The 72089-nt window shown below is 41.9% G+C and overlaps 1 protein-coding gene across 2 annotated transcripts; it reads left to right on the top strand.

Annotated features, from left to right (window-relative positions):
• Positions 1-17418: 17418 nt before the first annotated feature.
• On the top strand, positions 17419-59740 carry LOC119657267 (protein wings apart-like). 2 transcript variants are annotated; one of them, XM_038064100.1, is made up of 9 exons: positions 17419-17814; positions 17888-18115; positions 45603-46355; positions 46631-47689; positions 55983-57830; positions 57897-58054; positions 58112-58203; positions 58732-58922; positions 58986-59740. In XM_038064100.1, exons 3-9 carry the CDS (start codon positions 45627-45629, stop codon positions 59172-59174), a joined length of 4266 nt encoding a protein of 1421 aa, XP_037920028.1. In that variant the 5' UTR covers positions 17419-17814; positions 17888-18115; positions 45603-45626; the 3' UTR covers positions 59175-59740. The 2 variants fall into 2 exon arrangements, with proteins under 2 accessions (XP_037920028.1, XP_037920027.1); XM_038064099.1 differs by lacking the exon at positions 17888-18115.
• The last annotated feature ends 12349 nt before the right edge of the window (positions 59741-72089 follow it).

Genomic DNA, 72089 nt, shown 5'->3' with positions numbered 1-72089 from the left:
CTTTGCTTTTATTTATAGCGCTGTGGAGTCTCTTTTTTGCTGATCTATATTGTGCCTTTATGGCGCATGCCTCCTCGTTGGCTTGCAAACGTTGTGCCAAACGGCAGAGCTTATGACACTCCTTCCGTAGGTTGGCAATTTCTGCCGTCCACCATTACATAGAAGGATTGTCGCGCCTGGGGCCTCTTCGGGGCATGGAAAGCCTCACACGCCGTCGTTATCAAATTCATCACTAAATTTACGACGGTGTCAGCTGCGACACTACCACCCCCCGGAGTGCCCCTCAGTGCGGCCCTACCTGCTCCAAGAGCTTCGACGAACCTTCCGATGTTCACCCCCGCGACATTCCACACGCAGGGAACGTCGTGTTGGTGCTCGCCGGCAAGTAGCGTCGTCAAACACTTCGAACGCAATGTACTGATGATCACTTGCCGAGAAGTCTTCTAAAACTCGCCACCCGTCCACCGATGATGCCAGAGATTCCAACGTAAAAGTGATGTCAGGAATGCTTCCTTCACAACCTGGACGCCGAAACGTTGGCGTGGATCCGGTATTTAAAACTACGAGCCCGGTTCTCGCCGCCATTTCCAGAATCCGTTTCCCTCTGGAGTCTGACTGAGGCATGCCCCATTCAAGAGCCCTGGCATTAAAATCACCGCCAACCAGGATTTGTCCCTCCGTGCTCGAAACGGCGTCCTTCAGAGCATCAAGCCGGCGCCGAAAGTCCAGCATCGTCTCATTCGGCGTCAGGTAAACGCTAAAAAACCTTATCCCTAAGCACCGGATCCAGACAAACCTGTCCCCCCGGCCTTCGGCAAGAACACGAAGTCGAACGTCGTCCCGAACCCAGATGGCAGCGGTGCCCGATCAGTCGAGATACCATGGGGACGGGTCCTTGTTTCGGTATTGCTCGCTAATCAGCACTAGATCAGCATTTACTTCCGCAGCGAACTGTGCTAGCAACTGGTGAGCGGTTGCACTCCGGTGCATGTTAATTTGCAAAATGCGGATCATGGAGTTTGCACCCTAGTCCTCTCCAATTCCGCCATGAAGATCGGACACCGTCCCGAGCCTGCAGTGTGTGCGAAGCTTTCACCAGACGCGCCACGATCCCTACAGAGAACACAACTCTCGCTTTCCTTGCAAGTCTTCGCTTGATGACCCACTTGGCCGCATCTCCGGCATGCTGTCCTCCTGTCCGGACCCTTGCAAGCTGATGACGTGTGTCCATAGTTGAGACACCTGTAGCACTTGGTGGGGACTATCCGCATTCGTACCCTACATACCCATCCGATTTTGATTCTCCCGCTACTAAGGGGTTTCCTCGGATATTGCTCGGGGACTTCCACCCCGGCGAGTTTTTGGTCTCGAGCATTTACAGAGGTAATACCTACCCGGGCATTGGTTACCTCTAGATATTCAAGCTTTAGCGCCTCCTCTAATTCGACCTTTTCTGTGAGGCAGTCAAGATCCCGTATTTCTAGAGAGCACATGGGTTCTAGGCTGGAAACAAGAGCCCCTTGACGGCTTCGCAGAACATGCTTTTGTTGGTCGTCTTTGGGCCCAGTTTGACGAGAACTCCACTACTCCTCGTTTTCCGTATCGAAGACACCTCTGCTCCGTTCTCCTCGGGTTTCATCCTGTAGTGGATTTCACTAAGGACTTCCGCAAATGTCTTGCCTTCCGGCTTAATGAGCAGAGCCGACGGTCTAGTCCTTCTTCGTTTCCTCGTTTTTTCCGCTACTGGCTTTTGGTTGGCAGCCTCCTTGTTTTTGGACAGACGTGTTTCTGGCGACGGAGTCCGTTGTTTCTTTTTCTCTTTTTTCGCCTTCTTTTTTTGGGCCTTGGAGACTACTTCGATAAAGTCTCCTTCTGGCACGTCATCCTCTTTCCGCTTTTTCCCCAGTTCACTTTGCAGAGGGCTATCTACGGTCCGTTTGACGCAGTAGCATTGTCAGCGGGGAGTGCGACTGTTTTGCTCTACAATCGTCTTCCGCTGCTCTCCACGTTCGTCTATAAAAACAAATGCGGTCCAGTAGTTCTTCCAGTTCCATCAGCCTGTTTTTGACGCCTTTGCTGACGTTCCTCTGAAGGAACGTTGCCGACCGCATACGTTTCACCACTGCTGCGCACTTTCTGATGAGCCTTTCCTCTTCGGCTCTAGCGGGGACAGTCGAATGCACTTCCACTCGATTTGCGTCCAAATCCATCTGCTCAGGACTAGCGTTTCTCACTGAGCTCACTTCCAGAACAGGGGCACTGCAAGGTAATGGAGTTGCCATCTCCGCACGGTCAGTCGCGCCACTTGCTGAGGCTTCCTCTTTATTTGGGCGCCCCGGTGTCACATCGGGTATGTCAGCCCTCGTTGCCTCTTTCGCTGATCGCTGCGGTGAACGACACATTTTTGTGCCCCGCCCAAAACGCACTCAGCTCTTCCTCCTTGCCTGCTGTTTCGTCGTTTTTAAGGTTTTGTGTAAAACAAAACCTTATTAAAATCGATTCAATGTCTGTCTGTCTGTCTGTCTGTCTGTCACACGCATTTTTCTCCAAAATGGCTAAACCGATCCAAACGAAATTTGGTGGACAGATGGGAACTATGAAATCCCACGCATACAGCGAGTGGCATAAATTTAGGTGGAGTTTAAAGGAGGGCTCCCCATACATGCAAAGGGGGGATTCAAAAATTTTTTCCACCGGATATAGTTGTGTAGGGTATCAAATGAAAGGTCTCGATTTGTACTTTGCGAAGCTGACATTAGTTTTGGCATAAATTGCAAAGTACATGAGTAAGGAGTCAAAATGTACGCATTTGAAGTGAGACAGGACTCATTTTCGGAAACTACCACACTAGATAAAAAATCCGAAAAAAATCAGGGTGGTGCGCCTAGATGAAAGCTAGGCCTCAAAATATGTCCCATTCCGATATCTGCTCAAATAAACTTACTAATGGTATATTACTACTTTAGTGCTAAATTTTGCATCGACATAGAGGACAGCCTCGTGCATACACATGCCAGGTTTCATGAAAATCCAACCATTAGTAGGAAAGTTATAGCAGTTCAAACTTATCAATTTCGTGCATTTCGTTAACAGCAACCTAAGCCATACAAATAAGATGCTGACGTCATAATTAACGAGAATAATTGAAATTCCAGTGAAATATTAAAATTCCATTCAAGAAGAATCTAATTCTCCCTAGCCCTTTTTTATATTTGATGTTGGTTAAATTGTCGGCATTTGCTAATAATATTAAACTCAGAGTGTAAAGCGTATGAGGTTGACTATTTCAATACAGGGCTTTCCATCAAATGATTTATTTAAATTACTTTCTAAAAAATAAATGCCAATAAAATTTTTAACTATGTGACACGGAACCGCTCCTCACCTCTTCTTCTTTTTCTTCAGCCTTCAGTTCACAAGCGGGGTCGGCTCGTCGTGATCGGTTTCGTCATTTTATTTTATCAAATGCCTGATCAGGATGTAATCGCGAGACCTTCAAATCCCCATCCAGTGTATCATGCGACCATTGTTTTGGCCGGCTTTTTGGTTGCTTACCATTGACTTCGATGATCTCACTAATACTGGTTGTTGAATTCTCGTTAGCGTGAATTACGTGGCCACATCATCGAAAACGCCTCTCTTGCAGTTTTTCCACGATCGGTGGAAACCCATATCGATCGCGATCCGTTCATTGTCCTTTATAGTCAACACTCAAACTATAGAGAGCGACAGACGGAGAACATTGCAATAAATTTTAGATTTGGGACGTGCGCTGATACGTCGATCACAAAGAACACCAGTTGCGGAATGTCACTTCATCCAGGTGGCGTTAATGCTTGAAAAAATTTCATTACGCAGATCTCCATTGGCTGATAGCATTGACTCGAGATATTTAAATCGCTCAGTTCTTTCAATGGCAGTAATCAGCCCCTCCAGATATTTAAATCGCTGAGTTCTGGCAATGGTGGTAACCTGCCCAGAACTGAGCGATTTAAATATCTCGGGTCAATGCTATAAGCCAATGGAGAACTACGTTATGCTCCTCACATAGGGAAACACAAAACCTTTTATACCTGAAGCGTCAAGTTTCCGGTTTCCCGACTTGTTTTTATAAGTTTATGAATATTCTCCATGAAAAACCAAAACCAGCACGTCGTGTGCAAGGGAGCGGGCCGCAATGGTCAGGAACGGGTATACCCTCAGGGACACAGCCCCTACCCCAGTTTCTTGAGGCCTGACCTACGCTTAGCTGATCCCGGAATTCACGGACGGATCAGCGCTCGCTCGGGGCAACGCGGTCTACTAACACCGGTTCAATGCACACTTCCCGACCAGGGTCCCGAAGGGGCTGGCTCCTGATACACGTCGCAACTACCACCTTGGCAGAGCTACGCTCACATCACCCCGTCGACGCCGACAGAGAGTTGTCGACGGCTCCGGAGACTCCCAGTGTGTCCCGACGTGTACCGGTCCTTCGCGGTTCGCTCTTCACCAAGAAGCTTTCTCGAGGCTACCACCTACGACGCAGGTATGCTACCGTTTAGGGGGCAGAACTGCTTACTCGGGCACCTCGGGGACGTCACACCCCGTATCGTAAGCGACCCGTTAAAAGTCGCTAACGACCCCTGAGGGGGCTAACGACCCCGCAAATTTCATTAGCATATACGTATATACACATGCCTGTCTCCAGTAATTGATATTGATATTCAAATAACTAGAAAAAAAAATAAAAAAGAAAAGCCAAGCCAAGAAAGTGTCTCTATGGACCCGGCCTTTCATATAAGTTCACTTTATACATCATACATCATACTCGTCCTAGAATACAATAAATTTACATGAAATACAATAATTCGACTTCTAATAACTTTGTTAATAATGGATTGCGTTCAAACTTTCCAGAATTATGTCCTGTATTATCAGCTATGCTGGTGTAAAATTTTGTATTTCTAGGATGAACTTAAGGGGGTTTTCGGGTAAATTTCTAAAATATGGTAATATACTATGTATGTATTTTGTATAAATGCATCACTGTGATTTTTTTTTCTGATTTTTCGGTTGGGTAGGTTCTGAGAGACTTTTTCAGCCACAAATTTTGAACCTTCACTCATCTATGCTTCATCCAATCTCAGAAATAACATCAGTTTAGGAAATACTAATTGAGCCCTTTCATTTGGTACCCAGCATGAACATATTCTGTGTGGAAAAATTGTACTTCTACCCTCTTCAAACTTAGCACAAAATGGTGCCACTCGCCGCATGTTCACACACAGACCACATGCTCTCACCAAATTTCTTGACAATCGGTTCAGCCATTTCCCAGTAAATCGGCTGTGACAGACAGACATTGAATCGATTTTCATAAGGTTTTGTGTCACACAAAGCATTAAAAAGGGGTGATGATGTTGTTGACATGATTTTATCGGGTTAAAAATTAAAATTTTAAAAGAGAGAAAAGAAATTTATTACTTTCAAACGGCTCACTGTAATTACACAAATTGACATTCATATTCTGGAGCGAAGTTTTACCTACGATCCGACGGTTATTTAAATGTCCTGGCTATCACAGTTTAGTTATTGCGATTTTAGTAATTTAAAGGCGATTTTTTTTAATGGAAATGTCACTTTTGAGGGTTTACCACATGCAATTTATTGACAAACGATTATACATATTGGTATTCATTTTGGTGGAAATATTGGAGCTACGAACCTCAGCCCAATCATTTTATATTAGGTTTTAAAAGGACCTCATACAGAAGGGATTTGTAAATTCTTTTTCTAATCGAATGCGGTCATGATTGGTGCCGAATGAAATATCTGGATTAATACTTTATGAAACAGCTACTTTTGAATTATTTGTAAATGGAGGAAGTGAGGGTTAAAAATAGTACACCTAAATCAAGGACCTATTCTTTAAAAATGCCTTAATAAAAAATCTAAAAAAACATGATAAAGAAACTACATGACATCTAGGCCTTATGTATCTCACGCAAGTAGAGTTCTTTTTTGGTGGCGGCACACATGGGCGACCAGGTTGCCAACTAAGTTGTAATTTTTATGACAAATCCTATGAAATAACCTTGCCCATCCACACCCTTCCAAACGTCAAAAAACCGTGTAACGTAAACATGTGGATTGAGTGTTTGGCTTGGTAGGGTGTACGCGTGTCGAGATGAAGGAGCGGTGTAAAATATAGTTTGTGAACGAACCTTGCCGACTTGGAACGAACTTTGTCGACGTAGAATGTTCATTGGACATTGGAGCTGCAAGCGAGTTACAGTTCTAGTCGCACATTTCTAGGGGTTTGGAGTTTTCCAGCAGGAAACCAACCCATCAAACATATTTTTACTGCGCGGGGTTAGAAAACAATACTTTGCTTGCTTGCTTTAAAAATTAAACTTATATTTTTTCTATAATGTAAAATATAATATTTCCGTTCAACCAATGAAGTTTGTATTTATAATGCTGCATTGTTGTACTTAAAACTTTTAGTCGTTTCATTGCCCTTGTGCCTTAAGTGGCTTGCATCAATCAACAATTTTCCAAAAGGCTCATGCGCGAAAATAGAAACATAGAAATTGAAATGTATCTGTGCGGGTACTTCCACCAAGTTTTCTATAGAAAACTTTTAAAGCATCATTCGCTCACAGATTCCATTAAGATTAATTGCCATTAACCCTTAATGAGCCTATAAGGAAGCTCTGACTTGGGCTCCCGCTGGGTTGCGATAAGTGACAAACGTGTTAAGCTGGCTTAATTCTAGCCACATACGTGCAAACAAGTTGTCAAATTAGTCGTTGGCTGCAGCTAGATTGCACATCTGTAGACAGGTTGCGGTGGGTCTATCAAGTTGCGGCAACTGTAAATTACCCCACCAATAACTTGCTTAACAACTTGGTTGCACATCTTTGGCAAGTGTAACGCCCTTGTACACGATGACGATGTTGATACACAAAATCAAGGTAGATATTTGATGAAGGTTTGGAGTTTGCGGCAGGTAGAAAGTGTCTGGAGCCGACATTTGATTTTGAGTACGCAATGCCCTAAAAGTGTTCGTACACTCAATTTTTTCAAATATTTAAGAAATTAATAATGTGAGCCTGAAAATTAGAGTACATTTATATTTCAAGCCGACTTTTACTAGGAAAGTGTAAAATAGAATTCATTTTTTATCCATTATAGGTCGAAAATTAAAAAAAAAATAACGGCATTTCACTGAGGACCAAAATGTTCGTACATACGTAGTATACCCAAGAATAGTGTAAAAATATTGAAACAAGTCGGGAAACCGGAAGCTAGACGCTTCAGGTATGAAAGGTTTTGTGTGCTTCTTTTATAAAGAGATTTGAGTGTGCATTTGTCCCATTAGTATGTAGCACGTAGTGTATGCATATATTATATGAGAATATCCACTTTCAAGTGATATTGACATTCAAAGTCGTGAATTTGCACAGAATCAACAGCTTTGACCTATTATAACTTTGTTTTGTTCTGAGTGTTGGCCAACTATAAAAGACAATGAACGATATCTTGCGGTAATGGAGACGAAGATGTTACGTTGGACTAGTGGCGTGACACTTGTTGATCACATCTGAAATGAGAATATCCGCGATCGTTATGGGGTTGCATCGATCGTGGAAAAGTTGCGAGAGAGGCGTCTTCGATGGTATGGTCATGTAATTCGTGCTAACTAGAATTCACTTGCCAAGATTGGTCTGAACATCGAAGTCGATTATATACGACCAAAAGGCCGGCTGAAACAACGGTGACTTGATACGCGGGATGGGGATTTAAAAGCCTCAAGATTGCACCCAGACCAGGCATTTGATAGAGCCAAATGGCGAAAACGAGTGAACAAAAAAAAAAGTCTGAAGAAAAAGAAGAAGTGCGATTTTCACAAAATTTAGTAGAATCATGCTCTATGCTGTAGCCTAATTTTGTGATTCTAAGAGGAGCTTAAGGGGGGTTTTCCTGCCAATTACTGAAATTATCGTAATGTACTGTTATTAACTTTATTTGAACAGGTATCGGTATGGAGGGTATTTTGGGATTTAGGTACCATACAGTGGCAGCCTCTGGACTTTTCTCAGATTTTTCCGTTAAGTAGTTTCTGAGAATGGGTCCGTTAAATAAATGATCACTTTCAACCCCCGCACTCCCCACCTTTCAAACAAATGTCAAAACTAAGACCTGCTTAGAAAAGTATTAACCGAGACCTTTAATTTGATACCCCACATGACTATATTTGATGAAAAAAAATGTACACCCCCCTTTTGCATTTATGGAGACACTCCCCCCCCCCCTCCCCTTAAATCCAGCGTAAAAGAATGTAACTCATTATATGCGTGAGCGTTCAGACTTCCCAACTTTGTACCAAATTTGGTGTCGATCGCTACAACCGTCTCTGAGGAAAATGCGTGTGACGGACAGACAGACAGACAGTAAACTGATTTTTTGTGTTTTGTGTTTTCACAAAACCAAGTAGTAATATCTTCTTCTTCTTCTTCTTTTTCTTCAGCCTTTGTCCCGTTCACAAGCGGGGTCGGCACGTCGTGATCGGCTTCGCCATTTGGCTCTATCGAATGCCTGATCTGGGTGCAATCTCGAGGCTTTCAAATCCCCATCCAGCGTATCAAGCCACCGTTGCTTAGGTCTGCCTTTTGGTCGTTTAAAGTTTAAAGTTTAAAGTTTTGTGTTTTCACAAAACCAAGTAGTAATATCTTCTTCTTCTTCTTCTTTTTCTTCAGCCTTTGTCCCGTTCACAAGCGGGGTCGGCACGTCGTGATCGGCTTCGCCATTTGGCTCTATCGAATGCCTGATCTGGGTGCAATCTCGAGGCTTTCAAATCCCCATCCAGCGTATCAAGCCACCGTTGCTTAGGTCTGCCTTTTGGTCGTTTACCATCGACTTCGATGTTCAGAACAATCTTTGCAAGTGAATTCTCGTTTGCACGAATTGCGTGACCATACCATCGAAGACGCCTCTCTCGCAACTTTTCCACGATCGGTGCAACCCCATAACGATCGCGGATATCCTCATTTCGGATGTGATCTAAACGTGTCACGCCACTAGTCCAACGTAGCATCTTCGTCTCCATTACCGCAAGACGCCGTTCATTGTGTTTTATGGTCGGCCAACACTCAGAACCATAGAGAGCGACTGGACGGACGACATTGCGGTAAATTTTAGATTTGAGACGTTCGTTGATACGTCGATCACAAAGGACACCAGTTGTGGAACGCCACTTCATCCAGGTTGCGTTAATGCGTGAAGCAATTTCATAACGCAGTTCTCCATTGGCTGATAGCGTTGATCCGGGGTATTTAAATCGCTCAGATCTGGGCAGATCACTGCCGCTGACAGTGATTGTGCCTGTTTCATGGGGATCGGTCGTCAAAAATTCAGTTTTGTTTAAATTCAATCTGAGACCGTGTTGCATGAGGCGATCATTCCATTTTTGAACAAGTTGCTCGAGATCATTTTTGCTATCAGATGCTAGGAAAACATCATCTGTATAAAGCAGTGTGTAGGGCGCTGGACGTTGGATATCCCGTGTGACGGTGTCCATAACAAGGACAAAGAGGAGTGGTGAGAGGGCACTTCCTTGATGAACACCAACAGATACACGAAGCGGTTTTGATACACCCGCCATACTTCGAACTTTACTTTTCGGATCGTGGTAGAGCAATTGAACTCGCATGAGTTCTTCTGGCACGAAGTGTTGTCTTAAAGCATACCAGATGAGTTCGTGTGGTACACGGTCAAACGCTTTCTCTAGATACAGAAAGGCAATGTAAAGAGGGCGATGCTTCTCACGGTGTTTCTCCATGAGTAACCGCGCAGCGTGTATTGCGTCAGTAGTTCCGCAGTTCTTGACAAATGCGGCTTGATTCACGGTTATTTCAAATCTTCATGGTATGGGAAAGTAACCGGATCGGACGGTAATTTGAACATTCTGCTGGGCTACCTTTCTTTTTCCATATTGAAACAGTGGTACTTTCTTGCCAGTCAGATGGTGTTCTTCCTTCCTGAATGACCCGGTTAAAGAATTCACTGAGCCACAGTGTTAGGTCCCAGCTCTTCGCTTTCCAGAGCTCAGATGCGATGTCGTCAGGTCCTGTTGCTTTCACCGATTTCATTTGTTTTATTGCCTCCTCGACTTCAGTTGCGCTGACTGGTGGAACTGCTCCAAATGTCGGCAGTGATTGTGGAAGTGGAGGATGAGAAAATTCTTCAGTTGAAATCTGCTCGAAGTATTCTCGCCATCTATCCGTTGCGGCTCGACGGTTGGTAAGCAAAGTACCGTTCTTGTCAAATGTTGGCGTCTTATGAGAATATAGTCGATTTGCGTTTTATTGTGCCCACTATAAAATGTGGGAAGATGAGACAATCGTTTGATGAACAATGTATTCATAAGTACAAGGTCATGGGTGTCCGCATCGATTATACGCTCGCCATCTTCATTGCGCGTTCCGAACCCCCTTCCCCCATGGCACCTGTTACCGTCTGCCTTTTCACCCACATGTCCATTAAGGTCGCCGACAATGATTATGTAATCGTCAGCAGGCACGTGACAAGTCTTTTCATCGAGAAGTTGCCAGAAGGCATCTTTCTCGGCATCAGGTCGACCTGTCTGTGGTGCATACGCGGTGAAGAAGTGAATAGTGCGATCAGTTGATATAATGGTAAGCTTCATCAGCCGATCATCAAATCGTTCGACTTCTTTAATGGCATCACGGAAACCCTCTGAGATGGCAATACCAACACCATATTGAGTGTGTGGGTTACCAAAATAGAGAAGTTTGTAGCCATTTTTACCGCGTTCGCGTTCAATGTCGCAGCTTTTGGCACCAGACCATCGGGTTTCTTGCAGAGCGCAGATGTCAATGCACCTTTTCCGAAGGGCTCTTGCGAGTTCCTCCGTCTTTCCAGTTAGGGTACCAACATTTAGCATGCAGACACGTATTTGTTTTGTTCGTTGTGTGCGGACTAACTTGCTTACGTCCTGACGCCTTCCATGCGTCAAGAACCCTTGCCCATTTCTCGACAGGACCGGGGTCCGCCCTGCCGCGTCGACTGAGGTGGACGCCCTAGCATTTCTCCTAGGCTTGTGAGTCAATCCGATCATCATGTTTGTAACGACATTGTATGCATTTTCTTGGTCGACCTGTCGCGGGGCCTGTCACCAAGAGAGATCAGGTAGGATTTAGCATAGTAGAATAACTTTAACTATACTTTATTTATCTCTTTCCTTGATCTCAGCATTTTATTTTTGTCTTGCTGAGGATAGTACAGAGTACGTTGCCTCAAACCCTCCTCCTTTACCTGGGCTTGGGACCAGCATACTATGTTAATAGCATGGCGGAGTTCAAAACCTAGTAGTAGTATATTCAAATTAATTTGCTCTTCCGTTGGTATTAATGGCAATTGTTGCAACATCTATAAAATCCGTCCATTAGTCTCACGAAGTATCTTTTAAAAATTACTTTCGGTTCTCTTTTCGTTTTGCATTTTTATGCTCTAAAATAACGGGAACATGTAAAGCCTGCTTGGTTCACAATAAAGTAACCACAATGCGCGCAGTATGGCTCAGATCATCGTCTTCTCTGAGAATTAAGTACTCTTCAAAAACAAAACTCTCCATACGAGGGTGTAAATTTTGTTTTGTTGTTAAAATTGGGGGGTTTGCCAAATATTTCCTTGATTATCTTTTTCGGAGAAATTGGCTTTAGTTTCATCCGTGAATAATACTTTTTGCTAAAATTCTTCATCTTTTTAAATGTAACTCGTTACAACATCTATACTCCGCTTCCTGTTCCTTTTCACTAATAAATAAATAAATGATTTTTTGCAAGGTATTCTACTATTATAACCACCAGAATCGATAACTCTATCAATCGTTTTCGGATATGCAGTTATTTATTTGAAATTTTTACCACGTATAACTCTTATCCAGTAATTCTCTGATTTTCGTTCACTTTGCCCAAAATTACTACATTCTCGACTAGAAAGTTTTTTGGTGCATTATTTTTAAGGTTTTGTGTAAACACAAAACCTTATTAAAATCGGTTTACCGTCTGTTTGTCTGTCTGTCTGTCTGTCCGTCTGTCTGTCTGTCTGTCTGTCCGTCACACGCATTTTTTTCGGAGACGGTTATAGCGATTGACACCAAATTTGGTAGAAAGGTGGGAGCTGTGAACGCTCACACATACAGTGAGTTACATCCTTTTACATTGAATTTAAGGGGGGGTCCCCATACATGCAAAAGGGGGGTGTAAAATTTTTTTTCATCAAATATAGTCATGTGGGGTATCAAATTAAAGGTCTCGATTAGTACTTTTCGAAGCCGGTCTTAGTTTTGACATTTCTTGGAAATGTGGGGAGTGCGGGGGGTTGAAAGTGATCATTTCTTTAAGGGGGCCATTCTCAGAAACTACCAAACCGAAAAATCTGAAAAAAATCAGGAGGCTGCCACAATATGGTGTCTTGGCTCCGAAAGACCTTTCATACCGATATCTGTTCAAAGAAAGTTAATAATAGTATATTACTATAATTTTTTGTAATTGGCTGGAATCCCCCCTTAAATTCATCCTAGTGGCATGAAATTCTGCAGTGATGTAGGCTATAATATAGAGCATGATCATACCAAGTTTGATGGAAATCGCACTATTACTAACAAATTTATAATACATCGAAGTTGTTGCTTCTTTGAAAATTGAAGACTATCAATGTCAATATCACCCGAAAGTGGACATATGCTTATATTACGTGCTACGTACTAAGAAATACACAAAACCTTTCGTACCTGAAGCGTCCAGCTTCCGGTTTCCCGACTTGTTTATATTTTGTAATGATATGGTGACTGGATTTTGGTTGAATCAACTAAACCACCAATTATAAGATAAGGTTTCTCCATTTTATATTCTTAATGAATGAAATCTCTAATTACCATGTTGATTTCTTTCGTATATGCTGCAAATTGCAACGATTTCAGGAATGTAAATCGCATCACGAAAGTGTTGCATGTAGTCGCAAATCTTTCGATGGTCCTGATCATCGGTAGACTTCTCATCTACGGTGATGAACAACTGAATACGTGGAAAGAATACTTCACCACGGTTCTTAACCGTATCACATCCGGTGAAGTTCCTCTTCTTGTGGATGAAATGCCTAGTTACCGTAAAATGCGGATACGCAAGAGAGAAACCATTACGGCCATCAATGTACACAACCCAAGTAAAGCCCCTGGGCTTGCAGATCTGCTATTTCTGTTCGTACAGAAATCTTGGGAATCCGAAGCCTTTCCCAGAGAGTGGAAGAAGGGAATGATCGTTAGATCAGAAGAGGACCCGTTTTGAGTGTGAGAATTGGAAGCGTATCTGCGTGCTCCCTGCTACATTTCAGGTAACCGCGAATGATGACGCACAGGTGTGGTTGACGCGCTATACCCCACCAAGGGGTGAATGGCGACCATATATATATGTGTATCACAAAGTAGCACACAGTAGTGTTCAGTTTACACAAAAATCTACCGCAATAATTTATGCGCAAAATTATAATTATCATTACCTGTTAGCAGGTCATATAGATATATACCCCTATATATTCACTGTACGACTCGTAGTTACATACTAAAGTTGCTCACCAAGTTGCAAACCACAATACACCTAATGCAAATTGGCTGCCGCCCACAAAGTATCGAAAATGTTTTATATTCTTTCAACTGTTGACTGCAATTTGAGAGAGCACTTGCAACTTGCTCACCGTGCAATTTCGCTGCAATTACCATCCAGTGATGGGCAACTTGTGCGGACGGTCTTACGGAAAATTCGTGCTTAAGCGATGCAGGACGTGTTTTTTTGTAGCCATCCATAGTCATTCAAGTTGGATTGTTAATCCTTTGTACTACAACGCCCTTCAATGCCGCCTGTTATTTCATCTGCTCCTCCTTTTTAAAAAACAAGTCGGGAAACCGGAAGCTGGACGCTTCAGGTACGAAAGGTTTTGTGTATTTCTTAGTACGTAGGACGTAATATATCCATATATTATGTGAGAGTATCCCCTTTCGGGTGATATTCACATTCATAGTCTTCAATTTTCAAAAAAGCAACAAATTTGAGGTATTATAACTTTGTTAGTAATAGTGCGATTTCCACCAAACTTGGTAGGATCATGCTCTATATTATAGCCTATATCACTGCAAAATTTCGTGGTACTAGGATGAACTTAAGGGGGGTTTCTAACCAATTACAAAAAATTATAGTAATATACTAATATTAACTTTATTTAAACAGATATCAGCATGAAAGATATTTCGGAGCCCAAGCACCATATAGTGGCAGCCTCCTGATTTTTTTTAGATTTTTTGGTTTGGTAGTTTCTGAGAATGGCCCCCTTAAAGAAGTGATCACTTTCAACCCCCCGCGCTCCCCACCCTTCCAATGAATGTCAAAACTAAGATCGGTTTTGAAAAGTACTAATCGAGATCTTTAATTTGATACCGCACATGACTATATTTGATGAAAAAAAATTTTACACCCTCCTTTTGCATGTATGGGGACCCCCCTTAAATTCGACGTAAAAGGATGTAATTCAATGTATGCGTGAGCGTTCACAGTTCCCATCTTTCTACCAAATGTGGTTTCAATCGCTATAACCGTCTCCGAGAAAAATGCGTGTGACGGACAGACAGACAGACAGACGGACAGACAGACAGACAGACAGTCTGAGTCTGAAGAGTTGCACAACCAATATAAGAAGGCGAGGAAAGCATTGCAAGCAGCCATCTCTAGAAGTAAAACTGAACACTTCAAGAGATTATGCATGGAAGCGGACTTCGGTCCATGGGGAGGTGCATACAAGGCAGTTATGGCAACAATCAAGGGAAAGCGCTCCCCGTCGATCACCAACTCTGATTTGCTGCGGGAAATCGTTAGCACTCTCTTCCCATACGTTTCAAGTGAGTCGAACCTACCCACTGTCCACGTAGATCCCGGTGGAATTCCCGAGGTAACCAGGAAAGAAGTCCTGGAAGCCGCGAAGAAGATTGCCGAAAATAAAGCCCCAGGTTTAGACGGCATAAAGCACTGACAGTGGCCGTCAAGACAGTTCCAAGGTGGTTCTCTGAAACATTTACCACGTGCCTCAAAGATGGGATTTTCCCGGAAGAGTGGCGGAAACAGAAGCTTGTGCTAATCCAGAAGCCAAATAAACCTTTGGGTGATCTCTCAGACAGGTAGTTCGGATTTCGAAAGGCAAGATCTACTGTCAATGCCATCAGCACGGTGACGGAAATTGCGGAAAAGCAATGGAGGCCAATAAATCTTGCGCGGTAGTTACTCTCGATGTGAAGAATGCCTTTAATACGGCAAAATGGAACAAAATACCTAATTGCGGCTTTAACTAAATTGGGCGCTCCTAAATATCTGGTGCACATAGTCATGGAATTTCTCCGGGAGAGGATATTGTGTTACGATTCGGACGATGGACCTAAAACGTATACAACAACCTGCGAGGTTCCACAAGGATCAGTCCTCGGTCCTCTCCTGTGGATAATAATGTATGACGGAATTTTAAAGTTGCAACTACCCAAAGGAGTGACAATCATTGGCTTCGCAGACGATATCGGAGTAACTATCGTCGCACAAGACATTGATGAGATCGAGGTACTCACAAACGAGGCAATTTTTGAAATCAGGTCTTGGTTAGAAGAAGCTGGTCTGACACTCGCGGAGCATAAAACCGAGCTAGTTTTGATTACAAAGCGAAGAAAGCAGACGTCGATAAAGATCAGGATAGGAGAACACATAATACAGTCGCAGCCAACGCTTAAATACCTAGGAGTTATGGTTGACCAAAGACTGAAATTCAAGTTTCATCTTGAAAATTTAGCAACCAAGGCTTCCGGAGTGGCTAAATTATTGGCAAGAATTTTGCCAAATATAGGTGGTCCTAGGCAAAGTCGTCGGCTCCTGATCTCGAGAGTTGTTAGCTCCACCTTGCTTTATGCAGCTCCAGTCTGGGCATCGTTTTTGAAGGTGAAAGCAAACAGAAGAAAAATTGCAGCCCCATACCGATTGAGCGCATTACGTACGTCATGCGCTTACCGTACAACTTCAGATGAAGCAGCTTGTGTGATAGCCGGCATGATCCCCATCGACATCTTGGCGAATAAGGGTCGACGCCTGTATGACCCATCATATGCAATCGGTGAGTCTTATACCAATCGTCGGCAATTGGCACGAAGTGATTCTATTTTGGAATGGCAGAAAAGTTGGGATGATTCACCTAAAGGACGCTGGACACACAGGATTATTCCAGATGTGTCTAAATGGATCAAGCGAAGACACGTTAGTTACCACCTAACTCAATTCCTAAGCGGACACGGAGGGTACCGTGCATACCTTTATCGCTTCGGGCCTGATGACTCCCCGTATTGCCCAACATGCGTGATGATTCCGGAAGATGCGGAGCATGTTGTTTTTAACTGCCCGCGGTTCGCTGTACACAGAGCGGAGGCGGAAATTGACGGCTAGGCACGGTTGACACCCGAGTATATCGTGGACTACATGCTAGCCTCTGAAACATCTTGGAGGGCGGTGGAAAAATTAATGAAGGCGATCCGCAATCTGCTGATGAGGGAGGAGCTCCGGAGGAAAGTGACAAATAACGACAGAAGCCGCAGTTCATAACTGATCCTGCCCCGCGATGTAATACCGAAATGGCAGTCCCGCGGGGTAAGCGAAGGAGAAGGAGGTGGTTTTAGTGAGTAAAGGTCTCACATAACCGTATGGCAGGAGCCAACGGTAGGTTTTGAACCTTTCCACCTTCCAACGTATAAAAACAAAAAAAAAGACAGACAGACAGACAGGAAACCGATTTTAATAAGGTTTTGTGTTTACACAATTCCTTAATAGTCAGAGCAGGCTGCCATACGCACGGAGAAAATCCGTGTTCAGGTGAATATTGTCTGGATCTCCCTCAAAAATGCATAATAATTCTAATTTTAGTAGTCCTCCTATTCCGGGCTTAATAGAAGTACCCCCCCCCCCCCCCCCCCCCCTCAGTAGATTGAGTTCATTTCGTACCATTCTTACTTTCTCAACGCAAAGGTAAAAAATATTTGCTGAATTGATCTGCAGTTTTGGAAAATTACACAATTCAAAGTATGCTTACTTTAAAAGAAGGTGTACATCATAAAAATGTACAATAGTTAAAATTTGAAAATCAATGCTAACGAAGGTTATCAACATAATTCAAAGCGTCTATTTTTTTTTTTAAGGAATAGTGCATCTAGTGTTAAGTCAATATTTCAGATAAAATGCAATTTCCATAGTTGCTCCAACTGTACGAAAAATTTCCCATTCGTAAACTTCCTTCCATATGGCCAGCCTATGAGGTGAAATTACAAAAGTAAGATGGTGTCCCTAGCAGAGTAGTACATTTATGAATCCAGATGAAAACAATGGTGTTTTACCGCGGTCTTTCAAATTTTTCTGTGAAAAATAGTTGCTGTTGAAACTGTATCCTTCGTTTCGCGAAATTTTGTTACAAGAAAAGCCTATATCGCACGGAAATTGACAAATAAAAGGCTATGCGAATGAAATGTTTGTGTGGTGAGAGTTTACGAGCCAGTTTCTTATTAGATTCGTGCCAGCTGCGTTAAATGCGTTATTTGTGATTGGTTTTTTTTGCTATTGGTAACAAATTTCGGACGAGTGATTTGTACTTAGTGTTGAATTCCTTGGTTTAAATCGTATATTTTTCACAATGTTGACACTGGGGAGTTTTCAATAAACATTGAGGTTTTCCCGTGAGGTAATGTTTACATTTGACGTTTTGTTTTACATGCTTGTAAAAATATCGAAATTCCTTTGAATATCTAATGTAGAAAAGGGGCGAGTTTATAAAGAAAATATATGTAGTCAGAGCGCGGCTGATTTATTGGTTCATATGACTCCGCATGTAGCGTTTGTGCCGCGATGAAGGATGGTGAACTTGCAGCATAAACCCGACTAAAGGTCGGTATCAATATACACGAAATTATGTGAAATGGGTTATTAGCTCAGAACTATGAAAACTCTACATAGGACAAGGGAGCTATCGTTCATCGTAGCAGGTACGAAAACTATCAAACTGCTGAAATATTTCATTGATATGGTGATCACTGTCTGTGAATTATGGCGGGAACAACAGTTGTCAGGTGTGCGAATTTTTGTACGAGTTGGGCATTGAATCAACCGATATCCAGAAGAATTGTGTTGGAAGGGCGATCGTTCATTAATTCTCGAAACTGGAAAAGTGTAACTACTACCTTGGTTCTATCCGGAACAGGCACACATATTTTGATATTCACTTCAATTTTCCTTACTACAATACAAACATAAAGTATGCTATGAAAAACAGCGAAATTTTTTCCTTCATTAAAGGTGCGACCGTATTTACGCTACGCAACGGCGCCCCAAACTGGACTCCATACAGTGGACTCATTGGACTGCTGCGATTTTGTGGATTTGCATCCGAATGTTTAAATATCAAAATATGCGATTGTTTGCAGTTCGCTGTCGCGCTTGTGTAGAGTGTATTGGCATGCCGCGTCGCGGCAGTTAAGGGACGGCCTCACCTACGGTACCCGATGCGATACTACATTCATCACAACTGACGCGACGCGGGCTGCCCATATTTTACTAGCGCGGTAACCAACTGCATACTTTGACATTTTAACAGGAGGATGCGAACGAAAACTGACATTCGCGGCGGTCCATTGACTCAACTACATTGAAATGACATGCGACGCTGTAAAATATTCTCTGCCAGGCAACTCGGCCGCGTCGCGTCCGCTGGTTGAAATTCGCGCAAATATTGCTGCCTACAAAATCATATAGATATTTTAACAGGGCATCTTGAGGCCGCATCGCGTAGCGTAGATGCGGCCGTACCTTAAGTGGGAACCTTTAATATATATAGGTTTCTAGAGAAAGCATTTGACCATGTGCCACACGAACTCATCTAGTATGCTCTACGGCAACACTTAGTGCCAGAAGAGCTCGTGCGCTCGGTTCAATTGCTCTATCACGATCCGAAAAGTTAAGTTTGAAGTGTGGCGGGTGTATCAAAACCACTTCATGTCTCTGTTAGTGTTTATGAAGCAAGCGGCCTCCCACAACTCCCACAACTCTTTGTTCTTGTTATGGACACCGTCTCACGGAACACCCAACGTCCAGCGCCCTATACACTGCTTTATGCAAATGATGCTTTCCTAGCATCTAATAGCAAAGTTGATCTTGAGCAGCTTATCCAAAAATGGAATGATCGCCTCTTGCAACACGGCCCTAGATTGAATCTGAATGAATTTTTGACGACGGATCCCCATGAAACAGGCACAATCACTGTCCGCAGCAGTGACCTGCCCAGAACTGAGGGGTTTAAATAATTCGGGTCAATGCTACCAGCCAACGAGGAACTGCGTTATGAAATTGCTTCACGCATCAACCCAACATGCATAAAGTAGCGTTCTACAATTGGCGATCTTTGTGATCGACGTATCAACGAACGTCTCAAATCTAAAATCTATCGCAATGTCGTCCGTCCTGTCGCTTTTTATTGTTCTGAGTGTTGGTTGTTATCGACGTATCAACGGACGTCTCAAATCTAAAATCTATTGCAATGTCGTCCGTCCTGTCGCCCTCTATCGTTCTGAGTGTTGGCCAACTATAAAAGATAATGAACGGCGTCTTACGATAATGGAGACGAAGATGTTGTGTTGGACCAGTGGCGTGACATGTTTTGATCACATCCAAAATGTGGATATCCGCGATCGATATGGGATTGCACCTATCGTGGAAAAACTACGGGAGAGGCGCCTTCGATGGTGTGGTCATATAATTTGCGCTAACGAGAATTCACTTGCCAAGATTGGTCTGAACATCGACGGTGACGACGCTTGACGGTGATTTAAAAGCCTCGAGATTACATCCAGATCAGGCATTTGATAAAATAAAATGGCGAAACCGATCACGACGAGCCGACTCCGCCTGTGAACGGGACAAAGTCTGAAGAAACCCTTATGTGGGGCGTAGTGCATCGATTACAACTACTCGCCAACGCTGTCGGTTCCAGGCAATGTGCTTCACTTCTAAGTAGCTTGCACTCTTTCTTCATACTGCAGTAACTTTAGGGCGGCACACTGGTCGGTACGTTCCATTGACGTAATCCGGAATGGGGTTTTCGCTATTCTTAATAGAGACATATCCGCTGCCACTTTGGCTATCTTCTATGCCGTAAGAATTCTTCATTGTTATTGTAATGGAAGTTTACAGCTTTCCAGTAGCAATGGTGGCCACTTGTTCCGTGCTGCTTCCGAATCGCATTACATAAAAAACATTGGCATGGAGCAGCCACAATTTGATGTTGGTTTTGAAGTAATTATTTTTCCAAACTTCGGACAAAACCACAAGAGCGGATATTACGCTGTTATCAATTCGAAGGGCCATGAAACTCGGTACCGCCATTAGACAGAAACCCTGCTTCATAGATACGCAAACTGTTCGACTCTCCCCGAAATTCTGCCCCCCAAATAGGAAGGGTGTCAACGTACTCGAGATGTTTGCATGAAAAGGATGATAAAGTTCTTTGAATCACCTGCCAAAAAAAAAAAATCGGCAGTAGAATGCAACCTTGGCTGCCTCCGCTGAATATGAATACCACATTAAAGTGAGTAGTTTGACATGCTAAATATACATATATATTACGGGCTACCTACAAATGGGATAGATATATACTTACATAACAAACAAACAAAACCTTTCATATCTCAAGCGTCTATCTTCTGGTTTCCTGATTTGTTTCATTTACGAGCACTAGTCATCGCGTACGAGAGCTGAGCATTTCAGGCACTTGTTAGTTTATGCATCGATATTTAGATGAATACTACAGGACATACATTCTCTAGTACACATTATTCACATATATACTATAACAAGATTCTCATACAAAGTGTGTGTCTGGATAGCTCAATGGTTAGAATACAAGGCTGTCGTATGGAAGGTCGCGGTTTAAATCTCACTGGTGGCTATGGAATTTTTATCGTGATTTGACGTCGGAAACTAATCGACTCAGCTGAGAATAAGTACCTGAGTCAAATCAGGGTAATAATCTCGGGCGAGCGCAATGGTAACCGCATTGCCTCCTATAGGGTACTGTAATCCTGTAGTGTACCATTACGGTCTTGAGTGAAGGTCTCTAACACACTTCAGGGCCTTGATCCAATTGGATTGTTGTGCCAACGATTATTATCGTTATTATACAAATCGCAGTGAACGCTCTCTACGTTGAATTCCCATTTGTCAGGAAAAATTATTTGAGTTCATATACATTCGTTCGTATACATATACGTATATCGTCGGTCTAGTCTGCAAAACGGCTAACTCTGTTTCAACAAAATGTACAGGAGCGACAAAAAAAACATAATAATTTAAGTTAGAGTTATGTTTATAAGGAACCATCCTGCTAGGCTTTGTAGAGTATACTTCTGGACCTTTTCTAATAAGTTATTTATTTTAACATTAATAGACAAATTTAAATGGCTAATTGCATTCTGCCAATATCAATACGAATATACGGATTTAGCTTAATTTCTCCAACCATTCAAAAAATTCATTCAAGTAATTAAGTTAATATAATACATAATGGGTACATATTATGTATACCGTTAATTATGGGAAAGTATTTACAGATATCATAGAGTTTGCTTCCATTTGAGAATCTCCATCTTCTAAATTATAATATTTTGAGTCAAGGAAAGGAAGAGTTATATGAACACCCGTATTCTTTTCGAACGCTTAGTTGCATATTATCACTCCGCCCATCAAGTTGCGTCAGGCCGAGACCCAAGTGGCTTTCACAAGTTTTCAGCATGACAGAATTCCCATCGATCCCAGATTGTACAGTTGAAGAAATTGACATACGAGGATCTTTCTTCTAAGAATTTATATGAAAGATGGTTGGGTATATATAATACAGCCAAAACAGGAACGAACCCCTCAAAAGCTGTATTTGGATTTTGGCTCAAAAACGTTTGCACTCGGGCAAACGGGAGGTTGAAATTGTCATCCACTTAGCAATAATGATCAACGAAGGATTTTTCCCAATTTTGCCTGTTATGGACATGCTGGGGATTACTTTGGGAGACGAGAAACGCGTCGAACGATCCGAGCTCAAGGTCAGTGACGCTGCAAAAAAGGGCCCGGATTGAACAGAAAAAGGAAAATGCACATTTTCTTAATGGGAAAGGAGGAATCATTTCTTTTTCATTTGTTTAGTGAACATTTCGCTATGACTTCCCGAGCCAGTTTATGAAAATTTTGATGTGTTCCATCCTCTGAAGGGTTAAAAAGTTTAAAATACAACTTCTTTATAAAATGATGCAAATTTTTGCCACATTTCAAGAACAGCACATTTTAAACGACGGGTATTTTTCAAAACATACTTTTGGAAAATCAAAACGTACAAAATTAATAACAATTGTTTAAATATCTTCAGCGGTTAGTTGGCAATTAATTCCCAGGAATGGGCCCGAAATTTGCCCTTGACAGTAGAAGATCGCCTTAAGGGGTCATCCAGTGTGTCGGAACCGAGGAATCGATTTTTTTGGCATCAATTGTATAGCGTAGTACATATGGGCAAAGTGATTTTTTGATATCGGGATATTCGGAAATTACAGTGTTCATCATCATCATCAACGGCGCAACAACCGGTATCCGGTCTAGGCCTGCCTTAATAAGGAACTCCAGACATCCCGGTTTTGCGCCGAGGTCCACCAATTCGATATCCTTAAAAGCTGTCTGGCGTCCTGACCTACACCATCGCTTCATCTTAGGCAGGGTCTGCCTCGTTTTCTTTTTCTACCATAAATATTGCCCTTATAGACTTTCCGGGCTGCATCATCCTCATTCATACGGATTAAGTGACCCGCCCACCGTAACCTATTGAGCCGGATTTTATCCACAACCGGACGGTCATTGTATCGCTCATAGATGTCATTGTGTAGGCTACGGAATCGTCCATCCTCATGTAGGGGGCCAAAAATTCTTCGGAGGATTCTTCTCTCGAACGTGGCCAAGAGTTCGCAATTTTTCTTGCTAAGAACCCAAGTTTCCGAGGAATACATGAGGACTGGCAAGATCATAGTCTTGTACAGTAAGAGCTTTGACCCTATGGTGAGACGTTTCGAGCGGAACAGTTTTTGTAAGCTGAAATAGGCTCTGTTGGCTGACAACAACCGTGCGCGGATGTCATCATCAAATTACAGTGTTAAGCAAGTAAAATGTCACATGTCTGGTTTATGTCGATCGCCCTAATAAAGCGCGGATTCATCGAATGACGTTTGAATGACTTCGTTAAAATCATAAGAATTGAAGCCAAGGCTTTACATGTGTTTCTTCAAGATACCTAAGGTTAAGGCAGTAAAAATTTAGCTTTTAATATTTTTTAATAATCGTAGTTTGCGAACTGTGGTTAAGTCCGCACATTAAAATGCCGTTTACATTTTTCTTTAAGATGATCACAGCGCCCTCTAGCGTGGCAGCCGAAAACACCTTTTCTTGGAGATAGGTTTATAAGTTGTCTATATTTCAATAATGAACTATGCTATCGGGCTAGAAAAACTACTATGCATGCTCAAGGTATTAATAAATATATGGTGAAAAATTCATATTTGTACCTTTATCCAGTTTTTCACAAAAAAAATTCTAAAGAAGCGAAAAAACCGGCCTTCACACGGGACGACCCCCATTAAAGAATTGTAATGTATGAAAAAGTTATAAAATATGCTCCGGCTAAGAAGAATTTTCGGCTTAAAGGGATTCTAATTAAGGTTGAATTTTATATAGGAAATTTACAGGAATACCAATGAAAAGCATAACAGAATGGAACGTTGTTGGGTGGGTAGGATGGTGCCTCTCGCAGGTGTTGATTCGCCATCCCAAAATTTGATCGTAAATTGATGTTCCGCTTATTGTAGTTGATCGCTTCCTTATTTAACCACTTCGGCTATAATTCCAGCAGCTCCTGGCGATTTATCATTCTTAAGCAGATGAACTGCACTAATGTTTCTAAGGTTTTGTGTAAACGACATTAAAATCGATTCACTGTCTGTGCTACACTGATTCAAACAAAATTCGGCGGACCTATGGGAACTATAAAATCGCAAGCATATGGTGATTTACATAAATTTAAGTGCAGTTTCAAGGGGAGATGTAAATTTTTTTCACCTAACGTACCCGCGTGGTATAACAGATGAAAGACATCAATTAGTACTTTCACAAGCAAGGCACTTATATTACCAACTTTTTAAAATTAACTGGAAAATTCCCCGTAAGCTCATCGTAGCAGTACCAAATTTTGCAGCAGCATAAAGAATCGCGTATAATACTGCACTGTTCGTATGCCTGTCATACACACTTTTCTCAGAAACGGTTATTCCTGTTGATATGAAATTTGGGGGACCTTCGAAAGCATGCAGTAAGCAACGTCGTCCCCATACACGCAAGAAGGGTGTTCAATTCTTTTTTCACCGAATATAGTCAACTCAAATAGGTTAGCACTTTCGAAGCTGGTCTCAGTTTTGACAATTGATGCAAAACAGGGGGAAGCGGCGGTGGCAAATGATCTCAGAAGCTACCCAACCGAACAATCTGAAAAAAGCTGCCTCTGTATGGTGTCTAGGCTCCGAAATACTCTCCACACCGATGTCTGTTCAAATGAAGTTAATAATAGTATGTGATTATAATTTGACGGCGCGTTGATTGAGGCAGTAGAGGGTCAGTCTCCCAATATTATTTTATGTTGGCTAAAGTGGTTAGAGCACTGCGCTATCGTAGCGGAAGGTCCAAATCTCACTGCTTCACACAAAACCTTAAAAACGCTTTTGTTTTGCAAAATTCGACTTTACCCATCAAGTTAGTTGCCTTCCATAGTGATACAATCATTCTAGCCTTTTTTTTAATTTTCAATGCTTGTGTCTTTAACCTGAAAACAGGCGCGTGGCTATAACTTCACCATCGCAGCCGAATCTCTCTCCCTGGAAATCTGAAATCTGCGAAAAAGTAGAAATCAGATGAGACCAGATCTGGTGAATATAGGAGGTGGTGGAGGATTGTTCATTGACTTGTGAATCGATCCATTATCTTGGTGAAACAGCAGTGTTTTTCTTTTCTGCTTAATTGCGTCAACCACTCGGTCTAAAAATTCAATTTCTATTCGCTGTTGATAGCCATTCGGTAAAAAAGTTCAAAAGCAAAATTCCTTGGATGTCCCAGAACAGAGGCCATGACCTTGCCTGCTGATTGTTTCGTCTCCATTCGGCTATAAGTATAATGATTAATCCACGTTTCACCCATTGTTATGTACCCACGCAGAAAATCCTTTCTATGCCGCGTAAACAGCGCACTGAATCATCAATTCGCTATTGTTTAGCTCACCGGTGAGCAAACGCGGCACCCACTTGGAACGAAGATTTTTCATATCCAAATTGTCATGCATAATTTTGCACGCCGTGCCCTTTGATATCTGCAGGCTCTTATCTATGTCCTCCTGCCTCGCTCTACGATCGGACATGCAGATTGTTACGACTTTTTGAGTGTTTTTGGGTGCAGCCACCTTAATTGGGCGACCTATTCTTCCTGTGTCTTCGGTAGATGTTCAACCACATTTCAAGTTCGCTTACCATCGGCAAATGGTTGTTTTTGATGGGTGCTTTTCTTGCTAACACCTTTTCAACCATTTTCAGCTTGAATGTTATTTTCTCCCATTAAAAAACAGTGTTTAATTAACACGCGAAATTCATTTTTTTCCATTGTTTAAACAAACAAATCTATCGTCATTTTGCCTTCAATATCTCAATATCAATATCTCTACTAAACCGGATGTCATGAAGTCTTTACGTGTATCCTCTAGAAGTTGGTTCTACCGAGAAGCATGGTAGTATCGTAGCCGCGTCGCGATATGTGCGTTAGCCTCGGAACTTATAACCCATATGTTAACTACATTTCGCAATATCATTATTACGAAAAAAGTACTGAATTTTGGATATTTATGCACTAACAAAAAAAAATAATGAGATTATTGCATTGCAGTAAGTAGATTTATTCAACCTAATTTGAATTTTATTGACTGCATTCTAAATATTTAGTTATTTTTCCCGCATATTCATTATAAACGAGATTTTTCTTCGTTTTCGAATAAGTTGCTTGCTGCAAATGTGGCATGATGCTCCTGCACCCTTCTGCCAGTGTTGTTTCGCGACTGATTGGTAGCAGTAACATTTATTGTAATTGGTTTGTCCTCATAACTTTTGATCGCCAATTTCATTGGTTGATTTCGCTTAACCTGTTACTTTAATCATTGGCATTGCTTTCATAATGAAAGTCTTTGTTAGTTGTTTTTTTTTTTGAATCAGAAAGCGACCATCTGTAGGTTCGCCCTTGAGTAGTATACCTTACGACCATTTGGTCCATGCCATGATGCCACCTTTAGCTTTATTACAACAGTTAATAATTTGTGGCTGAATCATCCTCTACAAAATAAATAAATGTATGTATTATAAAAGTTCCACTTCAAATATTTTTTTTGTATGTGTTGCTTTAAAAATAAAGCCGTTTTCAATTGTTCTATTATTTTGCATATTGAATGCACAAATTAAATATATTTTCCAGACATTTTTTATTCACGGAAAATTAAAACCACATGCAATATATATAAAAAAAATGTTAAATAATATTCACAATACACAAATGCATGAAAATATCGATCAACATACGAAAATATCCAAGTTATTTTAGTAATAACTGCGCGGCGTTTACATCTTTCTTATTCGAGCAAATGACACGTACTAAACTAAACTGCCTCCCGAATATATACATCATCATACATTTTAAAATATTTCTCAGAAATTAAAGAATGTAGAAACCCTTCTTTTTGCTTATCTACTAAAGAAACCTGACAAGGTCCACCAATTCGATATCTCTAAAAGCTGTCTGGCGTCCTGGCAGGGTCTTCCCCGTCTTCTTTTTCTACCATAGATATTGCCCTTATAGACTTTCCGGGCGGCATCGTCCTCATCCATACGGATTAAGTGACCCGCCCACCGTAACCTATTGAGCCGAATTTTATCCACAACCGGACGGTCATTGTATCGCTCATATATTTCGTCATTGTGTAGGCTACGGAATCGTCCATCCTCATGTAGGGGGCCAAAAATTCTTCGGAGGATTCTTCTCTCGAACGCGGCCAAGAGTTCGCAATTTTTCTTGCTAAGAACCCAAGTTTCCGAGGAATACATGAGGACTAGTCTTGTACAGTAAGAGCTTTGACCCTATGGTGAGCCGTTTCGAGCGGAACAGTTTTTGTAAGCTGAGATAGGCTCTGTTGGCTGACAACAACCGTGCGCGGATTTCATCATCAAATTACAGTGTTAAGCAAGTAAAATGTCACATGTCTGGTTTATGTCGATCGCCCTAATAAAGCGCGGATTCATCGAATGACGTTTGAATGACTTCGTTAAAATCATAAGAATTGAAGCCAAGGCTTTACATTTGTTTCTTCAAGATATCTAAGGTTAAGGCAGCAAAAATTTAGCTTTTAATATTTTTTAATAATCGTAGTTTGCGAACTGTGGTTAAGTCCGCACATTAAAATGCCGTTTACATTTTTCTTTAAGATGATCACAGCGCCCTCTAGCGTGGCAGCCGAAAACACCTTTTCTTGGAGATAGGTTTATAAGTTGTCTATATTTCAATAATGAACTATGCTATGGGGCTAGAAAAACTACTATGCATGCTCAAGGTATTAATAAATATATGGTGAAAAATTCATATTTGTACCTTTATCCAGTTTTTCACAAAAATTCTAAAGAAGCGAAAAAACCGGTCTTCACACGGGATGACCGCCATTAAAGAATTGTAATGTATGAAAAAGTTACAAAATATACTTCGGTTTACCAGTGACTTTGATGTTCAGACCAATCTTGGCGAGTGATTTCTCGTTATCACGAATTACGTGACCATACCCTCGAAGGCCGGTCTCGAAATTTTTTCACGATCGATGCAACCCCATACCGATCGGGGATATCTTCATTTCAGATGGGATCAGAACTATAGAGCTGTCGCCCTCTACAGTTCTGATCACATCCGAAGTGAAGATATCCGCGATCGGTATGGGGTTGACAACATTACTTTAAGTTTTAGATTTGGCTTGATACGTCAACCATAAAGAACACCAGTTGTGTAACGCCACTTCATCCAGGTGGCACTAATGCGTAAAGCAATTTCGCAACGCAGTTCTCCATTGGCTGATAGCATTGACTCGAGATATTTAAATTGTTCAGTTCTGGACAAGTCATTGTCATTAACAGCGATTTTGCCTGTTTCATGGGGGTCGGTCGTCAAAAATTTATTTTTATTCAGTTTCAATTTGGGACCGTGTTGCATGAGGCGATCATTCCATTTTTGGACAAGTTGCTCGAGATCATTTTTGCTATTTGACGCTAGGAAAACATCATCTGCATTGAGCAGTATATAGGGCGCTGAACTTTGGGTGCCTCGTGTGACAGTGTTCATAACAAGAGCAAAGAGGAGTAGTGAGAGGGCGTAGCTCATATCAGATGAGTTCGTGTGGCACACGGTCAAACGCTTTCTCTAGATCCAGGAGGGCGATGTTTCTCACGGTGTTTCTGCATGAGTAACCGCGCAGCATGTATTGCGTCGGATACGGTGGTCAAGAATCTTCATGGTATGGGGAAGCAACCGGATCGGACGGTAATTTGAACATTCTGCTAGATTAGCTTTCTTTTTCCATATTAGAACTATGACACTTTCTTGCCAGTCAGATGGTGTTCTACCTACCTGAATAACCCGATTAAAGAATTCAGTGAGCCACAGTGATGGGTTCCAGCTCTTCCCGTTTTCCATAGCTCAGATGCGATATCGTCAGCTGTAGCTTTCCTCGATTTAATTCGTTTTATTGCTTCCTCGACTTCAGTTGCGCTGACATGATGGTCCTCATGGTTTACCGTGAGTACCTGCAGTGTAGGCATAATTTCAAGGTACCCTTCGGACACGGATTGATTTGGAAAACACAATCAGAGCCCCGCCATGACTGGCGCAGCATTACTGGTTTATACTGAGTGCAGGCTCAGCATTCATGCCAGTGGATGCATAGGCCTTGTACCTCTCCAGGAATTCTCCTGGAGCATATCCTGTTAGAGGGTAACCCCGGTTCCCATGGTACCAGATAACCTCCTGTGAGCCTTCGAGTCCTTCAGGTGAGTTCATTGCAGATTCGGGTCTGATCGCCCTCCTCGCGTACGAGTTGACTGGAATTAGCTCGGAGCGACTGACAGGTGAAATTGCTCCAAATGGCACCAATGCTTGTGGACGTGGAAAATGAACAAATTCTTCAGTTGAAATATGCTCGAAATACTCTCGCCATCTATCCGTCGCGGCACGATGGTCGGTAAACAAAGTATCGTTCTTGTCAACAGAAGTGTTCGGCAAGTCGATACAGATCTCTCTCGCCATCCCGAGTATCCAGTTTATCGTAAAGATCTTTGTAATGAATCGCTCGGGTGACAGCGACCGCTTTCTTAACTTCTCGGTTGGCATTCTTGTAAATTTGTCAATTGGCGAGCGTTTTATCGTCGGGAAACTAGTAGTGGTAGAAGCTTTTCCTTTTACGGACCTTCATTTCAACATCGTCATTCCAAAGCCAAGTAGCTCGGTTGATGAACCGCGTTAAATCACAAGAACGAAGTGGCCAGTTCAAAGGTCGAGTTCGTTCGTCAGATATCTGATTCATTAAGTTAATTATATTGCGCATATGATATCGTTCTGTTTAAACCACATGTCAGCAAAATTAATGCCACCTAATGGGAGGATAAAAAGTAAGGAAGCATGTCTCATTTGAACAGATATCGGAATGGGATGTATTTCGAGGTCTAAATGTTGTATAGGTGCACGATTTTTCATTTTTAAGGTTTTGTGTGAAACAAAACCTTATTAGAATCGAGTCGATGTCTGTCTGTCACATCCGATTTATTCGGAAAGGGCTAGACCGATTATCACGGAAATTGGTAAGAGCGTGTGATGTGTTGTTCTCTTTACATGCAGCAAGTGGCGCCAATTTCTGTTAAGTCGAGGGAGGGTTCCCCATACATGTGAATGGAGGGTGCAAAATTTTTTTTCATAAAATGTGGCCTTGGGGGGAGGGGGGGATTGACACATAGAGGAGTGAGGGCTCAAAATATGACCATGAAAAAGTATAACAGGCCTGGTTCTCAGAACTTATCCAACTGACAAATCTGAGAAAAATCACAGTAGTGCATCTCTACGAAATCTAGGCCTCAAAATACATCCAGTTCTGATATCTGCACAAATAAAGTCAATAACAGGATATTTCCACATTTTAGAAATTTACCCAGCAACATCCCTTATGTCCATCCCAGAAATACAAAATTTGGCATGGATGTAAAGGATAATATAATGTACAATTTGGTCAAGTTTGAACAAAATTGTAAGGGGTGAAACTTTACCATTTTTTGTGATTTTCGTGCATTCTACAACGTGGATGACGACATCATCACACGTCAATACCATAAGGAAGTGGGTTCATATATGTACGGATAGCTCAGTGGTTAGATCACAAAGCTATCGTACGGAAGGTCGCGGTTCAAATCTCAGTGGTGGCAGTGGGATTTGTATCGTGACTTGACGTCGGATACTAGTCGACTCAGCTGTGAATGAGTACCTGAATGAAATCAAGGTAATAATCTTGGGCGAGCGCAATGCTGACCACATTGCTTCCTACAGTATACTGTAGTGTACCGTTTCGGTCTTGAATGAAGTGCTCTAACACACTTCAAGGCCCTGATCCAATATGGATTGTTGTGCCGACGATTATTATTTCCGAGTTATCACAATCTCGGCAAATGCCGGATTTTACCTAATACTAGCACTAAGTGCCAAGCATTTAGGCTCGGACGATCCTACCTACTTAAAAACTAAAGGGGCGCTGGTGGTGTTGGCCGGTGGTAGGTCAGTGGGAGAATCCGTCGAGTACTCCCCGCAACATCGAGCACGTATGCAGAATGGTGTACTTCTGCATGGTTTGAACCAGACTGTGCGAAAGTCCCAGGACATCAAGGGAAGCCGTGAGGGATTTGGGTACAATACCTGTAGCTGACAATATTATGGGAACTACAACCACCCGCTCGAGACGCCGCTCAGAAGATTGAAAGATCGATCCTTCAAGTTAAGTGGAGTCAGTCCACAGTCTGCCTTACAGACAGCTGCATGCAAGGGGCTCGCCTGCTCTCTACTGTAAAAATAAGCGTGCAGCGAGTCGACTTGGCGTTGATGTTGTGTCGCCACGTCAACCACGCCCCTACCTCCGATGTCACGAGGCAGGTTCATCCGCTCCACGGCAGACTTTGGGTGATGCATTCGGAATTTGGACATAGTTGTCCGTATCCGCCGCTGGACGTTTTCCAGGTCGGTCTTCGTCCACGGCAATATTCCGAATGCATAAGCCAGTGAAGGGATAGCAAATACATTCAACGCGCTTATTTTATTCTTCCCCGAGAGATACGATTTCAGCACCAGCTTTACACGTCGCAGGAATTCTGACAGCAGAGCTTCCTTCAGATCACCAACTCGAGCATGGGTTCCTTGCAGAATTCCTAGGTACTTGTCTGTCTCGGTCATAGCTTCGATGTGGAGGTCACCAATGCTATGTACGGCATGCGGCTCGTGATGACCTCTGCGGATGGCTTGGATTCGACACTTGTCTAATCCAAACTCCATCCGAATATCACGGCTGAACATGCCTATTATTCGCAACAGACTTGATGTCATCTAAGTACATCAAGTGTGTCAGTTCGCACTTAGCACGTAGGCCATACTTTATTGCAAAACCATGCCCTCTAGCATCATTCAGTATCGATGAAAGGGGGTTCAGTGCCATACAAAACCAAAGGGGACTCAACGAATCCCTCCCCCCCCGTGTCCCTCCGTACACGGATGGGCTCTGAGGTATTAGCACCCTCAGATGTACGCACCGATAAGGTGGTATGCCACCCTTCCATGACTGTCGCCAAAAACTTTATTAGTTTCGGATCAATGCGATACAGATGTAGGATGTCGATTAGCCAGGTATGCGGAACGCTATCGAAAACCTTGGCATAATCGATATAGCAACTGAAGAGGTTTCTTTGGCCTCTAGTTGCTTGTCCTACAACTACCGAGTCGATAATGAGTTGCTCTTTGCAACCCCTTGACCCAACTCGGCAGCCCTTCTGCTCCTCGGACAGAATGTTGTTGGTCTCAAGGTGCGCATTGATCCTTCCACTAATAATGGGCGTCATGAATTTGTAGAGGGTTGGCAAGCAAGTGATCGGTCTTGTGTCTGCGGGGTCCTGCACCGTGTCCTTAGGGATAAGGTAGGTAATCCCCGCAGTGAGGAAAGGTGGAAATTCCTCCGGCGCCGACTCATGACCTCATTTATACTGCGTGCCAGTCGACTGCACTGCCAGTGCTGATTTGAATCAGTCTAGCAATGTCCTGCCTTAGTGAGTTCCGCCGACGTTCCAGACGAATTTTCCATGGTGGATCTCTTTTGTCACTCAAACCAATAACATGAAAGCGAATCTTCTGATCGTGCACCACAATACACAAGTGATTGTAGTTGCAGCAGCGACAGATCAGTACACAGTCGAGATGCAATCTCATCATTGATTTGAGATAGAATTCCCCGAGTTGCTGGAGATGCGTAGAGCCTGGGAATACCTGGTCCATATCCAAGAATTCTATACACGCTCTTTGGAATTCGTCCCGAACCTCAACGGAAACCTCAGCTGGACGGTGGAGAAGAGTGCTTCGGCGAGTACTGAAACTGTTACCTACAGTGCGGCGTGGTGTTGTTGATGCCGCTGCCTTTGCCCCCATCGACTCTCGCTCACCAGTTTCCCCGATGACTTCAAGTCGAACACGCTCCCTGATGGTGGCCGGGATTGTGTCGCTGCGAGTAATAAAGCGGTACTAGTCTGCATAGTCACGTGCGCGAATTGCTGGAAACGCTCGACGAATCTCTGGTGCAATAAGGGGCTGTAAGATGTACCCGCCTCCGCCATTATTTCGTAGTAGGAGCGGATGATGAAGAGGTTCATTTCTTCAGTGCATTTCATCCGCTTCCTACGCGAACCTGCTGAAGTGATCGCCACAGATTGTGGCGAAACAGCTGCAGCAGGCGGAGCTGTGCTCCTGGTCGTCGTGGCGCCTAGACGCCGAACCGTCCCAAGACTAGCGGTTCCGACGCCGTGCTGTCCATTACGAGAGCCCGACCCAGTCACCAAGTCAGACGACTCCCACCGGTTATCCGTACCGGACCTTCAATGTCTCCTTCTTCTCATTTTTGGTGGTGCATTTTATCCCTAGCTGCCAGGTGTTGAGATAGCTTCCTTAGTGAGTAATTTGCAAGACTGCAAAGTTCCTGCACTTTCCTCACCTAACCCCTGAGACGCTGCGGTAGCGTACAGCCATTCAGACTGAAGCTATCCATCCCTCCTCCTTTCACAACCGGGCTTTGGACCGGCTTCGGCGGAGTTATTATTATTATTATTATATATGTACATATGTATACTTTTGCGTACGAAGTAAATCGGAAATATGGGTACGGGTGTATGGGTGTATTGGGTGAGGATAATATCTATGGCTGTAATATGAACGTATTTCTTGTAATTTGGAAAAGTATGAAGGAATATGTTGGATTTGTAGCTATATACGGATAGAAAAAAGTGCGTTCAATTTTCTTACATAAGATGAACACAAAACCTTAATACCCGAAGCGCGAGCTTCCGGTATTACGACTTATTTACAGGTTCTGAGAAAGAGATGTATTAAATTTTTCGGGGCAGACATTTTGAGCCCTCACTGCACTACCTTTCATTTAATATCAGAAAAAAGATCAGTTTCGGGAAGTGTTAAACAAGCCCTTTCATTTGACACTTCATAATTCATATTCTGCGAAGAAAAAGTATACACCTTCCTTCCCCTTAAGGGGGTCATCCCGTGTGAAGGACGTTTTTTTTTTGCCTTTTTTCGAAAAATTATTTTGGAGGACTGGATGAAGATACAAACATGATTTTTTCACCATATGTTGATTGATATCTCTAGTATATGTGATAAATTATATCGTAGCTAGTTCTCGGGATACGTGTCAATTTATGCACCCATCTCCAAAAAAAGGTGTTTTTCTGCTGCCAACCTGGAGGGCGCTGTGTTCATCTGAGGGAAAAAAAACTAAACGGCATTTTAATATGGACAATATTCCACGGCCCGCAAACTAGGATAATTAGAAAATATTAAAAGGTAAACTTTTGGTGGGCTTTTAAACTTAATTTTTTGGATTTTGGTGTTTTACGGTTTTTTTTTATGAATAAAAAAAAACGACCAATCCGATTGCAATTATCCTAGTTTGCGGACCGTAGAAATATGCACTAAAGAAATGGTGAACATTTGAAAGAATTTGGTTGGATAGATTTTGAGCTATGGTGGCAGCCGATTTTCCAGATGCAGTTTCGAGAAAAACGCATTTGAAAATTTAAATGTGATTATCAACAGTAAAATTTTAACTCACCATTAATCTGCTATACCTGATCCATAGAAAGCACCCTCCGTTTTCGTCAAAAAAGTCTTGTAATTCGATTGTTGCTCTCTGGTTTCAATTCTGGCTCTTTTAGAGAGGGCAGTCGATCGTCGTTCGGACCGCCAAATTCGCGCTTTATTACGGCGGGCGACATAAACCTGACATATGTGACCAACTTGACATCCCATTGTCACTACGATTTTGAGAATGCCATTGAATCCTTCATTGAAAATAATTGCAGCCAGAAAAGTGGCTATTTCTACGACCTTGGCCCCAAAATGCAGGTGTTTAGGAGCGAAAGTCTAGATCAATGCATTTAACGACTCATTGTTATTCTGGGTCTCTGCTCCTAAACATCTGTTGAAGAGATCATCTCGTGACAAATCTTCGGAGATTGGTTTGAGGACTGTTTGAACTTCTTCAGTCAAAGGTGCCTTCTCGTGGTGGAAACTATCCAGTTCTCCTTTAGTTTCCGCTTTGCGCCATTTGCACCAACTGTCCTCGCCTGCTGGACAATTTTGATGCTGAGGATTTTCGTCTATAGAACATTTATGGAAGAAAGTTGCCCAAATTTCTTGCTTCATTCCTTCTATCGAATTTGCGTGTCGACGAATAGCTAGTCCAAAAAATGTAGTGAGGTCGTTAATAACCTTATCAGTAAGTTTTCCAGCCCCTTTTCCACCAATGCCTTTGTGATTCTTCTTTGCATTTCTAAGGCGCGTTCCCATTCTCTTCTCGACATGTCCTTTCCTCCTTCCTTCCTTTTTTACTGCTACGTATATTTTATTATTTGCAGAAATACCGGAGAAAACTCCAGCAAAATCCAATATACAATATACAAAACTTATTGCAATTGGAACATCCATGTTCATGCTTGCTAAAAGTTTCTTTGCTGATGTTGATGCGAAGTCCTTTTTCTTCTCTGATAAGTATCGATTCCCATGAAATACTCATTTTTTAGTGCGAGCATGACGTTGAACGTTAAAGCGATCTCCCTTCGCTCACTCACTGAACACGCAAGCAGCACAATATTTACAACAAAATATAACTGAGTATAGCTTGAAAGCCTTTCAGTGCTCACTCTAGACTGGATTATCCTTTTTATTCCAAACAGTAAATAAGTTTAAACAATTGATTCGTTTTCCATCTTTTTATATTTATACCTGTGTTCGAATTTATAAGGCTCAGGTAAAAAACTAACAGGTAAAAAAAATTCCATGCTCTTTCTCATCGAGTACTCTAGCCGCAGCTACAAACTCCTTACCTGTTTAACACTGTAATTTCTGAACGACTCGGAATATCGGAAAATCCCTTTGCCCACATATTCTCCACTATATATAGATACAATTCATGCAAAAAAAAATCGATTTCTCCAACCCGACACACGGGATGACCCCCTTAAGCTCAACAAAAAATGACGCAACTTGCTCTATGTAAAGGTATTCACAGACCCCATATTCTCATCAAATAGGTTCAGCAATTTCTGAATAAATCGGGTGTGACAGACAGACATTGAATTGATTCAAAAAAGGTTTTGCTTCACACTCTACTCTGATTTTTTTTCGATTTTTTGTGTTGGGTAGTTTCGGAAAATGAGTCCTGTCTCACTTTATGTGTGCACATTTTCAACCCTTATTCATTTTACAATCTAAGTTAAAACTAATAAAAGTTTCGAAAAGTACTAATCCAGACTTTTTATTTGATACGCCACATTCGTGAAAAGAAAAGAGTCGGAAAGGATCTTGTAAGTCCATCACCAAGAGTTCATTCATATCATTGAAAACTCTCATCTCTCCAGCAATAAGCTAATCATTAAAATCCTCGAGGTATTGAAGCAAAAACTTACGGTATACTCCAATCGAATTCGCAGATATCAAAAGAGACTTCAGGCAGATAGTACTTTATTTTTTTAAGACTAAAGAGAATTTTACAAAAATCTCAGGTCGGGAACTTCTTAGGCGTTCATCACCTTCACTTGTGAAAAGCCGACACCAACGGACGCAGGATATCGAACGCTTCTGTTGCGATAATGACAAGACCGGTCCTTTGCTTACCGCCCGACGAGCCGCGACAGATAGATGGCGAGAATATTTCGAGCATAATTTACCGGAAGAATTTGTTCATTCTCAACTTCCACAAGCATTGGCGGCATTTGGAACAATTCCATATGTCAGCGCGACTGCAATAAAACGAATGAAATAGGGGAGAGCAATAAACCTGACGACATCGCATCTGGGCTATGGAAAGCGAAGAACTGGGATCAAACAGTGTGGCTCAGTGAATTCATCAATCGCCCCATACCATGAAGATCTTTGAATTCATCCTTAACAACCCTATTCGCGACATCGTTCCAATAATCGTGAATCACGCGGATTTATCAAGAACTGCGGGACTATTGACGGTTACCCAACAAGAAACATCGTGAAAAGCATCACCCTCTTTACATTGCATTTCTGGATCTGGAGAAAGCGTTTGATAGTGTGCCATACGAACTCATCTGATATGTTTTACGACAACACCTAGTGCCAGAAGAACTCGTGCACTGGGTTAAGGATCCAAAAAGGAAAGTTCGAAGTGTGGCGGGTATATCGAAACCGCATCGTGTCTCTGCCAGTGTTCATGAAGGCAGCGCCCCCTTTCTTGCTATGCACACTATCACATGGGACATCTAACGTCCAGTGCCCTGTACACTGCTTTATGCACATGTTTTCCTAGCGTCTCCATAGCAAAGATGATCTTGAGCAACTTGTCCAAAACTGGAATGAACGCTTCATGCAATACGGTCTCAGATTGAATCTGAAGAAAAATGAATTTTTGACGACCGATCCTCATGAAACAGGCACTATCATTGTTAATGGCAGTACCTACCCAAAACTGATTGAATTAAATATCTCGGATGAATGATATCAGTCCATGGAGAACAACGTTATGAAATTGAATTCGAAGAATATTGTGGAAACTTTTCATAAAGAAATATTAGAAAATAAGACAATGATAACAAATATTTGGAAGGGTCTCGGAAAAAAGTAGAAGAATCTGAAAAAATCGAAGTTCTTTCATTAGATGGTCGCTTTCTCTAGGTAACGCTGGGAGGGTTCTTCGAAATTTCAATTCTCCCCTTTTGGAAACACTTTGTAGTGAAAGAAGCGGAAAAACACGGCTAATTTGTTATTGCAAAATACAAATTATTAAATATTCGAAAAAAAAAGTCATTTTACATTTCATATTTTTATCAGACTTTCGATTAATCATAAATCCTGCACTACTCTTCTATAAAAAATATTTGATTTCTTCAAATTGTCGCTTCAATATGCCCTGTATAGGGCAGCACAAAAAAATCGCTCGACGTTTGATGAATCCTGGAGGCACAGAACTGGAGGAGGGTGTCTGATCAAACATCCTTCTTAGATCACAGTTGGATATCAGTCTAGATGTCGCTGCAGAGGTTTCCAATCTTTTTAGAGGCCCCGGGAGGGTCGACCGGAGGAAAACTGCCAAGAGGCGGCTCTGTCAGAACATTGAAAAACCATCGAATTTGCGAGACTAAGTAAGATTCTATACTTGTTACGATGCAACTCTCACTGCGGTTAGACCGATTCGCTGTCCTGTAAGTTCTTCGGACACAGCCATCAGTGGAACATCAGTGCATACAATACAGACTCTTTTCTTAAAGCAATGTGCTTCAAAGTATTGCTCACTGAAGCTGGTAGTTTTCAGTGTATTTGTGTTATATTTTTAACAACCGGTTAAAAGAAATGTCGGTAAAAAGTATCGTTGATAAGAACACGCTTTAAACACACAATAAGCTAAATTTAAAAAAAAAATAATAATGGCTTTTGGCCCTAAATACCGTTAAAGTCCTTCTCACTTGGGGTCCTCTCAGACCTGGGTGACGGACGATAAACGCAAAACAGACGCTGTGTCTAAACTTGTAACACGTGTTCGCCTGTCCATGCAGGTTCCGACATAATCGTGCTTGCAACTGTCCGTCATAAAACGTATTGAAACATACTAGGGTTATCTAACCTACAACGAGTCTAGCAACACAGGAACAAGGAGCATAGGAGCACATCCTTTTTTTTAAAGAGTCGAAAGGCTCCTGAACGGAATATTGTGGTGAAACCCTGAAGTTGTTTTTCAGATGCTCTTCCCCATCAGCCAGTTGCGTTGTGGATCAGAGCTTTGCTTGGTGAGTATCCACCTAAGGACCATTATGAAGAGAACGGCTTTCTCCAATTCTCTGCATGCCTACCTCAATTGCAAATCGACAGAAACTGCTCTCCATGGGGTAATTAGCACGGTTCTCACAATTTTTCCACGATCGGTGAAACCCCATACCGATCTTAAATATACCTATTTCGGATGTGATCAAGGTGTGTTACGCCACTAACAATTCAGTCTCATTTTGAAGGTAGCTGCTGACGACTTGGTGATATTGTTGTTAGGGATGTTTCCCGCCTTTATGAGTGCAATCATGGAAATAGAAGAACACGATATTTACTTTAAACATGGAAAGAAAAAAGAAGAGAGAAGAGAAAGTCAGCTGTCCAGAATGTGAAAAAGTATATATTGGTCAGACTAAAAGGCCAGCGACCACAAGATTCGAGGAACACATAAGAGAGTACACCAAACGAAAAAGCGACGACCCTCGAAACATCAGATCAATGGTATTATTATTGTTCTGTTAAGGGAAAGTCGCACCGCGTCCTTGAAGAACTATTGTGCCCCTTTTACTGGTTATAGTGTACCTATTGATCATAGTATCTCAAGCAGGCCTATAACCGTTAGGAACTTTAGTATGTTCCCTACTTCCAGATGTTTCAGCTTTGCATCTGGTATTAAGTGTTTCCCAGATGTCTCGACCTACTTTGCACAAGTGTCCATCCCTGGTAGGCCCGCCCAATATAGTTCCCTCAACCGTTTCTCTTCATTTCTTAGATTCATAGCCATGAAACCGTTTCCGATTCCGCAGAAGGGTTCTGGCCCGCGTAAAGGCGTCCCTGCTCCCTTCTGGGCTAGTTCGTTCGCTGCCTCATTGCCTTCCAACCCAGCATGGCCTGGAATACAAAGTATCCAGACCTTGTTGGACGAGCCGAGTGTATTCAGTTTCTCAAGGCATTCCCATACCAGTTTGGAATTCACCTGGTTGGACCTAAGTGCCTTGATCGATGCTTGGCTATCAGTGAGAATAGCTATGTTCTGTCCCCTGTAGTTCCTTTGCAGATTAAAGGAGGCACATTTGTCTATGGCGTATATTTCCACCTGGAATATGCTAGTGTACCTGCCCATTGGCTCAAAGTACATTTTCCTTGGACCAATGACACCGGCACCTGCTCCCTCTGCTGTGAGGGATCCATCAGTGTACCAAGTAATCAGTTGCTGGTTTAAGCCGTATGTCGCAGCCACGCTCTCCCAGTTTGCCTTGTTACTCCAACGTGTTTCAAACTTCTTATCGAAGTGAAACTTCGTTGTCATGTTATCCCTCGGTATCAGTAATTCGGGATACCGCCTAGAAAGGATATCAATCTTCCTTCGATTTAGGCAGCTCCCCGCCTCACTCATACTACCGGCCATTTTGAATATTGATCTCCTTGCCTGTATCTGTATGTGCAGATGGACAGGGGTTAATCCCAGAAGGACCTCCAGGGATGCCGTTGGGCATGTCCTCATTGCTCCACTGATACACACGCAAGCCAGCCTTTGTAGTTTATGTAATTCCCTGGCTTGTGTGCTGAGTTGCGTTCTTTCTGCCCAGATTACCGCTCCATAGGTAATCATTGGCCTTACTATTGCAGTATATATCCAAAGTAGTATCTTCGGGCTGCAACCCCATTTTTTTCCTGCTATGGATCTGCAAGTCATCAGAGCCCTCGTGGCTTTCGGACAAGTGTTTCCGACATGTGTCTTCCAGAGTAATTTTTGGTCTAGCGTAATTCCCAAATATTTTACCTCTACTTCTCGTTTCACATCCATATCATGTAATGTTATGGCTCTCAGGTGATCCAGCTTACGCCTCCTAGTAAATGGTACTATGGGGGTTTTGGTAGGACCCCAGGAAATGAGTTCTGAGAAGCAGGTGTACCCTGTCTTCCTCATTCTCGGTAAACGTCCCATCTTCCTTTTTCAAGCAGACAGAGGATATTCCCCCGTTTTTGGCTACAGCCTAGTTGCTTCTGTGATCTGTTCAATTCCTTCACAGAATTCCCTAAAGCTGTTCCGTTTCGCTTCCCTGATCACGTTGCTATACGCAGTCAGTGCATTTTTATGCCTCTGCAAGTCCCCGGTTTGTTTTGCCCGGTTAAAGAGTTTTCGTGCCTCTGTTCTCATTCTAGCTAGGTTCTTGTTTCACCATGGTACATCCCTTGATGACTTGACTGTCTTAGCCGGACAGCTGGTCTCATATGCGTCAATGACGATTGTGTTGAGGTTTTCCACCACCGTTTCTAATTCCCATTCGCTCCTGATGTCACCGCCCCCTTGAAGGTGGGCAACGTTGTTGCTCAAGTGCGTTGTGTAGGATTCCCAATCCGTTCTCTTGGGATTCCTTATTATTCTTTTTATTTCGGAGTTACCCTCAATGTCGAATCTGATTATCTTGTGATCAGAGGCTTCATCCGATACCCTCTTATTCCTGACCATTCCGTTCATTAGGGTATTTCCTAGAGTTATATCTAGTACCTCCTGTCTGGTGCTGGTCACAAATGTTGGAGTGTTTCCTACGTTATATATATGTATATAACTCATTACTAAGAATAAATTCGAGAAGGTACTCACCTCTACGATTGGTGTCGCTGCTTCCCCAGACTCCGTGGTGGGCGTTGGCGTCGCAGCCGAGAAGAAGTGGTAACGCCCTCTCCTCGCAATACTTCGTCAGTTTTGCGACTTGTTCCGGTGGAGCCCGGCTCTCGTCTCCTGGGAAGTATCCCGATGCTACAACTGCCTCTCGAGTGCTCCTCCCGGCTTCCAATGAGACTTGAATAGCCACAAGGTCCCCGGTTAAGAACTCTGAAAGACATATGTATTTTAAATTACGTTTAAGAATTATGCAAGCTCTTGGTTTTTCACAAGAGGAGTCAAAAATTACCTGCATGCTTCCTCCTTGCAGACCGCGAATCTGCCCCCGGTACACCCAGGGCTCCTGAGCCAACACTATTCCAATGTTCTCCTTGGAATTTGCCCTTGCAAACACTGCAGATGCAATGGTAGCAAGCCATGTGGTGGAAGAGGGAGATACCCTAACGATGGACAATGTGGATGTTATAAAGTGGATGCGGAAAACCCACCTTTTACATGCAGCGGAAAGCATATGTATCATCAAAGAAGGGAGGGAGGAAATAAAAAAGAAAGAGTAATTAGTAGAGCTAAAAAATTATGATACAAATAGGGGTAGGTTAAGACAGGTTAACTAATTAGGCATTAGCACTGAGGAAGGACGCACATGGTCTCCGAAACAATTGTATAATAATAATAATCGTTGGCACAACAATCCATATTGGATCAGGACCTTGAAGTGTGTTAGAGCACTTCATTCAAGACCCTAACGGTACACTACAGTACACTATATAAGGCAATGTGGTCAGCATTACGCTCGCCCGAGATTATTACCCTGATTTGACTCAAGTACTCATTCACAGCTGAGTCGACTGGTATCCGACATCAAATCGCGATACAAATCCCACTGCCGCTAGCGAGATTTGAACCGCGACTTTCCGTACGGCAGCCTTGTGCTCTAACCACTCAGCTATCCGGACACAATTGTATGCAGAAGAAAATTAAAAATATTTACAGTACAAGGAAAAACAATTAGTTCTTTTCTTAACTTATGGAAAGAGCGTTGGGAAGGGGGGGCCGCATAAATCCAACCAAATCGGAGCTGGTGCTATTCACCATCAAGATAAGAGTACTCCAATTACACCTCCCGCGGCTAAATGAATAACGATTGGTTCTTCTCAGAGATCTCAGCGTGAGGGAATTGCTTTCCTTCATGAATACGGGCTAGTTCTGAAGATCTAAGCCGCTTGTATTCTGCCCACTTACTCTTACAACAGCAGTCACGATTTTAGGAGTTTATGGCATCAAAACGGCGCACCACGGCGCTAATTGGACTCCTCGACTCCTATTTACTTTTATGAACCCTAGAATAAATCTTTACATCGGAACAAAATAATTTCTTTGTAGCTGCTTACAAGTTTTTTTGTAACTAGTACATATAATTTAATTTTGATACTGCTGTCTTATGTTTCCAAGAATTAACAAGAATTGAATTCCATGAAATTCAGTGGTCTCCAGGAACAAAATTGCTTGCGAAATCGTTATGAATTGTCAAAGAAATGAGGTCGTATGTTGTCCAAGATCTAAACGCCGGCCCAAGTCATGCGAGCGTATCCTTTTCATTTCTGAGAAGCTGTTCACTAGGGGTCAGGTCCAGAATCACCAAAAGGACAGAGTCCAGCCCGCATAGGCTCCCAGATCATGGTTCATCATTAAACAGCGTCAATTGTATTTAAAGCGGAATTTGCTTCAACATTGTTAAGGCTACTACCGTGCGCCTATAGCCCTTCAGTGATGCGGATGTGATGTTTCAATAAGACCCCGCTTCTGCACATAGGCAAATCTATTGAAATCGGCTGAATACATAATTTAAGGCTTATATTTTTTATGTATGGGCGATCTGGCTTTCAACACTAGACTGTCTAGCATCTCCTCATATTATGCCATTATTGCACTAGGCTGAGCTTAATATTGAGGGTTTTCTCTTAACACCTACCGCAACTATATTCGAAGAAAAAAATTACACTCGTTCTCTACTTATATGGAGACTTCTTCCCCCTTAAATTACAGATGAAGGAAGAGAGTTTGAGCAACGTAATTTGTACTATCCGCAGTAAAATAAAAATAAAATGGAAAGTATAAGGGGTGCTATTCCACTGGCAGCTTTGTGATTTTTTTTTTCAAAGTTCTGAAAATGGATCCGTGAAAGAAATGGCACCCCGCTTTTCCAATTCCATATCATTACTGAGGTCAGCTTTGAAAAGAGCTAACCAGACCTTTAATTTGATACCCCCATGACTATAGTTGGTAAAAAGAATTTACGCCACCCTTTTGCATGTATGGAGATCTTTTTCCAGCTCCTACCCTCCCCTTTTTCATTTCCATATCATAACTAAGGTCAGCTTTGAAAGGTGCTAATCGAGACGTTTATTTTGATACCACCCATGACTATAGTTGGTAAAAAAAATTTATCCTCCTCTTTTGCATGTAAGGGGATCTCCCTTAAATTCCACATAGAACGATACAACTGAAGCTGTCGTGTATTTCACGTGAATTTATCGCACTTTAAGACGTGTATGACAACATCATCATAAAAGTGAACTTATATGAACGGAGGGTGGGAGGAATATTTTGATTTTTTTTTGTATGTACGAATGGGAAAACGTGAATAGGAAATTTTTCACCCAAGATGAACACGAAACCTATGTACCCAAAGCGAGCAATTTCCGGTATTCCGACTTGTTTAGTGTGCAAACGTTTTTTAAGGTTTTGTGTGAAACAAAACGTTATTACAATCGAGTCGATGTCTGTCTGTTTCTCTCACACTCAATTCGGAAACGGCTAGACCAGTTGTCATGAAAATTGGTGAGAGCGTGTGGTTTGATGTTCCCTTTACATATATGTGTATGGAGAGTGTACAATTTTGTTTCTCAAATGAAAGGGCTCAATTAGTACTTTTCGAAACTGGTTCCAAATTTGATATCGGGTGGAACGTAGAAGAGTGAGTGCTCAAAATATGACCCCCAAAGAGTGTAACAGGTCTAGTTCTTGGAACCTATCTAATCGAAAATCTAAAAAAAATCATGGAGTATCTAAACGAAATCTAGGTCTCAAAATACATTCGGTTCCGATATCTGCACAAAGCATGTTTTAGAAATTGTACCGTAAACCCTCCTTTAGTTCATACTAGTACTACAAAATTTGGCACTTGAATAAAGGGTAATATAAGGTATAACTTTGGGAAGTTTGAAGGAAATCTCACTATTATTACGAAAGTTGTACAAGGTGAGGTCGCAGGCAAAAGTTTTAGTTTTTTAATCATTTATATATCAATATAGAATAATCTATTATTATGTATATATTTATGTATATGCAAATGAAGCTTTGAGGTAGTGTCTACTTCAGATAGATATATTTGTACATTACAGTATGCGGTATTCAATATACGAATAAATAAATAGTAAATCGAAAATAGGTGCACGATCATAAGATGAACACAAAACCTTTATACCCGAAGCGCCAGCTTCCGGTATTCCGAATTGTTTGAAACTTGTTTTTTTTTTAAATTTTACGTCTTTTTAACTTAGCTGAGATTTTATGGTAAAAGTTAGGTTAACCAATGCATTTTGATTTTTGTGTTTCAGATAAATATATTTATATCTTTAATGGTGGGAGAGGGGATTTCGAAATGTGGTAAAGGCGATAATGAACTTTTTTAGGCAGCTTTTGAAAAGGCATACATTTTGAGACTAGGGTTTCATATATAGATATTTCTCCGACTATCGGTTGTTTAGTTTCCGGGAATCAAATCTGTCACAAAAATGTAACCTCTGTTTTATCTTTCTTACTACCAATTAGTTTATAAAACAGAGTCCGCTTTGAAAACCCATTTGATCCACTATCAGTTATAGAAAATATTCCCCCAAACTCAATGCAAATATGTCCAATTTTTGCTTGCCTAGGAATCCATGAATACAGGCAGAAAGATAAGGTATATAGTGAATATTCCTTAATGACGGTTATATTTAAATAAACATATAGAAACCAGATTCCAGTCGCCACACATCCTTCTGATAAAAGGAATTTTATATTTTTCAAAATTTAAATAAATACTAAAATAATTGCCTTTATTCCATTTTCAGGTCCATAAGAGCGCATAAGACAGAATGGCCCGCTGGGGAAAAAGCATTGCAGTCCCCCTCGATACTTTAATTAAAGAGAAAGAAAATACTAATCGTCCAACAGCAGCTCGTTCAGCTGGTACCGTTGGGAAATGGGGTAAAATGGGGTTTACTTCGACACGGACATACGCGTTGAAGGCTTTACCGCCAGTCGAAAGTCCAGATAAGTCACCTGAAGCTGTCGGGGACTACCAATTACCCCTAAATAATGATCCACCAAAACCACGTAAATTTTTCAAAAGCCGCAACACATCTGTGGAAGTACGAACCCAATTTATACAGCACCTTCCTCGTGCACCACCTTCGCCTATTCGTTCCGAAGGAAATTCGCCGCCTAAAAAAGATGCTCCACTTAAATTAAAAATTTCAAAAATGCCCATGGAACGAAAAAAATCGACATCATCGGACCGACCTAATAAACCTAAAAAGAAGAAAGAAGAGAAGAAACTTAAACCTGAGGCACCGCCATCTCGAATAATATCGAGAACTCGAAAGATAGTAAACTACAATGAAGAAGATGACGAACGTAGTCAAACACCACTTCGAGACATCATTCAAAGACTTTCGCCTGTGCCAGTAAGAAAAGAAAGTCCCCCTCCAGTACCATCAGTAATGGAAAGTGACCCTCGATCACCTCTCACTGTATTAGAACCCCCTACCGCTGTGAAAAGTACTCCTCTAGAGCATCCGCCAATTGTTTTACGAATATCTAAGGTAAATTGCTTCTTTAATGTTAACAAAGGTTAATCTATTTTTGTGTGACATTTTTTCGGGCTTGGTTTTAGTTAGAAAACCAAAAAAAAGACAATTTTTTTGGTGATGTCGAAAAAGATTTTTGATTTCTCATATATCGGCATTTTGAGAACCAGCTCTTCTTTAATGAGTCTTATTGAAACACCTACTTTATGGTCTAAACTTTGACCGAAATTCTTTAGATAAAAGAAGCATCTGTACGAGCAACTTTTAGACTACAATATTTCATTTTGTAGGGTACATCGCGTTTGGTTAGCACGGACAGTGAGGATATTCTCAATTCACCTCCTCATGAGCCACCTTTAAACGAAACGTCTGCTCCTATTGCAAAGATAGAGCCCTCTCAACCTTCAACAGATTCGCTGCCGAAAGTTCAGGATTTACGCATTGTTTTGAAAAGACATGATTTCAAACTTAACTCTGAACAAACTTCAGAAAGTCCAGACGAAATATCGACAGAACCTCCCAAAGCACCAACTCCAGAAGAATCATCAGCAAAACTCGAGAGTTTGAAAATAGTTATAAAAGCCAGCGTTTTGGAAAAAACTGAGAAAAAAGAACGAAGAACTAGAAAGCATCACAAAAGCGTTTCTAGTCACAAGCTTTCCGACCATACTTTTAAAACGCCCTCACCTCAGCCCGGTAGTGAAAATTATGATCTTTATAGGACATTAACTGGTTCGCCGTCAGAACGTGACTTCGATTCTCAAAGCTCAATTCTGGGTAGTGTTTCATCAAAAGAGAATTCTTCTCAATTCCCTTTGGCACTGCCTGATGAAAGTTGCGTGATACGCAGTCGTGGATCAAGTGATATTACGAGCGATATAGAAACCAGTCAACATAGTTCCCTGGTGGCACTACCTTCGGACATTGAATCTAGACTTGAGTCCATGATGGATGGTGAAGACGATGATCCTTCGTCGGATCGTGCTCCAGATACTCGAAACACAGTTGATAGGTTAAATACGATTTCAGAGGAACCTTTGAAGGAGGATATACTAGAAGTGCTAACTGGTGGAGGCGAAGGTACGATAAGTAGCAAAGAACAACAATCAAAAGATATGATTGCCACGTGTAGCAGTAAAGTAAAAAAAGAAGCTGGAGAAGTCACAATCAGCGAAAATCCGGTCAACAAAACTCCTCTAGAACGCGAAGTTATTATTAATGCAGTCAAGAAAACACGAGCGAAGAAAGGCGAAGTGGCTAAATTGGATCAACCCGCGATCGCAACCGCAGAAATTCAGAAACAAAACAGTGGTCGTGTAACTCGTAACAATAACAATGGAAACGCAGTGGTAAGCTTGTTTTTTTTAGTTTACATTATGGAGCTATTTTACTTTGCTGCGAATTTGTAAATTAAGTTTTTACTCAATCTATCAAGGAAAAGTATCTAAACGAAAACGGTTGATGGTTTTACTTTAATTAAATTAGAAGTTCATATTGATATTAATGTTCTGCTTAAAGTAATCATATCCATTCGGTGCAGTAGTCCAATTTTAATGGTGACCTTCAAACATGTTAAAGCACTTCATTTCTACATCGTGACAGCATACTAGGGGATAATGCGCACAGCATTGCGCTCGCCTGCGATTATTACTCTGATTTGGTGATAGTGTCGCTTTCTTTTAATAATCTGAAGGATATCGGGATTTCCAATTATCCGAAGTGCAAAATAAAGAAAATTAACTCTGGGGACCAGGAAATTTGTATGAATTAGCCGGAAATAAGAACAATCGATGTATGAATTATCGGTTTCACTGTATTATTTACAACGGTATTTGGTACTTCTATAATGAATTTAAGGGGGTTGTCGCGTAATTTTCTAAAATATGGTATTATATTATATATATTAACTTTATTAGAGCAAGTATTGGAATGTGATGTTTTTGAGGCCTAGATTTTGTATGTATAGGTGCACCATTGTGATTTTTTTTTAGATTTTTCTAAGAACGAAAACTGTTACACTTTTGAACCGTAACTTCCATACACCAACACCCAACAGCAGCGAAAGAACTAATCAAGCCCTTTCATTTGATACACCACATGACCATATTCTTGTTTCACACAAAATCTTAGAAAGTAAAACAGTTCTACAGAATATCTGTCCCATACCATTGTATAACCCATTCCTGACAACCGTGTTTGCGTCATCATTAAAGTAACCATGAAGAAAGCCGTGTTTGCGATGAAATGTGAAACTACTGACGCAAGCTTCGCGGTTAGTCATGGAGAAACATTTCTGATATGCTCTGCGACAACGCCTAGTGCCTAGTGCCGCTGAGTTAAACTGCTCTACTGCGATCCGAAGAATAAATTTCAAAGTGTGGCAGGTATATTAAAATTGCCTTTGTCTTTGTCAATCTTCATCAAGGAAGCACCCTCTCACCATTCATGTCTGTTCTATTTATAGATACTGTCACACGGGATGATATTCTCCTGGCGTCTCATAACAAGTCTGATCTCTCCGAACGCCTGATGCATCACGGTCTGAGACTGATTCTGAATAAAACTGAATTTTTGACGACCGACCCCAATGAAACAGGTGTTAATGTTATGTATTGCCACCATGCACCTTGGGTCTTCTTTCTCTTCAGCAGTATATTTAAATTGCTAATTTGCTAGCTTCTCTGCTCCTAGACCAAATTAAAAGAAGAACATCTTCTGATAGTTCTTTATTAACTTTTTTATTATGTACAACCAAAACTTATGGTTACATATAGATTTCTACAAGCTGCAGTTTCGGGCCAAAATCCAACTATGCACTGTCCTAGAACCCCAGGCAGATAAGCACAAGAGATCCATTGGACGAAAACTGGCTACGCCTTTCCTAATGTGAAGTCTCCGGCATTGAGCCTACAGACTTTTATTTTAATTTTGTGTTTGTTAGAATCGGCAAAAATCCATAATTGCCGATTCTGCAATTGAGTATGAAAAGTTCAGACATCAATCTTCCGTCGCAATAAAAAAACGCATGGAAGATGCATGCGCTCTCTATGCTGGCTCGCTTCGGGATAGTACTACTGCTACGTAGCAAAAATATCTGAAGCTTTTGGCGTGGACTTTTCATGATATAACACAGGCACAATCATTGTCAGTAGCAGTGACCTGCCCAAAACTGAGCAATTTAAAACTCTTGAATCAATGATAATGCTATCAGCCGATGAAGAACTGGGTTATGAAATTGCTTCATGCATCAATGTAACTAGGATGCAGTGGCGTTCCACAATTGGTGTTCTTTACGATCGATGCGTGGGAAATCTAAAATGTTCCGCAGTGTTGTCCGCCCCATTGCCCTCTAGTTATAGTTACCGGCACCGAATGTATCTGTATAGGATATCAAATTAAATTAGTGTGTTCGCCTTATCGCCCTCTTTGAGGACTGTCTTTGGCCGATTATCAAAAACAGTTACCGGCGCCGAATGTATCTGTATAGGGTATCAATAAAGATGTCACCAACACATGTAGTAATAGAGACTCATGCATGAACCAGCTACTTTTTTTTATTTTCTTTTAAGGTTTTGTGCAAAACGAAATCTGATTAAAATCGATTCAATGTCTGTCTGCCACGAAATTTTTTGAGAATGTGAATTTACTACAGCGTAATATATATTTGAGTACTACAATGAAGAAAAACGATATAAACCTTTTTGTTTTTAGAACGTTCACGGAGGTGGATCATCTTAGAAAGGCAGGGGGCAGTGAAACATCAAATGACTCTATCTGCGTTGCCAGATATCCTTTGATTCTGATCTTGCTGCATTCCTGCGTTCTGTATGATCTTGCATGGTACAGCGCACTCATTTCTTTTGCCAGAGTGTCACAGGTTGCGAATAGAGCAGAATGGATCGCACCACTCTGGTTAGAGGCAACCTCCGACAGTGTTTCGCTCCGCCAATATTCGACATTGTTTTGCTAGTGCCGCGGTGACACTGATTGTTTTTTGGCATGCAAACTCTGAGTGTTCCATAAAGCTCAGTTTGGCGCCATTTATCACCCCCAAGTATTTGATAGCCGCCTTTGGCACAACCGTGTTTCCACCGGCTTCTATTTTCACAGTGTTCTTTTTTCTACGGTCTGTTATTTTCGCCGAGGTCAGCCCGGCTCTTTGTCGCTCTCATTGTCTTCGTTGCCTAGACCTCCACATCATCTGAGTGCTTTATCTTAAAAACCACAGCTGGATCATCCACAAGGCCGACAATCATATTTCCGTTTGAAATGGGAAGAGCACACACAGTACAACATTATACATGACATTCCATAATAAGGGACCTAATACCGAACTCTATGGCAACCTCGCCGTGACAATGTACTCTTTGGGGCCCTCATTCGCCCAGTACCAAGAGTCCCCTTTGAGAGCTAATCTTCCACCAGATTCGCCAAATACCCGAAAACACCTATGTCAGCCAATGCCTCTTTAATTCTTCCCTCGTTTACCCAGTTGACATCTAAAGGCAACATGGCACAGCAGCCACTAGAAATTAGTGCGCCTTTCGCAGATTTACGACCATGCTTATTGCATTATCCGTAGAGTGGGTACGCCGAAAACCATACTGGCGCGTCGACAAGCCATTGCTGCTTTCAAAAATTGGTAGGCATCTGTTACAGATGACTCTCATCATCATCTTCACCATTGTATCTAACAGGCAGAGCGGGCGATTTGGTGCTGGGTCTCCAAGTAGCTTGTTGGGTTTAGGCAGCAACACAAACTTTTGTCTTTTCCGACAGGTCTTTTCCGAAGGTGTTACCCAGCTTCAAAGCTTTGTTAGGGATGCCATCCAAACCGGGGGCCTTATTGTCACATATCTCTCGCAGTTACTACAGATATTACACCCTCGATGAGCTGGACAACCGTTTGTCTTCCGCTGTTTTCGTGGTGAGGAAACCGGGTGCTAACAATCGGTTTCAGAAGGTGCGAGCATGTAACCTCGGCTAATCTTCGCAGCCGTAGGCCCCAATCCGAGGGTTTATATTAGCATCGTCGCACAGCTGTGTAGAGCAGTTCTTATTTCTCTGAATGACTTCTTTTGAGCAACCAGAAGTTATCTGTGTGTTTTCTCTCAGCCGTCGCAACCGGGCTTTCTCCTGAGCCTCTAGTACAGCTTCATTGCCGGGAAACATGCGGGTCGCAAACTTACGATTCGGTTGTCCTACCAATAGCTGGGTGGCCTACAGGGGAGCAATTGCCTTTGCAATGTGACCGAAGCCAAGGCATCACTTCAGCTCCATCTGCTCTCTAAGCCGAAATATAACGCAACCTATTATTACTCTCCCTGCTGACTCCATGGGTAGGCTGATGATGGCGATTTGTATTTCCGCATAGACCTTCCTTAGCGTTTCCCCTAATGACCCCTGTAGTCCGATAAGATCGAATTACCTTTCCAAGAGCTCGCGAACCTCCATTTTCCTGGTGACCTCTTCTATATCCTTGCAGACTGCAGTGATCTCCGGCCTGCTAATCCTTATGCCGGCTTCCTGCCCTAACAACTTTGGATTTCGTGAGCGTACAACATGTTCGGACCACCTAATGCGGTTGATATTGTCTTCTAAATTGGCGAGTTCGAGGTGTGCCTTCAGTTTGCTAAAAATATCAACGTTTTATTTATTTTTTTATTCATGTGAGTGAAGCGACTCATCACAAAAGAGAGCTAGTAGTACTGCTATTTTTCTTCTTTTTCTTCAGCCTTTGTCCCGTTCACAAGCGGGGTCGGCTCGTCGTGATCGTCTTCGCCATTTGGCTCTATCGAATGCCTGATCTGGGTGCAATCTCGAGGCTTTCAAATCCCCATCCAGCGTATCAAGCCACCGTTGCTTAGGTCTGCCTTTTGGTCGTTTATCATCGACTTCGATGTTCAGACCAATCTTTGCAAGTGAATTCTCGTTTGCACGAATTGCGTGACCATACCATCGAAGACGCCTCTCTCGCAACTTTTCCACGATCGGTGCAACCCCATAACGATCGCGGATATCCTCATTTCGGATGTGATCTAAACGTGTGACGCCACTAGTCCAACGTAGCATCTTCGTCTCCATTACCGCGAGACGCCGTTCATTGTCTTTTATGGTCGGCCAACACTCAGAACCATAGAGAGCGACTGGACGGACAACATTGCGGTAAATTTTAGATTTGAGACGTTCGTTGATACGTCGATCACAAAGGACACCAGTTGTGGAACGCCACTTCATCCAGGTTGCGTTAATGCGTGAAGCAATTTCATAACGCAGTTCTCCATTGGCTGATAGCGTTGACCCGAGGTATTTAAATCGCTCAGTTCTGGGCAGATCACTGCCGCTGACAGTGATTGTGCCTGTTTCATGGGGATCGGTCGTCAAAAATTCAGTTTTGTTTAAATTCAATCTGAGACCGTGTTGCATGAGGCGATCATTCCATTTTTGAACAAGTTCCTCGAGATCATTTTTGCTATCAGATGCTAGGAAAACATCATCTGCATAAAGCAGTGTGTAGGGCGCTGGACGTTGGATATCCCGTGTGACGGTGTCCATAACAAGGACAAAGAGGAGTGGTGAGAGGGCACTTCCTTGATGAACTCCAACAGAGACACGAAGCGGTTTTGATACACCCGCCATACTTCGAACTTTACTTTTCGGATCGTGGTAGAGCAATTGAACCCAGCGCACGAGTTCTTCTGGCACGAAGTGTTGTCGTAAAGCATACCAGATGAGTTCGTGTGGTACACGGTCAAACGCTTTCTCTAGATCCAGAAAGGCAATGTAAAGAGGGCGATGCTTCTCACGGTGTTTCTCCATGAGTAACCGCGCAGCGTGTATTGCGTCAGTAGTTCCGCAGTTCTTGACAAATCCGGCTTGATTCACGGTTATTTCAACGATTTCGCGAATACGGTTGTCAAGAATGCGTTCAAAAATCTTCATGGTATGGGAAAGTAACCGGATCGGACGGTAATTTGAACATTCTGCTGGACTACCTTTCTTTTTCCATATTGGAACAGTGGTACTTTCTTGCCAGTCAGATGGTGTTCTTCCTTCCTGAATAACCCGGTTAAAGAATTCACTCAGCCACGGTGTTGGGTCCCAGCTCTTTGCTTTCCAGAGCTCAGATGCGATATCGTCAGGTCCTGTTGCTTTCCCCGATTTCATTTGTTTTATTGCCTCCTCGACTTCAGTTGCGCTGACTGGTGGAACTGCTCCAAATGTCGGCAATGATTGTGGAAGTGGAGGATGAGCAAATTCTTCAGTTGAAATCTGCTCGAAGTATTCTCGCCATCTATCCGTCGCGGCTCGACGATCAGTAAGCAAAGTACCGTTCTTGTCATTAACACAACAGAAGTGTTCGATATCCTGTGTGCGTTCATCACGGCTTTTAGCAAGTCGGTACAGATCTCTCTCGCCATCCCGAGTGTCCAGTTTATCGTAAAGATTTTTGAAATGGTTCGCTCGGGTGACAGCGACCGCTTTCTTTGCTTCCCGGTTGGCATTCTTATAAATTTGCCAGTTAGCAGGCGTTTTATCGTCGAGAAATTTATGGTAGAGGCGTTTCTTTTCACGGACCTTCATTTCAACATCATCATTCCAAAGCCAAGTATCTCGGTTGATGTACCGCTTACCCGGCTTGGTGACCCCGAGGGTTGCAGAGGCCGCTTTGTGGATCGTGTCTTTCATTTGGTTCCATGATTCTTCCACATTCGTAATGGTTGGCAATCGTATGAGTGAGACCGTTTCTTCGTTCTTCTCACCAAATCGCCACCATTTAATGCGCGGCGGGCCAGTGCGTTCCTCACGCCGTTTTATCGGTGGCTTAATTCGCAGGACGGCAATCAACGGCCGATGTTGAGGTGCGATGGTCTCATAGGGAACGACTTTGCAATCAGTGACAGTGGTAAAATGTTGACGTCTTATGAGAATATAGTCGATTTGCGTTTTATTGTTCCCACTATAAAATGTGGGAAGATGAGACAATCGTTTGATGAACCATGTATTCATAAGTACAAGGTCATGGGTGTCCGCAAAATCGATTATACGCTCGCCACCTTCGTTGCGCGCTCCGAACCCCTTTCCCCCATGGCACCTGTTACCGTCTGCCTTTTCACCCACATGACCATTAAGGTCGCCGGCAATGATTATGTAATCGTCAGCAGGCACGTGACAAGTCTTTTCATCGAGAAGTTGCCAGAAGGCATCTTTCTCGGCATCAGGTCGGCCTGTCTGTGGTGCATACGCGGTGAAGAAGTGAATAGTGCGATCAGCTGATATAATGGTGAGCTTCATCAGCCGATCATCAAATCGTTCGACTTCTTTAATGGCATCACGGAAACCCTCTGAGATGGCAATGCCAACACCATATTGAGTGTGTGGGTTACCAAAATAGAGAAGTTTGTAGCCATTTTTACCGCGTTCGCGTTCAATGTCGCAGCTTTTGGAACCAGACCATCGGGTTTCTTGCAGAGCACAGATGTCAATGCACCTTTTCCGAAGGGCTCTTGCGAGTTCCTCGGTCTTTCCAGTTAGGGTACCAACATTTAGCGTGCAGACACGTATTTGTTTTGTTCGTTGTGTGCGGACTAACTTGCTTACGTCCTGACGCCGTCCATGCGTCAAGAACCCTTGCCCATTTCTCGACAGGACCGGGGCCCGTCCTGCCGCGTCGACTGAGGTGGACGCCCTAGCATTTCTCCGAGGCCTGTGACTTAATCCGATCATCATGTTTGTAACGACATTCTATGCATTTTCTTGGTCGACCTGTCGCGGGGCCTGTCACCAAGAGAGATCAGGTAGGATTTAGCATAGTAGAATAACTCCAACTATACTCTATTTATCTCTTTCCCTGATCTCAGCATTTTATTTTTGTTTTACTGAGGATAGTACAGAGTACGTTGCCTCAAACCCTCCTCCTTTACCTGGGCTTGGGACCAGCATACTATGTTAATAGCATGGCGGAGTTATGTTAAAATAGCACCGAGTCTTTTGAGGCATTTTTTGTATCGATTCAATGCGATAAGAGTCATATTTCCCATTACTTCTCTGTTCGGGGCTGGGATTTACGAATTCTTCGTTTCACTCAGAAATTGATTCCAATAAGGGACTTACATATATGTGAGGCGCCCAATGCCCCGGAGGTTGCGCTCGCGATATTACCTACCTGCTTGCAAAAACTCAAGGTTGGTTGATTATTATCATCCCGCTTCGAGGTACCCCATGACTTGGCGTGAAATATTCCATAGTAGCCTGTATCACCAGGAGGATTAAGGAGTAAAAGCTTCTCAGAAAGTTTTTGGAAGCTGAAGCACGCGAAAGCGAAAGCTCGTAGATGTGATTGACGTGCTGATGAGGCACAGCAGATGGTAACTAACAATTACATCTTAGCAAATGTTTAATGAAACTTCAACTCAAAAGAAATCATGTACAATTTGTCTATTAATATTGAACAGTTAATATGATAAAGTGTCTTGGCATCCTTCCGAACGAACGTGTCTAGAAAGACGATTTTTCTTAATTTTAATCCTATAAATTTAATTTTATATCGTTTCGGATCTACCTACGTTGCTTGTAAATGAAATGTAGGCTTTATCCTACCTTGAATATATAGTCTTTAACTTTTGCCAAACTAAATTTCAGAAGCAGACGTTAATCTCCGAATCCACTTCGACACCTTTAACGTCAACTCCATCCGTTCGCAGCTATGGCCGAAGATGTAAAGTTAAAGAAAGTGTGCCGTCACAACCTGAGTCTGCACAGAATTATACAATCGTAGGTGAAGCCAGTATAGCGACACAAGAACAAGCATCAAGCCAACCTGAGGACATTCCGATTGATCTTCCAGATGCCCCTATCGTTCCCAAAAGTCCAGACGCTTCCAGTCCAGTTCTTGGTCTGCAAGCACAACATATTGTGAAAGAGTACAAAATAAAAAATAAGATGAAACGGGCATGGGAAGCATCCAAATCGAATGAATCGGATGAAGTGGTTGCAGAGCCTCCATTGACAAAAAGTAAAACAGACAGTCCTAACGAAAGTAATTCGGACAATCGAAATGATATGAAGTGTAGTAATAGAGTTTTAAATAATAATACGGAAATAGGGGAAAACGACGGCCCACTAGAAGATGAGAAACGCAGTGTGAAACTTGTGATCTCGAAAAAGAAAGGAAGCATTTTTAAAAGTAGAGCGCTAGTCACCGATCAAGGAAATGGCACAAAACGACATATATATAAACATACATGGGAGGCAGATAGGGAAAAGTCGCAAAATCCTGAAGGATCGACTACCCCTACTGTAGCGGTCGAATCAACTCTTTTCGATGACGAGGATTTCAATGATGAAGAAGAAGGAACATCAAAAATAGTGCGCACCACGCGGCAAAACTCGAATAAGTTCGAAAATGATAGTGTAGTGACCGTGAAATGCGACAGAAAAGCTAAGGAATATTACACGGTTGTGCGTAACGTTAAAACTGCTCATCAAATTCAAGAGATTGGTGAATATCAAGAAATGGACGATGACGTTGAATACATCCTAGATGCGCTCCAACCACATAATCCAATTTCAACAAGGTGCCTTTCTGCTCTGCAACTTGCTTCAAAATGTATGACGCCAGCTTTCCGTATGCACGTGCGGGCACATGGCACTGCAACTAAATTTTTCAAGGCCTTAAAAGATGCGAAGAAGGATTTAAGTTTAAGTTTGTGTACAGCAACTATAATGTTCGTTTTGTCACAGGACACTTTGAATATGGATTTGGATAGAGAATCGCTAGAGTTAATGTTAAATCTTTTGGAATCAAATGGCGAAAATACATTGGACGAATACGGAATGATTAATTTCGAGCGCAACAAACAGCGAGTTAAGGAGCTCTGTGAAGAGATAAAAAACCAAGGCAAAGCAGCTCACTTTAATATAGATAGTATATCAGCAGCTTCGTTGGCAATGGAAACTTTATTGTCGCTCACGTCCAAACGGGCTGGAGAATGGTTCAAGGAAGAGCTGCGAAATTTAGGCGGTTTGGAACATATCATCAAAACAATTTGTGAGTGCTGTCATCAAATTTCTGATTATGTTGTGAGTTGGACCGAAGTCTTATTAGATAAACTGAAAACTATTGAAAGATGCTTACGTGTCCTCGAAAACGTGTCGGAGTTGGATCAAGAAAATCAGGAATATATTCTCACGTATAAAGATGGCGATGCTATTGATACACTTTTCCGCCTGTACAAACTGTGTGATAGTGAGATTGCTCTTTATCCAACTGTGGAGAACACACCCAAGGAACATCCGGGTGTAGTTATACGTGAAGCGCTCGTACCAACTCTAAAGGTCCTTATCAATTTGACCCATCCTTTCAATCAAAGTGATATGGGTAGCAAGATTTTAGGCCAAAGAGCTGGCATATTCGATACAAGTTTTCATATATTACTACAAGCACCAAATTATGTGCCGGAGCGTTGCATATTTGAACTGAACATATTAGTAAGTTATCTTTTTGAACTCTTTAAAATTGATTTTTACTTTTGTTTGTTTTTCTAATTTTTCCAGGTTTTGTATCTTCTAATCAATCTTACCATGTACACCGTACCAAACCGAACTCTAATTATGAAATCGCACGCCCCTTGTGATTTTGGAAATCCATTTGTCAAAGTGCCTGCCATTAAAGCTCTTATAGAATATTTTTACAAATGTGAAGAACAAGCGAGGTACAGTTCTATTTTTGTTAACTGAATAAGGTTTTAAATATTATATTTTGCTTGTAGAATGGCCGAGGAAAATACAAACGCAATTTTGGAAAATCCATCGGAAAGGAATAAAAAATCTCAAGAGGAACTTGAAGAAACTGTAACTAAGTGTAGGTAGAATTTTTAACTATGTAGTATTTTTGCCAGCTAACAGCAAAGATGAAGCTCAACCTACTATACAATATTTCCCATCTTTGAGCCTATGTGATCATGTTAATAATATTTTGACATCTGTAATTTAGTTTTACAATTAGCTCTAAAAGATTTATTGTATTTTGGTGATCCAAGTGCACTTTCAAATGCATGAAAGAAAGAAATTTATTGTGATGTTATTGCACTTGATCAGTTAAGTGATTAATTTTTCTACTCTGGATTCAGATTAAAGAGGAATTCACGATAATATTAAAAGTGGTCTGAAATGTCTTTCATCTACCTGTGCGGGGCGTAAAGATATAAAATCTGGAATGAAATACGTCCTTATGGTTGATGAATCGGGTCAACGTTCGGCCATATGTTAGTGATGTCCGTTTAATTAATTAAAATAATTTTAACTAATTAAATTGGATTCCTAATGAACTGGTTTTAATGTTTCTACAAAGTTCTATCAATTTACTTGAAACCTCTTATGATACTTCTAGTATTACAAAAAGCTGGTCATCATATGGAACACACGATGAAAGCGAGCTATGCTGGCCTCTTGATAGGATACCTCATATATGATAGTGCTGATAATGAAAAAGTGATCCGCACCTACCTGAATGACAATAGTTTTAAGGATATCATTAATATATTAGAGAAGTATTATAATTTCGTCAACCTTACTGCAAACGTAAGTATACTCTTTATCGCAATTATCAGTTTTCTCCATTTAAATTGCAAACTTTGATTGCAGAATGATGCTACATCACATATAAAGTCCACACGAAAACTCATAGACTATTTCAAGAAATGTGAAACTCAACATTCCATTAACACAAAAAGTGAAGAAACAGGACAGTCAACATCCTCGAATACGAGTTCTTCTTCAATGATGACGACAAGAAATACACCTAGAGTTTATAAAAATTATAGCCAGAGATAATGGAAAGTAAGCTGATCCAGGAAATTATTCTCCTATCGCATTATAAGCACATCTTTCTGTTTTATTTCTTGGAAACTAATTTGAAAAGTTTCAGTATGTAAAGCTCCATTGGTCCTTTATATTTGTGAAATATCGTTAATATGGAAAGTCCGATTGTATAATAAATTCCTATTGAGTTACTTGGTATAGATGTAATTATGAGTAAAAGAATTTACATTTCGAAATAAATAAAAAATTGGAATTTTATTTGGAAGAATAATTTCAAGTGAAAATTTATTGCACATCCTGCAATAACTAACATTTTAGCTGCTTAAAAACCAGTATAATTATTATTTAATTTTGATAACTTGTACATTTCATACGACCAAATGATAGTATAAATTGGTCATACAAAGAACAAACAAGTTTCGATGAACTTATTGAATTGAAATTAAACGTAACATAACAGTTCTTTATTAAGTAACTTTAGATCTAAGAACTATCTATAAAGTGAATATATGGTATAGTGTTCTTTGTAAATACTGTTGTTCAACCATAATATACAGAAAGTAACTTGTTTAATATTATATTTGCTTATAGTAATTTGAATTTTCTTTCAAAATATGGTGTCAGAATTGGCAAATAGTGAACTTGGAGGTGTTTCTTCATACGTTGGGAGTCATTTGTTCTATGTTCCTACATACGTAGAGTCGTTCGTGCAGCATCCATTTACAGTGTATATAATGTTTTTATTATTAGGTTTGCGAACAGTAAGTATTATAGAATCTTCTAGGGAGAGAATAAGTTAGTCTACAATTTTGAAAGCTACAATACAGAAGTCAAGTAAACAAATTTTTATCTTCTACGAATGGAACTTCGACATAGATTAACTATAATTTAGTTTTTGTTTCAAAAGAAAATCTCGAAAGATTTGTCTTTAAAGAGCAGGTTGGTTTTCATTAAGAATTTGCTTACACTAGCCACATCCCCCCGCTGTTTGTATACTAATTTTGAAAAAGCAAATCCGAGGTGGTTCACGGAATTATTATTTACATTCAAATGTTGTTGAAGGGGGTGCTGCATTTTCTGTTTTTTAGCTTTTACCTCAAAAAATAAGTATAGCACATGAGATGATCACCCCACTATTGGACGAGTTGCCCATTTATATTGTTACGCTCTTCCTTTACGTAATCCCACCGCTGTCATCAATTGTTTCGAATTTGCTTTACGTAATCCCACCGCTAGTTACGTTACTTGCTTTACATAGGTTCGTATCACTGGATTGCGTAGCACTAAACAAACACCCGTTCTATAACTTTAATCTAACCGTTTATTTTACACTTAGACAACCGTTCTGCACAAGTCATTATAGAACAATTCCTTTAACTGGTACAATTCGATGCGTATTCATAACCGGCGCGATCTGTTCTAACTCTGGAATTAGACTAGAGGTGGGCGGACTTCCGGCACTTTTACACCCCGCGCAATATTCCCGAAAGGCATGTGAACACTTTACTAGAAACTACTTTGCACCTTTGACAAGACTTCTTTACTAGCGTTACAGTCATCTGCTAACAATTATCCTAACTAAATATTCGCTCTACTGTTATATAATTTTGGTGCTCTGGCTTATTGTCATTACTACGATTTACATTGACGTCACACATAATTTTCCAAAGTGATTTTCGTCACAATATAATCTCCGTTAAAGAAAGTGTGTCGTCACAACCTGAACCTGCATAGAATTATACAATCGCAGGTGAAATCAATACAGCGACCCAAGAACAAGCAGCAAGCCAAGTTTTATAAAAGTAGTTTCTTAGTTTACTATAGTTCCGTTTAAAAGAAAACTATTAAAAGGAAAAGTTTCCGATTACGGATGACGAATTGTTGGTACTGAATTAAGAATTGAACTACGCGACACCGGACTTGAAGATGAACGTCGAAGATACGATTATAGACGTCGAGGGAGCTATTAGGTTTCTGAAAAAGGATAAAGGTAACAAACTGGTAATACTAGACCGAATGACCTAGGAAGACTTGGCACTTCAGAAACTAAATAACGGCAACTCCTTCAAACTAACCCCTATCAGAGTCAATCAAAAGAGTGGAGAAAACACTAAGGGAATGTGTTGATCTTGTTAAGAACTTAGCCGCATTACGTATGCCTAATCCCTCTTTGCCTAGGTTTAGAATACAACCCAAGGTACATAAAAATGGGAACGAAACACGGGAAATTATCGCGGACACTAATTCCCCTACCTACAACATTGCAAAATGGTTGCTACAACAAGCAAACCCTATCGGTGACTATCGTAGCAAATATGCCGTAAAAAACAGCTTCCAGGTAGTCGAGATCCGAAATCCTAGTTTCGTTTGATGTGAAAGCACTGTTTCCGAGTATACCCGTCAAACAGGCCCTACACAACTTCGAAACGTGGTTCAACATACACCGCTCTTCAACCAAGGAAAAGAGGGAGAATCGCCAATATACAAAGCTAGCGTCTATATGTATGAATGAAAACTATTTCACCTTCCGGAATGAATATTATAAAACCACCGCAGGTACGGCGATGGGTAACCCACTTTCCCATCTACTAAGCGAAATGTTTATGGCAGGTCTAGAAGAACTAATGAAACAGCGTGGGATAATGCCCACTTTTTGGGTTAGATATGTTTATGATGTACTAGCCATCGTGGACAAATCACTGTTGAATGGATTGCTAGAAAAAATCAGCCAGCTCCATAAAAATATTACATTCACTATGGAGACTGAACAAATGGGGGAAATACCATTCCTGGATATCAAAATCATTAGAAACGGGGAAGACCTCGAGTTCGATATATTCAGGAAGGCCACAACCACCCAACGAGTCATTCCTTGCAGCTCTTTCCATTCATTCTTCTTTTTCTTCAGCCTTTGTCCCGTTCACAAGCGGGGGTCGGCTCGTCGTGATCGGCTTCGCCATTTGGCTCTATCGAATGCCTGATCTGGGTGCAATCTCGAGGCTTTCAAATCCCCATCCAGCGTATCAAGCCACCGTTGCTTAGGTCTGCCTGTTGGTCATATCAGCACATATTCGCGGTCTTCCACTGCATGGTACATAGAATGCTAAACATCCCCCTAACCAGGTCGAGATAAATCAAAGACACCGCGAGAAAGAACGGTTATAGCACCGACATTATAGACGCTATAATAAGGAAGAAACAATTGACGTCGTTGCCAAGCACCAAAGCTAAGACAACAGTGAGATCGAGCATTACATACGCCTCGTTGCGACCTAGAATTAGTAATGCGCTTAAAGGATTTAAAATAGAGGGTGTCCCAACAGGTAGACATGTACAACTCAAAACGCGACATAGGTAGTGTAAAGGACCCAAAATCCAAGGAGGAAGAGAGCGGGATCTATAAAATCACTTGTCCGGAATGCACCAGTATATATATATAGGGCAGACTAAGCGATTGGTAAAAACAAGATTCGAGGAACATACTAAAGAAGCGGAACTGGCGACTAAAAACCCACTACGGCACGTTAAGTCTGCAGTTGCAAAACATAAAGTAGACACCGACCATAACAAGTTGTTGAACACCGATATGGGCAATTGTTCATCTAGTTTATTCCATGTAATTAGGGTAAGTAATTAAGGAAGGTTACAATTTCAGACAAATTAGTTAATTAAATATTAGTTATCATGTTAATTGGTCTAATTCGGGGGTATAAAAGGCACAGAGTTAGGTAAAACAAATCATTACAAAATCAGCACTGAAGAAGGACACATGTTGTGTCCGAAACACGTGTTTGCTACCTCAACATAAATAAAATTCTATAGTTTAATCGGAAACCTTTCCTTTTAATACTTTTCTTTTTCAGCAAGCCAAGCTGATGACATTCTGGTTGATCTTCGAGATGTGTCTATCGTTCCAGTCCAGTTCTTAGTTTGCAAGCACAACATATTGTGAAAGAGTACAAAATAAAAAATAAGATGAAACGGGCATGGGAAGCATCCAAATCGAGTGAATCGGATGAAGTGGTTGCAGAACCTCCATTGACAAAAAGTAAAACAGACAGTCCTAACGAGAGCAGTTCGGACAATTGAAATGCTATGAAGTGTAGTAATAGAGTTTTAAATAATAATACGGAAATAGGGGAAAACGACGACCCACTAGAAGATGAGAAACGCAGTGTGAAACTTGTGATCTCGAAAAAGAAAGGAAGCATTTTTAAAAGTAGAGCACTAGTCACCGAGCAAGGAAATGGCACAAAACAACATATATATAAACATACATGGGAGGCAGATAAGAAAAAGTCGCAAAACCCTGAAGGATCGACTACCCCAGCTGTAGCGGTCGAATCAACTCTTTTCGATGAGGATTTCAATGATGAAGAAGAAGGAAAATGTTCCTTATAGAACATTTATATATAGAACAGTAAAAATAGTGCGCACCACACGGCAAAACTCGAATAAGTTCGAAAATGATGTGTAATGACTGTGAAATGCGACAGAAAAGCTAAGGAATATTACACGGCTGTGCGTAACGTTAAAACTGCTCATCAAATTCAAGAGATTGGTGAATATCAAGAAATGGACGATGACGTTGAATACATCCTACAGCGCTCCAACCACATAATCCCCCCCCACCATCAACAAGGTGCCTTTCTGCTCTGCAACTTGCTTCAAAATGTATGACGCCAGCTTTCCGTATGCACGTGCGGGTACATGGCACTGCAACTAAATTTTTCAAGGCCTTAAAAGATGCGAAGAAGGATTTAAGTTTAAGTTTGTGTACAGCAACTATAATGTTCGTCTTGTCACAGGACACTTTGAATATGGATTTGGATAGAGAATCGCTAGAGTTAATGTTAAATCTTTTGGAATCGAATGGCGAAAATACATTGGACGAATCATCATCATCAACGGCGCAAAAACCGATATCCGGTCTAGGCCTGCCTCAATAAGGAACTCCAGATATCCCGGTTTTGCACTGAGGTCCAACAATTCGATATCCCTAAAAACTGTTTGGCGTCCTGACCTACGCCATCACTCCATCTCAGGCAGGATCTGCGTCGTCTGCTTTTTCTACCATAGAAAGCCCCTTATAGATTTACCGGGCTAGATTATCCTCATCCATACGGATTAAGTGACCCGCCCACCGTATCCTGACGCTCATGGTATTGCTCATAGATTTCGTCGTTATGTAGGCTACGGAATCGTCCATCCTCATGTAGAGGCCCAAGAATTCTTCGGAGGATTCTTCTCGCAAACACGGCCAAGAGTTCGCAATTTTTCTTGCTAAGAACCCCAGTTTCTGAGGAATACATAAGGACTGGCAAGATCATTGTCTTGTGCAGTAAGAGGTTTGACCCTATGGTGAGACGTTTCGAGCGGAACAGTTTTTGTAAGCTGAAATAGGCTCTGTTGACTGCCAACAACCGTGCGCGGATTTCATCATCGAAGCTGTTATCGGTTGTGATTTTCGACCCTAGATAGGAGAAAATATCATTGGACGAATGTGGAATGTGATTAATTTCGAGCGCAACAAACAACGAGCTAAGAAGCTTCGTGAAGAGATAACAAGTAGGGAAGCTCGGCGCTTCAGGTATGAAAGGTTTTGTTTGCTTCTTCTGTGAGTATATTTAAGTGTAGAACTATCCCATTTGTACGTAGCCCGTTATGTATATGCATTTAGAATATCTGACTACCCAGTTTAGTGTGATATTGATATTCAGTTGCAGTAAATTTACACGGTAAAGTCAACTTTGAGCTACTGTAACTTTGTTACTAATAGTATGATAAAACTTGGGGATAATATGCCTCATATTATATTTTATACTACTAACAACTTTTATAACTCTGGGATACACTCAATTTCCAAAAAAAAATAAGGTAATATACTATTATTAACTTAATTTGAACAGATATCCATATGGAGAGTATTTTGACGCCTGGGAGCCATATAGAGGCAGCTTCATAGTTTTTTCCAGATTTTTCGGTTGGGTAGTTTCTGAAAATGGGCCCGTTCAAGAAATCGTCACTTCACACCCCTCCCGCTTCCCGCCTCTCAAAATCAAAATCTCAAAACTAAGACCGGCTTCAAAAATTACTAATCGAGAACTTTCATTTGATACCTCGCATGACTATATTTGGTGAAAAAAATTTTTACACCACCCTTTTACATGTTGGGGATCCCCCTAAATCTCAACGTAGAAGGGTATCACTCGCTGCACGTCTGGGCGTCCACAGTTCCCTCCTTCTCACCAAATTTTGTGCTAATCGGAATAGTCGTTTCTGAGAAAAGTTCGTGCGACAGACAGACGGACAGACAGACATTGAAACGATTTTGTTTTGCAAACAAAACCTTAAAAAACCAAGGTCATTTTAATATAGGTAGTATATCGGCAGCTTCGTTTATGGTCGCTGACCTCCAAAGAGCTGCGAACTTTAAGCGGTTTGGAACATATCAAAACAAATTGTGAGTGCTGTCATCAACATACATGTAAAAGGAGGGTGTAAAATTTTTTTCACCAAATATAGTCATGTGGGGTATTAAATGAAAGGTCTCGATTGGTACTTTTTGAAGCCGGTCTTAGTTTTGAGATTAATTAAAAAGGCGGGGATTGGGAGGGGTGTGAAGTGATGATTTCTTGAACGGACCCATTTTCAGAAACTACCCAACCGCAAAATCTGAAAAAAATCATGAAGCTGCCTCTATATGGTACCCAGGCCTCAAAATACTCTCCATATCGATATCTGTTCAAATTAAGTTAATAATAGTATATCACCATGTTTTTGTGAAAATTGAGTGAAACCCGCCGTAAGTGTATCCCAGAGTTGGTAGAGTTGGTAGTAATATAAAATATAATATGAAGCATGTGTGTGTGTGTGTGTATGTATGGTGGGGGAGAAGCTACAGCTTCTGAGCACTCAGGCCGTGTTGGCCCATTGTACTCGCCTCCCCCGTCTAACGGAATATTCCGGATTCGTTAACGTATCGCAGGATTTCCGTTAGTGGATGTGATGCTACCCGTCGCAATTGGAGGACATCGGCACCAAAGATCTGATGCCTGATGCGTCCATAGGCGGGGCATTCACATAGGAAATGCTCCGTGGATTCCGCTTCCTCATTACAAGAGGGACACGTATCATCTTCGGTAATTCCTATTCTGAACATATGCCCAGCAAGTGAATTATGGCCTGTCAGAATGCCCACAATACACCTGCAAGTCCTCCTGCTTTTCGACTGCTTTTCCTTGTGGTATTGACGTACTAATGCACAATTATTATCCCTTACATCCATGCCAAATTTTGTACTTCTGGGATGAACATAAGGGGGGGTTGCCGGGTAAATTTCTAAAATGTGGAAATATGCTATTATTAACTTTATTTGTGCAGATATCGGAACCGGATATATTTTGAGGCCTAGATTTCGTAGAGATGCACCACTGTGATTTTTTTCAGATTTTTCGGTTGGATAGGTTCTGATAACGAAACCTGTTACACTTTTTGGGAGCCCCCCTCCCTTATGTTTCAATCGATATCAAATATGGAACCAGTTTAGAAAAGTACTAATTGAGCCCTTTCATTTGATACACTCTCCATTGACATGTATGGGGAGGCCCCCCTTAAACTTAATACAAAATGGTGGCATTCGCTGTATGTAAAGGGAACAACAGAACACATGCTCTCACCAAGTTTCGTGACAATCGGTCCAGCCGTTTCCGAATAAATCGGCTGTGACAGACAGACGGACCGACAGACATCGACTCGATTCTAATAAGGTTCACACAAAACCTTAAAAACGAACAACATCGAATCACACTAGGCCATAACGTTGAGATCGTTGAAAATTTCTCCTATTCAGGGTTGAAAATCGCAGCCGATAACAGCTACGACAATGAAATCCGCGCACGGTTGTTGGCAGCTTACAACGTCTCACCATAGGGCCAAAACTCTTCCTGTACAAGACGATGATCTTGCCATTCCTTGTTTATTCCTCGGAGACCTGGATTATTCGCAAGAAAAATTGCAAACCCTTGGCAGCACGCGAGAGAAGAATCCTCTGTACAATTTTTAATCCTCTACATTAAGTTTGTGTACAACTCACCGCCAGTGATTGCTGCAAGGTCAGCGTACGTCGCAGAATGCTCAAATTACACAACAAACATTAGTAACCTTGTCCGTGTGCTAATGTACAACTTTGCAAACGATTCCGTGTTCCGGCTTGCTATCAAACTATGTCGTCACCAGCAACATAGTACATATGAGCATATTCTGACGACATCACCCATCGGCTGACTGTTGCAGTATTAAGAAGCAACAAACAATACTTGACCTGGACAATTGTTTAAGTTCCGGATTGCTGCAAGTGATCTTGGCGACTGAGGCTACTTAAATTGCAGGAGATCGTCATTCCCAAAGGAATATGTGCGCTTTGTAAAATACTAGGCTGGACTTGGCATGACCTGTGCCATATTTTGATACTCCCAACACACCTAATAGTATATTACCAATTTTTAGATACTGACTAGGAAACCCGACTTAAGTTCATCTTAGGAGTACCACCAGCAGAGAAGACACTATACCGCATATGTATGCTAAGTTTCACGCAAATTCGCCTATTAGCGCCAAAGTTACAGCAGTTGGAACTTAACAATTTCGCGCGAATTGACTGTGTGATTGTGACATCATAATTAACGCGAATAATTCACATTCGCTTCAAATATTAAAGTCTCATTTATGAAGAATCTACTTGCCTCCAGCCCTTTTAAAGGTTTTGTGTAAAACACTTATATTAAATCTAAGCCTCAAAATATGTCCCATTCCGATATCTGCTCAAATAAACTTACTTCTTTTTTTCTTCAGCCTTTGTCCCGTTCACAAGCGGGGTCGGCTCGTCGTGATCGGCTTTGCCATTTGGCTCTATCGAATGCCTGATCTGGGTGCAATCTCGAGGCTTTCAAATCCCCATCCAGCGTATCAAGCCACCGTTGCTTAGGTCTGCCTTTTGGTCGTTTACCATCGACTTCGATGTTCAGACCAATCTTTGCAAGTGAATTCTCGTTTGCACGAATTGCGTGACCATACCAGCGAAGACGCCTCTCTCGCAACTTTTCCACGATCGGTGCAACCCCATAACGATCGCGGATATCCTCATTTCGGATGTGATCTAAACGTGTGACGCCACTAGTCCAACGTAGTATCTTCGTCTCCATTACCGCGAGACGCCGTTCATTGTCTTTTATGGTCGGCCAACACTCAGAACCATAGAGAGCGACTGGACGGACAACATTGCGGTAAATTTTAGATTTGAGACGTTCGTTGATACGTCGATCACAAAGGACACCAGTTGTGGAACGCCACTTCATCCAGGTTGCGTTAATGCGTGAAGCAATTTCATAACGCAGTTCTCCATTGGCTGATAGCGTTGATCCGGGGTATTTAAATCGCTCAGATCTGGGCAGATCACTGCCGCTGACAGTGATTGTGCCTGTTTCATGGGGATCGGTCGTCAAAAATTCAGTTTTGTTTAAATTCAATCTGAGACCGTGTTGCATGAGGCGATCATTCCATTTTTGAACAAGTTGCTCGAGATCATTTTTGCTATCAGATGCTAGGAAAACATCATCTGCATAAAGCAGTGTGTAGGGCGCTGGACGTTGGATATCCCGTGTGACGGTGTCCATAACAAGGACAAAGAGGAGTGGTGAGAGGGCACTTCCTTGATGAACTCCAACAGAGACACGAAGCGGTTTTGATACACCCGCCATACTTCGAACTTTACTTTTCGGATCGTGGTAGAGCAATTGAACCCAGCGCACGGGTTCTTCTGGCACGAAGTGTTGTCGTAAAGCATACCAGATGAGTTCGTGTGGTACACGGTCAAACGCTTTCTCTAGATCCAGAAAGGCAATGTAAAGAGGGCGATGCTTCTCACGGTGTTTCTCCATGAGTAATCGCGCAGCGTGTATTGCGTCAGTAGTTCCGCAGTTCTTGACAAATCCGGCTTGATTCACGGTTATTTCAACGATTTCGCGAATACGGCTGTCAAGAATGCGTTGAAAAATCTTCATGGTATGGGAAAGTAACCGGATCGGACGGTAATTTGAACATTCTGCCGGGCTACCTTTCTTTTTCCATATTGGAACAGTGCTACTTTCTTGCCAGTCAGATGGTGTTCTTCCTTCCTGAATAACTCGGTTAAAGAATTCACTGAGCCACAGTGTTGGGTCCCAGCTCTTCGCTTTCCAGAGCTCAGATGCGATGTCGTCAGGTCCTGTTGCTTTCCCCGATTTCATTTGTTTTATTGCCTCCTCGACTTCAGTTGCGCTGACTAGTGGAACTGCTCCAAATGTCGGCAATGATTGTGGAAATGGAGGATGAGCAAACTCTTCAGTTGAAATGTGCTCGAAGTATTCTCGCCATCTATCCGTTGCGGCTCGACGGTTGGTAAGCAAAGTACCGTTCTTGTCATTAACACAACAGAAGTGTTCGATATCCTGTGTGCGTTCATCACGGCTTTTAGCAAGTCGATACAGGTCTCTCTCGCCATCCCGAGTGTCCAGTTTATCGTAAAGATTTTTGAAATGGTTCGCTCGGGTGACAGCGACCGCTTTCTTTGCTTCCCGGTTGGCATTCTTATAAATTTGCCAATTAGCAGACGTTTTATCGTCGAGAAATTTGTGGTAGAGGCGTTTCTTTTCACGGACCTTCATTTCAACATCATGATTCCAAAGCCAAGTATCTCGGTTGATGTACCGCTTACCCGGCTTGGTGACCCCGAGGGTTGCAGAGGCCGCTTTGTGGATCGTGTCTTTCATTTGGTTCCATGATTCTTCCACATTCGTAATGGTTGGCAATCGTATGAGTGAGACCGTTTCTTCATTCTTCTCACCAAATCGCCACCATTTAATGCGCGGCGGGCCAGTGCGTTCCTCACGCCGTTTTATCGGTGGCTTAATTCGCAGGACAGCAATCAACGGCCGATGTTGAGGTGCGATGGTCTCATAGGGAACGACTTTGCAACCAATGACAGTGGTAAAATGTTGACGTCTTATGAGAATATAGTCGATTTGCGTTTTATTGTTCCCACTATAAAATGTGGGAAGATGAGACAATCGTTTGATGAACCATGTATTCATAAGTACAAGGTCATGGGTGTCCGCAAAATCGATTATACGCTCGCCACCTTCGTTGCGCGCTCCGAACTCCTTTTCCCCATGGCACCTGTTACCGTCTGCCTTTTCACCCACATGACCATTAAGGTCGCCGGCAATGATTATGTAATCGTCATCAGGCACGTGACAAGTCTTTTCATCGAGAAGTTGCCAGAAGGCATCGTTCTCGGCATCAGGTCGGCCTGTCTGTCTTGCATACGCGGTGAAGAAGTGAATAGTGCGATCAGCTGATATAATGGTGAGCTTCATCAGCCGATCATCAAATCATTCGACTTCTTTAATGGCATCACGGAAACCTGCTGAGATGGCAATGCCAACACCATATTGAGTGTGTGGGTTACCAAAATAGAGAAGTTTGTAGCCATTTTTACCGCGTTCGCGTTCAATGTCGCAGCTTTTGGAACCAGACCATCGGGTTTCTTGCAGAGCGCAGATGTCAATGCACCTTTTCCGAAGGGCTCTTGCGAGTTCCTCGGTCTTTCCAGTTAGGGTACCAACATTTAGCGTGCAGACACGTATTTGTTTTGTTCGTTGTGTGCGGACTAACTTGCTTACGTCCTGACGCCTTCCATGCGTCAAGAACCCTTGCCCATTTCTCAACAGGACCGGGATCCATCCTGCCGCGTCGACTGAGGTGGACGCCCTAGCATTTCTCCGAGCCTTGTGAGTCAATCCGATCATCATGTTTGTAACGACATTCTATGCATTTTCTTGGTCGACCTGTCGCGGGGCCTGTCACCAAGAGAGATCAGGTAGGATTTAGCATAGTAGAATAACTTTAACTATACTTTATTTATCTCTTTCCCTGATCTCAGCATTTTATTTTTGTTTTGCTGAGGATAGTACAGAGTACGTTGCCTCAAACCCTCCTCCTTTACCTGGGCTTGGGACCAGTATACATTATCAACTTCTAGAAGAGAACCCACCTTAAGTTGCTCCTAGGAGTACCAAATTTTGTATGAGCATAGAGGACAGTATGCAAGATAAGTTTCATGGAAATTCGGCTATTAGTGTTAAAGTAATAGCACTTCAAACTTATCAAATTTGTGTGAATTAACTCGCTCCTAAGCCATGCAAATAAGATGCTAACGACATAATTAACGAGAATAACTGACATTCGAGTGAAATATTGAAATTCCATTCTCGAGGAATCTTCTTCTCCCCAGCCGTTTATCGTAACTGTTGTAGGTTACATTTGTGAGTATTATTGAACTCTTAATATGAAGCGTATGAGGTTGGCTATTATATACAGTGCTTTTCTGATAATTTTTTGTGTAAATGGACCTCGGTGAGCTGTGCGGAGGTCGAGGAGGACGAAAGGCACGGACTGCGACCACAACGAATCGTTGCAAGCTAATAAGGCGGCCTTTAGTATCCGGTGCTAATGTTCCAGCATCCCAAAGGATTGCGGATGGTATGACGTTTGAAACCAACGAGCTCGGCTAACTCCGAGGAAAGAGTAGACTCAAACTGCATTCCCTGGTCCGTGATAATTACGGCTGATACACCAAAGCGCGGGATTCATTTGCGACAGAAGAGCTGTCAATGATTGGAAGGCAATACTTGTATCCGTGCGAGTCTCGCAAGGGACCAACGATGTCGAGGTGGATGGTGTGGAAGCGCTTGGCCGACCTAGGGATACGCCTACTTCCTTTCCTACGTGCTTGTTGATTTTGCACTATCTGACCAAAACGTTAACGTCCTTGCTTATGGACGGCCAGAAATATTTTCCAGTGACTCACCGATTCGTCTATCTGATACC

The sequence above is a fragment of the Hermetia illucens genome, chromosome 5 (genome assembly GCF_905115235.1).
Source record: "Hermetia illucens chromosome 5, iHerIll2.2.curated.20191125, whole genome shotgun sequence".
NCBI lineage: Eukaryota > Metazoa > Arthropoda > Insecta > Diptera > Stratiomyidae > Hermetia > Hermetia illucens.
The sequence above is the reverse complement of the archived record's forward strand: the minus strand, read 5'-3'. Positions and strand labels throughout refer to the sequence as shown.

Bases quoted from the DNA above. Each gene is read 5' to 3' on its own strand.
- LOC119657267 (XM_038064099.1), top strand. From the start codon at position 45,627: ATGGCCCGCTGGGGAAAAAGCATTGCAGTCCCCCTCGATACTTTAATT. The intron at 47,690-55,982 runs GTAAGCTTGTTT...ACTAAATTTCAG, and splicing joins ATAACAATGGAAACGCAGTG to AAGCAGACGTTAATCTCCGA. The intron at 58,204-58,731 runs GTAGGTAGAATT...TGATACTTCTAG, and splicing joins TGAAGAAACTGTAACTAAGT to TATTACAAAAAGCTGGTCAT.